Consider the following 60,948-nt stretch of genomic DNA (forward strand, 5'->3'; position numbering starts at 1 on the left):
AATAACCTTTCTACACTTTGACTGGGTATCTAGTAATTTGTAACTAATAGCATTTCCAGCAAAATCTTGTACTTTTTTATTGCTCTGGATGAAAAAAAGAAGATACCAGCGTGCTACAATCAAAAAATCCACCCAATAATCTCTTAAATAACCTAAAGAAAGAGAGCATTGTATTTTACTTGTTTATCTAAAACACATGAAGAGTTGAGGATTCGGGGAGAATCCCCTGCAGCTGCTTTCAGAACAATAAACACATGTTGTCAGCAGAGTAATGATAGTCTGATTGGCCCCTGACGCCCACAAGAGGAGGACAACAGAGGACGACACTGTCTCTTAATAATGTCTCCAAGCTTTAAAAAAAAACAAAAAAACATGTGGCTTACCAACAGAATTTTCTCCCTCAGAGTCATCTTCATGGGCACACTGAGTTATTTGCTTAGATTGGCTTAGTGCACTCTGTGAGGGAATGGAGACAAGAGTCAAAGCAGTCAATGAACTCTGTAACATGTGACTCATAATGTGCCAAAAAGTAAATCAGAATGCATTTGCTTTAAAAAAAAATCTTTTTAAAATATACACAGGACAGTGAGTTCCAGCAGTATAAAATACATTACATTCAACAATCCACAAACTTTTGAAACAGTCATGCAAGCGAGAACAAGCAGGGATGGTGTGTGGTTTCTTGTAACACTCTATCCATCAGACTCTGACTAAGAGAAAACGTGATGAAGCAGGGAACATGATGTTTAATGTTTAAAGCTGTGAGAGGTTTGTGGTCTGGTTAAATATCATGCAACCACTACTGGACTTTATTGTTGATGGCACCAGATTGGTTGTCAGAATGAGCCACAGAGCCTTTCTGTTCCTCATCCGACTGTCTCATCAGTGTCTCTTCCCGACTCTGATTTTGAACATCAGAAGCTTAACATAAACCTCCCCAATCACAAATGGGAACAAGGCGCCGGACTCAATTATGAATGAAGGAGGAAAAGCTATGTAGTGTTAATTTTGCTTACAGTGAACAATGTGAGCAAAGTTTCATTGTTCACTGTAAGGTAAAACTGGGTCATTAATACGATATGATTGCCCTTACAGGCACGCATTAGACTGCATCACAGCTTCTTGAAGCTTCTTTCACTTTACATGTTTGCAGACACACACCATATTATTCTTTTTATCTCTATAGAGTTATGAATAGTAGGAACTGAAAACCCCTGGCAATGTCCCTACAAAGTTAGTGAATTGTATGGCTATTGTGGTTATCGCTCATAGGCCAAAGTTTTGGAAAACTGGAATTGTATTACTTGTTATTATTCTTTGCACTATAGCTCCTAAACATACCTGACTTTATTGTTGGCATTTTTTTACAGGGACAGGGAAAGCACATCCTCCGTCAAGGCCAGTGCACTACAGCTGAGATTGTGTTATTGGGTAGAAGTGTTGTGCATTATATGATGTAACAATTCCTGCAGTATTGGCTCTTCTTGTTCTCATTTCAATTCAAGTTCAAGAGTGTAATGTTGAATTCAAACATTTTGTTACCCACTAGTTCTCAGAGCATCTTTCCAGCAACTCTGAGGTTTTCTAGATATCACCACTAAGTGCAAATGTTCAGTACAGATTGATCAGGTGTTAGCCAGTCTTTAAACTAATTATATAGATCAGATGTTCTTACTGGATTGCTGTTGCTTTCAAACTTCTGAAAAAGTAAAACTTCAGCTTTGAATGACCTTTAAAACACTTGGACATCCTCCATGTCTTGTTGCCCTTTGTTGCTTTTACTGTGAATCAGTCCCAGGTGAACACAGTTCACCAACCCATTGGGCCACTAAAAGCTGATGTAGTCCCATCCTAGCTGCAGTCTAAATCCATGTTAGCTTAACTGTTATTCAGGGATGCTACAACAAGCTAAGAGGACGTTGGCTAGTGCAGTTACTAGTTTATTCGGAATAACTGGACCAATATAATGTCAGTATTGCAGTTTTATGCATTTTCATCATGAAAAAAGTAACCATATTATATTGATGTAAGTGGCCCCACACTAAACAGGCCACTTCACACAGACTGCCCTTTCTTTTTTCACTTGCCCTTTATGTGCCCCTATTAAAACACGTAGAGAATGAAAATAAAAACGCTGATCTTTGATATATAATATATTTTTACTGTTTTCATATTTTGTCCTCCCTCTTTTAAAAGCTCTGTTAATTATCCTTCACTTGATTAAAGTCAGATTACAGTGGCAGCAGGCTAAGGAGACTATTCCAACTGTCCTACTCTCCAGCCGCACTTTCTAGTTCTTCTTAGGGAATCCTGAGGCATTCCCAGGCCAGATGACATGTAATCTCTCCAGCCGGTTGTGTGTCTGTCTCAGGTTCTCTTTCCAGTTGGGTGTGCCTGGAAAACCTCCAAAGGGAGGTGCCCAGGAAGCATCATAACCACATGCTCAAACCTTCCCATCACTCGTGAATAACATCCCAAGATACTTTAACTCCTTTGCTTGAGCCAGTCTCTCTAGCGAAGCCAAGAGGGAACTTCTTTGACACCTGCCAAAAGCCGTTTTCCATGGCTTCTCCAAACTCCTCCTCCCACACTCGAGTGTAGGAGAAATTTGAAAACACCATGAAGGCAGTAGCAGAAGCATACCACTGTGGAAGTATAACCCTGTGCTTCCACAACTGCTGAAGCCACAGCCCTTTTGGTACTCTAATATCCATCTGGTGCTTCAGAAGACCCCTTGGCCCACCAAGCCCAGAAAGTCCTCAAGTTGCTATCTGTGTTCGCAATCCCTGACATGTATCTCTTGCATCCTGGACATGGAAGTTAAAGATTCCATGGATAGGTTCCTCCACCAAGTGTTCCCAGTTCATCCTCACTACTTATTTGATTTCTCCAGGTCTGTCCACACAGCTCCCATCATCACAGGGACACACAAACCCCTCCAACACAATAAGAGGGGGTTTGATCCATATAAATGGATTTTGACTGTGACTTTCTTTTCTGGAGATACCATTATGAATCATTTTATCGAACGGGCAGTCACAAGACTCATCCTGGTACTGCACCTTGGAATATCCAAGCATGCCCTGGAAAGTGATTCAGGGTTGTCAAATACTACAGTAGCTTGGAGTACCTCAATAGTTTTGAAGTGACCGAGTCTTTAGATGTAGCAAGAAATGGGTCAATGCTCGCCTAGGAGCCAACTGGTCCACAGGTTCAGTCCTAGGATTGCAGATTAAAACCCTAGATAGTATTTTTGTGCATTTCTACTCAGGTTATATGGAAAATGTAAAACAATCACTTAGATTCAGTACCAATTCGCTAGTCTATGACTTGAAGAAAATCAAGAAACTCAAGATGGCGCCAGTGTTCACGGCAAGCTGTCTACTCCGCTGTTGTTTGTTGTTTGTCGTCCTTCTCTCTATGTGCTGCCCTGATGTCTCTACGTTACTTGTCTACGATCGCCAAACTCTTTTGAATCTCCGGCCTTTGGACTACCGGACACAAGATTTTAAATGGAGATCTGAAAATCCTCCTCCGCTTTCGAAGGACTTTCCTGATTACCTCCGCCACTTACCATCTACCTTCTCTCAAAGGAAACGTTCACGGAGACGGGGTAAACGTGGCGGCATCCGTGTTCGTATCAAGGCCTTTTTAAAGTCCTATGTTGCGATAAATGATCGCTATTTTATAAACAACTTGTCATCTATTCCTGCCCTCCGGGACCATGCTAACTTCAGGCTATTCTGTCACCGCTGGATTCGCCCCGTTGGACCTTATGGTTACCTGGACCTCCCAGCTGATCTTCCACCCGCTAGGTGCTGGGTGCGGTCCTCCAGAGGAGGTGCGAATCTCGGCAACCTTCGCCTGCTGCGGCGTTCTTCTACCAGTGACAGTGTGACCGCTCTCCGTATGGCCTTGCTAAATACAAGGTCACTGGCGAATAAGACTTTTATTTTAAATGATCTTATTCTATCGTCGGGACTGGATTTCTTATTCCTGACGGAAACTTGGCTTCGCCCCGGCGAACTTTTTCCCTTCTCGGAGCTGCTCCCACCTGACTACGCTTTTATCAGCTCACCCCGGACCATTGGTAGAGGTGGAGGGCTAGCTTCAGTTTTTAAAGACAAACTTCGGCATCGGCAGCTGCCACCTGTTCTGTACCCCAGTTTCGAGGTGCAGTTATTGGAAGTGAACTGTGTCCCCTCCATCCTCTGCGCTGTGGTGTATCGCCCCCCGAAGCTTATCAAGGATTTTCTTCCAGAATTTGCTGATCTACTGGGGAGCCTTGTGCTACGCTATGACCGTATACTAATTGTTGGTGACTTCAACATTCATGTTTGCTGTGAGGACAATTCGCTAGCCAAGGATTTCCTCGCTCTTATTAGCACCCTCAATTTCACCCAGTGGGTAAGTGAACCAACCCACACTAAAGGTCATATACTTGATTTGGTACTTTCTTATGGTCTGGATATTTGCATCACGGACATAAAGGACTCTGGGATTTCTGATCACTTCCCGGTTTTGTTTAATACTGTAGTGAGCGATGTGGATTTGAACAGTGATGGTCCTGTGCGGCAAACGCGCACGATTAACTCTCAGCCAATCGCCCACTTCATTGATGCTTTCCTTGACTCTCCCCTCTCTGATGCTAACTGTAATGGGGTTTTATCAGCTGATGGGCTTGCTAACCTCTTTTATACTACATGTGCTGACATTCTTAACTCTGTAGCACCTCTGAGGATTAAACGTGCCAAACCCTCACAACCCTGGCTAAATGATACTACTCGCGCCCTTAGGCGTGAATGTCGTCGTGCTGAAAGAAAATGGAGGAAAGACAAACTCCACGTCTCTCTGGACATCCTCCATCATTGTTTATCTAAGTATCAAAAGTCTGTTAAAGCTGCCAAATCTGCCTTTTTGTCTAGCATTATTATGACTAATAGCCACAACCCCCGAGCCCTTTTTAATATTTTTAACTCTGTGATAAACCCTTGCACTGTCATTTTTAGGGATGCCTCCCCTGCTCTTTGTGATAAATTCTTAAAGTATTTCTCTGATAAAATCTCAGCTCTAAGGGCTTCTCATTCATCTCATTTTTCATCAGTTCTAGATCCAGTTCCAGCCTCTGAATGCTTGACTGTCTTTCAACAGTTTCAGCCAGTGTCTTATTCTGCTTTAAAAGATATAATTTATCACCTCAAAATCTCTGGTTCCCCGCATGATATTCTTCCTTCTCGTTTCTTTAAGGAAGCTTTACATGTTATTGGTCCCTGTATCTTATCTCTGCTGAATGCATCATTGTCATCAGGTTGTGTACCGTCTGTCTTTAAGCATGCTGTTGTGCAACCTATTATGAAAAAGAAAAATCTTGACGCTAATGATCTCACTAACTACAGGCCGATCTCCAAACTCCCTTTTATTTCCAAAATATTGGAAAAGGTCATTCTAAAACAACTTCAGGAATTTTTAGCTGCAAATAGTATAAATGAAAAGTTTCAGTCTGGTTTTAAACCTCGCCACAGCACAGAGACAGCCTTACTTAGAGTTTTTAATGATCTTCTCTTAACTGTTGACTCTGGCTATTCCGCGGTTTTAGTTTTACTTGACTTGACTGCTGCTTTTGACATGGTTAACCACAACATTCTTCTATCAAGATTGGAACATGTTGTTGGTCTCAAAGGTACCGTTTTATCTTGGTTTAAATCCTACCTCTCAGAGAGGTCGTTCTCTGTTGCTATGGGGCAACACTCTTCGGCTTCTGCCCCTATTTATTGTGGTGTGCCCCAAGGGTCCGTGCTCAGTCCTGCTCTTTTCTCTTTGTACATGTTGCCGTTGGGATTAATTTTTAGAAAATACAACATCTCCTTTCACTGTTATGCCGATGATATCCAGATTTATTCACCTCTGAAATCCGATGTGTCTGCTTCTTTGCAACCTCTGTTCAACTGTTTGCATGAAGTAAAAATTTGGTTATCACATAATTTTCTTACGTTAAACGAGAATAAGACCGAAATCATAATCTTTGGTAGTCACACCCCGCTAGACCAGTTGACTGATGCCCTAGGCCCCCTCGCTAGCCATCTCTCGCCCACTGTAAGAAACCTCGGAGTGTTCCTGGATGGCTCTTTTAAACTTGAGAAACAGGTCTCCACTGTGGTGAAAAACAGCTTTTACCAGTTGCGTCAGATTTCCAAAGCAAAGTCATTCCTCCCTTTAAAGGAACTTGAAAAGCTTGTTCACGCATTTATCACATCCAGATTGGACTACTGTAACTCCCTTTACTCGGGCCTCCAACACTCTTCTCTTTACCGGCTTCAGTTAATTCAAAATGCAGCTGCGCGTCTTTTAACAGGTACAAGAATCCATGAACACATAACTCCAATATTAGCCAAATTACACTGGCTCCCTGTTAAATATCGCATAGATTTTAAAATTCTTTTGTTCACCTATCAAGTTCTGAATAATTTAGCGCCCACCTATCTCTCTGACCTACTCCACCTATATAATCCCAACAGAACACTTAGATCATCCAATCACTTGCTCCTTGCACAACCTAGGTCTCGAATGAAGTCGAGAGGAGACCGGGCCTTTGCGATCGTGGCACCTAGACTCTGGAATACCCTCCCTGTACATATTCGTATGGCCGAGTCTATCCAGTCTTTTAGATCTTGTCTTAAAACTTATCTGTTTACTTTGGCCTTTGATTCTAACTAGTTGGCTGATTTTAGTTTATTGTCTTGTTACCTATTGTTTGTTGTCTTATTTTATTGTTTGTTTTAATTGTTTCGTGTTTTGACTGACTGTGAAGCACTATGGTCAACACTGTTGTTTTAATATGTGCTATATAAATAAACTTTGATTTGATTTGATTTGATTGAAGTGAAACGATAACCAAGTTTCATTATACTGGTGCTCAACTCCTCGTGCTTCTAATGTCTTATCCTTGGCAGCTTTTCTGATAATGTTTACAGCAGATAGTTCTATTGTTTTCTCATAATGATTGGCATTGGTAAGAGTAGCATTATCCTTTTGTATAAGTGGGATGCAAGCACTGTTTTCAAAGACTTTCAAACACTTCCTGTTACTGACAGAAGATGAAGAGATAGATAAAAGCAGCCTGGGCCAAAAATAATAAACATTGTTATGGAAGTAATCCACTATCAGCTATAAAGCAGGTGAAATGTTAGTTTACTGATGCTGCCACTAATGATTTATTTAGTATTAGACTAAATAAGTTTGTTTATAACTTAAGTTCCTTGTGGCCACACACAAATTCAAATGCACTTTTCTATAGAAAATCTGCATGCTGAAATTACATACATGCTGGTAATGCAATAACCTACTGTGCTACCAAAAAGTGGTAGTGCTTCTTGCAAATTAATTAAAGGTTATGGCCATCAAATTTTATAATGGTGCACTGAAGAAGACTGCTTGGACTGGTCATACTGCTCATGCATGTAGTCTGCACAGTGTAGTCTTCCTTCTGCCTTTGTCAAAGTCTTATGTCTTTGTTGTTAACTATGTTCTTATTTTGCATATTGAAAGGAATAAGAAATGATCAAATGATACATCAGGTTGCCAGGGACAGGTCTCAGATGTTGCGTGTCAAGATTAAGTCAGTCTGCTGTCTCCTCCTAGGCTTTTGTCATAAATAAAAAAAACTGAGCTCTATCTCTCTTGTGGTGAGCTGCTCTGTAGCAGTCACTGGAGTCGTGCAAGCTGTCAGTTTGCATGACTACTGCAAAGGCTCTGATGTACCACTATTGCTAATTTAAAGCTCCCATAGGATAGAAGAGCACTTGTTGTGTGGTCACATCTTCAGCTATGCTCTTTCAGGACATGACAAAAAACACACTGGCATCGTTGCTGTCTGAGACACTACTTAAAATGCTGCTTTGTCAGTAATTCATACAGCGTTAGGGTAGCATATTACAAAGAACTCCATTACTATAATCATGCATTTGTCTTGAATCTATTAAACACGTAACTGGGCATTTTCACCACTTTATTTTCTCTGAAGTGGTCTTTGGGATGGTTTTCACTAAGTCCTGCTTTGCAGTTACGGGCTATTAAATAGTATAAAGGAAAGATCGTTTATATTGTCCTTATTAGTGTTAATGTGAAACATGTTAGGTTTCACATTACCCTGTTAATTGGTAATTATGTAACAGTGTGTCTCAGGTGATGTTGCTGGTGAAAAACTAAAGCATTAAACCAACAAAGCAACAAAGCTTGTCAGTAGGAAGGGTTGTCAACACAGCAAAGAACAATATTACTGTCAGCAAAGAAACAAAGAGCCACTAAAAACTATGCTGAAGGCAGCTCACTGGACAAGAAACAAGCTTTATCTCTCTCTTTTTTTTTTTTTTTGCAACGATTAAAAAAACATGTCTCACAATAGAACTCCAAAGCATCAGATCATTCACATGTACACAAAGAAATCAATTTCATGTCACCTGCACCCTGACTGGACTCCAGCAGATGTGTTCCATATGGAGATGTTAGGCAAACTTTTTACAATGTAAACAACTGTAGGCAAGGGGTGCAATGGTGCAGTGGTTACCACTATCACCTCGCAGCAAGAAGGACCCGGGCCAGCAGTTTGTGCGTTCTCCATGTGCCTGTGTGGGTTCTCTCCAGGTACTCCAGCTACCTCCCACAGTGCAAAATACATGCCTGTTATGTAATGCTACAGTCACACTAGGGAAAACAGTGGTTAGAGACCGTGCTCTGACCATGTGCAATAAACTTGTGATCTCATTGCCTTTGAAATGGTTGCTCTGAAGATGAGGACCAGGTCTGTGACTACTTACAGTCAGCTGCCATCTTCAAAGCAACTTTGGTACGTCAAGATGGTGATAAAACATCAGTCTGCTTTCAGTTTGTAATTGAATTGGGTCAAGTTGGTAATTACACACAATCTGCTTTTGATAATTGGCAAAACACTGCAAATCCTTTCTGTCTACATATAGAGAAATTCACATTAACTATTTACAGTCAAGTCACAGCCAGAACATCATAGATCTAGAAAGAAATCCAAAAATTCCTCCACAAATGATGATGTAGTTTCCGCAGGATGGCCATTTAAGTGACATAGGTGCTCACCAATACAATATAATCAAAATACAAAAAAGTAGGCAACTTCAGTCGAGTCCTCTACTGCAAAAAGAAGCATCACAGACGAGTTGTGCTCATCAGCACAAATAGATTCAAATCCATCTAACAGGGATTACAGTTATTCCAATTTGAACTCCACTTTGTTTGAAGGCATGTTGCCTGCAACCACGCTTTCTGTGCAGTCGCTATGCAAGTTGCTCACCACAGGTACTCGCAATCAATTGCTGAATGCCAAAAAATTCAAGACAGTCTGTAGGCAGTCACCAGTTTTCACTAGTTGCAACGAGATTGAGCTCCTATTTTTGGTCCAGTGTGTCTGAGCCATTAATTGATGATTCTAAATGGGCCGTGGGTGCGTTTGTGAGCCTCTCTGGCGAGGCTGACTGGCAAAGTGCCTCTCACTGGGATTGACTTAAGCAGAAAGAAAACGGACTGATGGATGGACAATTGTAAGTCAAAACGTCAACTTTTCGTTGTGACTAACTGAATTGCAAATTTTAATCTTGTTTGTAAAACCACATGATTATGGTAAATACAGCTCTAACAACTTTCAAATTTCTTAAATCAAAGGAAGACAGTTAAAAGTAATGAGAATGACAAAATCCATGAATATTAGCTGTTTTCATGCTGCATTATCACACTTATGCACACAGGATAAGACATGCTGAGATTTAATGATCCCTTTGGGGAAATTAACCATACAAGTATGTTTAAACTTAAAAGCAAATACATAAACACCCCCCACACACACACGCATAAACATAGTTCTTATTTCTGTTTGCCTGCTTCTGATCCAGCAGGCCAAGAGACGCCTCTGTGTCCTCTCTGAAAAGTCAGTTTATACAGCTTCTGATTTATGGCGCTGCTGCATGCAGCCAAAACAACGTCTCTGACCTCTTTTCCCACAGTTCTCTCCTCCTCTGTCTGTCAACAGACGTTGAATAGCGATCTCTTTTCTTTTTTTTTTACAGTTGGTGCAATAGCAACAGACCTACGTGTGTCACACTGTGCTTGAAAAACACATTTTGGAGGATATTTTGGCATATTTTGGTGCTAGAGTGACAATATTTTATGCATACCACCACACAAACACAGCCTGAAAGCTTTGATGACTTTAACACCATTTATTATGTATACTGCTGAGTTACCAGAGCTGATCTAAATTGCACTGATGCAGTAATATCTGTGCAGCAGTTTCCTTGAAGCTAACTATGAGGCAAACTGAAGATGATTTTGTTTTAAGGAAAAGCTCACAAATGATCATAAAATCAGCTCCACTTTTGGACCCGAGTATGAATCAGGAAAAGTAAATGAGCATGGGAACAGAAAGAATATCCGCAGAAGGGAGCCTCACAAACAGTAATAAGCAATGATGAAAAAACAGAAACAGGTTTTGAATGAGAAGCAAACACAAGCTCTCGCAGGAATAGAGAAGCATTACTACTGTGAAAAGAATGCACGTAATTGGCAACAGGCATATCAGATCTAACAGGTTAAATGCTCCAAGACCCAACCGGTCTTGTAAAAGGATGTCAGATGTGTTCAGTAAGCCATATAAAAAGGGTTACAGTGGGCAAACACACAGGTCAAGCAAACCCTAAAATGAGCAATCAGCCAAAATATCAGCAAAAGAGAATATTCATGCTAAAACAAGAAAGCACAGTGGGAGAGGTCTGAAGCAGTAAAGCTAAAAAGCAACATGGACCAATTGACAAGACAGAAAAAATACCCTTTATATATACATACTGGGATTACATGCATTTGACCATTTATACAGGGGATGCATCATAAAATTTCTAATCTTCAAAGCTTGATTTATTGAAATTATATCTTATGGAAAAATCATCTGGTGATTACATGAGTAAATGAGCATTTGGCTGTGATTTGAGAGTGGAGAAAGAAGATTTCCCACCAGCAAACACTCGCTTACTTACGCTCAACACCCCTCCTGAGTCCTCCAAAGTGCTCACTCTTGAGCATTGTCTTAATCTGATGCCAATTGTTTCCCGACTTCTCAGGATCCTCTTGGATCCTTCTCTGCCATGTATTCTTTGGCCTTGCTCTTCTTCTCCTCCCCTTCGGGTTGACGTCTGGGCTTGTCTGGTGATGTTGTTGCCTGGTTTCCCCAGTTTATATCCTGTCCATCTACAGCTTCTTGTCTGTCCCTTCTTTTACATTTGCTTGCTTCGCATTTTCGAATAAGAATGATTGATAGATCATAAAAACTTTCCCTAGGTGGCTTCTGGTGACAGTCTTTATCTTATTGATGGTAGCCACTGTTGTCCTCCAAGGCCAAATCAGTGAAATTCAGGTTTTTCAGTTGGGTCCACTAAATTCGGTTTCTTCTTCCTTTTATGGTTTTCTTCATTACCCAGTCAAACACTAATAGGAACAGGAATGGTGAACGTAGGCTGGTTAACCTCATCAAGAGGTTAACCAGCTTCACTGGCACTCCATAGTTTCTTAGCAGTTTCCACTAGGTCTCCCTGTCCACAGTGTCAGATGCCTTTTCATGATCCATAAAGTTCTGTACATACTCTGATTCCACTCAGGTGACCGTTCAATGATGATGCGCAGGGTGTCAATCTGGTCAAGACATGATACGTTTCTTCTGCTTGTTGATCTCTTAGCAGGAGATCAGCAGCAGCCTTCAGTCTGTCCAAAGTTATTCTGTTAGGGTTTTTCCCTGGACTCGAGGGTAATGTAATTACAGATGGCTGACCATCGATGAGCCTGATTCTACTGGAGGTTTCTTCCTGTTAAAAGGGAGTTTTTCCTTCCCACTGTTGCCAAGTGCTTTATCATTGTGGTCATCTGATTGTTGGGCTTTTCATCGTATTATTGTAGGATCTTTACCTTTAATATAAAGCACCTTTGACTATTGTTCTGATTTGGCCTATATAAAAAATTCAATTCAATTAAATTTAATTCCTTAGTAGTTCTTAGAAAAGACTGATAATTACACTTCTTTCTACTGGTATTTGTTCTTGTTCCCAAATCTCTGGGAAGAGGGGGTAGAGCGTTCCCAATGTGGTATTGAGATCTGCTTTTGGTACTTTGGCTCTTATGTCTTCAACCTCATTATCCATGTTGTGATGAAAATAATAATAAACATGGTGTACTCATCAATGGTAAATGTATTTGTACAGCGCTTTACTTAGTCCCTAAAGACCCCAAAGGGCTTTAAATTACATTCAGTCATCCACCCATTCACACACTGGTGATGGCAAACTACATTGTAGCCACAGCTGCCCTGGGGCGCACTGACAGAGGCGAGGCTGTCGGACACTGGCGCCACCAGGCCCTCTGACCAGGCAACAGGTGAAGGTGAATGACCGAGACTGTCGGAGCCGGGGCTCGAACCGGCAACCTTGATTAGTAATTGATTGATTGATTGATTAGTAATTTATTTCAACATGTGAACAATATACGGGTACATTTAGAAAAGAAAATAAGAGAAAGAGAAAAAAATACTATACAAAATACATACAAAAAAAAAAATTCTGATTAATTTACATGTTGAAAGGGAGTGGGAAGAAGTAAACACTTATTTAATCCCACCCCGTTGCCATAAATTATCAGTTAATATTTAGTCAGCTTCCTTACTGATATAATTTGTAATAGAAATAGTGAACAGATTTCTGATATACTTTATACTATAATATTACATCATGAATTTTTTTTTTAAATTATTATTATTTATTTTTTTAAATAGAGACATTCACTTAATTTCAATATTTTCCTTTTCTTTATACTTCGAGAAGATCATATTTTTATAACTCTTTTTGAACAGTTTTATGTTTGGACATTGCTTTAATTCCATATTCAGACTGTTCCATAGTTTCACCCCATGAACAGAAACACAAAAGCTTTTTCTTGTAGTTCGTACCTTCCCTGTTTTGAAGTTACAAAAAAACCCTTAAATTATAACTTCCTTCTTTCAAAAAAAACATACTCAGAATATTACCTGGCAGTTCTTTATTTTTTGCTTTGAATAGAATTTGTGCTGTTTGGAATTTCACTAGATCATCCATTTTCAATATTTCAGACTGCAAAAATAGTGAGTTTGTATGTTCCCTATAACCTGCATTGTGGATGATTCGAATTGCTTTTTTTTTGAAGAGTAAAAAGTGAATGTAATGTGGTTTTATAGTTATTGCCCCAGACCTCTGCACAATAGCTTAAGTATGGTGAAACCAGTGAACAGTAGAGAATATGAAGTGAAGTTCTGTCAAATACCTGTTTTGCCTTGTTTAGTATTGCAATGCTACGTGATACTTTGGAATGAATATATCTTACGTGAGCTCTCCAGTTAAGTTTTTCATCTATTATTACCCCCAGAAATTTATTTTCACTGACTCTTTCAATATCAACACCATTTATTTGAATCTTTGCATTTGTATTTAAACTACTATTTCCAAATAACATAAGTTTAGATTTATTCAAATTTAATGATAATTTGTTTTTATCAAGCCAGAACTTCACTTTACTTATTTCATTAGTCATATCCTCCAATAAATTCTGCAGATCATCACCAGAGCAAAAAATGTTTGTATCGTCAGCAAAGAGAACCATTTTTAATACTTTGGACACTTTACAGATGTCGTTAATGTACAAGTTGAAGAATTTTGGACCCAAAACTGACCCTTGGGGTACACCACAAGCAATGTCCATACATAAGGAGCAACCACCATTTAATTTCACAAACTGCTTCCTGTCACCTAAATAACTCCGGACCCAATCTAAAGCTACCCCTCTGACACCATAACGTTCCAGTTTTCTTATTAATATATCATGATCTATAGTGTCAAATGCCTTTGTCAAGTCTATGAATAACCCAGCCACATATTGCTTTTTGTCTATGGAATTTGTGATGTATTCTATTGAATCTAATAGTGCCAATGATGTTGATCTGCCTGATCTGAATCCGTACTGACTCTCGGTGAGTAGTTTATGTTTATCTATAAATTTTTCCAGTCGGTTTTTAAACAGTTTTTCACGAATTTTTGAGAATTGAGGTAGTAAAGAGACAGGCCTGTAGTTTGTGAAATGGTGTTTGTTGCCAGATTTGTATAGAGGTATAACTTTTGCTATTTTCATTCTGTCTGGAAATCGGCCAGTTTGAAGTGATAAATTACAGATGTATGTAAACGGTTTTATAATAGCCTCAATGACTCTTTTAACCACTATCATATCAATATCATTACAATCCAAAGATTTCTGATTTTTACATTTTTTGACAATTTCAAAAACTTCATTTTCATCAACGGCTGTGAGAAACATAGAATATGGATTTCTGTCAATCAGTGTATCTGGTTTTTCCTGTGCTTTCCCAGGATGAGTGATTGTTCTTGCTAAATTTGGTCCAGCAGTTACAAAGAATTCATTGAGACTATTTGCCACAACATCCATATTGTATTCTTCCTGGTCATTACAAATGAAATACTTGGGATAGTTCTTTTGTCCAGTCCCACACTTTATAACACTGTTCAGTATTTCCCATAATCTCTTATTATTATTTCTATTTATATCTAATTGCTTCATATAGTATTCCTTTTTACTAAATCTAAGTATATTAGTTAACCTATTTTTATATCTTTTGTATCTGATTTCAGCATCTTTAGTTCTCGTTCTTAAGAAATCTCTGTATAGAGCATTTTTCTTTATACATGCATTTTGCAGACCTTTTGTTATCCATGGACAGTCCATATATTTATGTTTCCTACTATATTGCTTTATTGGACAGTTGGTATTGTACAGTAATGTAAATATTCTAAGGAATTCATTATACGCACTATTAACGTCCTTCCGATTACAAGACGAACTGCCAACTCTTGAGCCACGATCGCCCCCAATTCAACATGTTCACCTTCAAAGTCAGCTTTCAGTATTAATTTTATCTGCACTTGTGAAGGTTGTTTTTTTTATGTATCAGATAAAAATGTCTTGTGATTAGAGCAGCTATAAAACAGTGTCATGGTCCTCCAGTCTTCACTGTGCATCCCAACCATTTCTCTCCCCTTTGTTCTCTCTCTCTGTGTTTGTGTGTTTGCTGCACTGAGTGTTGGTGTGTTTACCTGCTGTACAGGGGCGGGATCCTCCTGGATGCACCTGAATCATTCAAGAACCTGTGGATCATCTTTCAATCAGCTGTTTGGTGTTTAAGCTGAGACCTGTTTCTGTTCGGGGCACTGGGAGGATTGGGCACTTGGACCCTTCCTCACATTGGATTTTGTACATCTTGGACTTTTCAACTGAGCACTTCAAAAAGACTTTGTATATTGCGCTGCACCAACACTATATATAAACTCACTGAACTTTCATTCCTGAGTCCTGTGTTTGAGTCCGGCCAGACAAACCGCGACAAACAGAATTTTTAAACAGAAATGTTTTCTTCTATTTCAAGTGCAGTTTAAATAACATCTTGACCAGGGACCCCATGTCCATGTGTTTTTGGTTATTGTAAGTGAAAACCCTCAAAACACCAAAGCGGTATGAAATCCTTTGCAATGATCGGCATATTTTTGTAAATCAGAATGTCCTGCAGGGTCGAGGCTAATTAATTTGGGTATATTTCACAGGAGAACCACATGGGAGCTAGCCAATGCTGGCCAAACAGCAGAGTGAGGGAAGTCAAGAGTGGACCTCAGAGATTCTGCATGTAGATGGGGCGTGAGAGGGTCATCAGAGGTTATGCCGACCTCACAGTTTGGATGTCTACACCTCCCACTCATTCATTTCTCTTTCTCCTGATCTCTTGCCATCACTTTCCCTTTGGTGGTGAGTTCTTTCCGTCTCTGTCTCCACTGTCATTTACTCTCAGACTTTCCATCTGTAAACAAATGCACGCATATGTGTCCATAATTACAAGCGCGCACAGCCAAACATCACACCATCACATCAAGGCTCTCATCAGAAACATGTGTCCTGGGTGGAGACTCCTTAGATCCCCCAAACTAATACCAAGTGCTGAAAAACTAATGAACAACAAAAATGAAAAAGTCTTAATTCTGTTTCCTCAATCTTGCCAGCAGATGTGGGGGGAAAAAACTCAACCCCGCATCACCTCAATTTCTCCCCTCAAAGAGTGAGCAGATTTTGCAGAATTACTGGAAATTACATGTTGAATTAAAAGCCCATATTATCTAAAAACAGAGGGCCTGTGACAGAGACAGTGTATTATGGAGTGCTGGCAAACGCTCTCTGTTTGCTTAACTGCTCTTGCCACCCTGCATAATCTTGCATTACTTTATTGTTTCAGTAAAATAGCTTTTCTCCCTGAGCTTTTCTCTTAATCTCTCAACTTCTTTTTAAATGGATGGCAAAAGTGAAAGAGATAAACACGCTTTCCAGCAAAACCATTAGGCTTATTTTTCTTTTCTTTTTTTTTTTAGGTCCAACAACTTTTTGGACTTTTAACTCTTTTACTTTCACACGACTTTTAGTTTAGTTTGTCTGTAGAAATTCTCCCAATTAAGGTCATGAGTGGCCATCCAAACTGCTGATCACACAGAGGCACTGACTTTAAGCTCAGCCAACCACACAGCTACATACTCACATTAAGCTGAACTAGATGGTGGTGCTTGATTTGTGCAGCCCACAACTCATGTTTCAGTTAATTCAGAGTCCACTGAATCGCAAAGTGTGTTTACATTCACTCCAGTGATGCATCTAAAACTTCAAGTAAGGCGATACTGCAAATAGCGTTCAGGTAAACGCCCTCGATTGTGAGAGCAACGTGAGCTGGGTTTGTTACTTGTTGTCCTACAATCTGGTGATCCCGTGATTTCAGCACACATGCAACTTAACTCATGACATAAAGCAGACGCTCGACATTGTGTTTAATAAAAAAGCGGAATGGCTGGAGGTGAAGGAAAAGGAAACCTTGCTTTCCGTGGTGACAGCAAACCAGCTGTTACAACAAAGCACACGTCTCTGTAAAACAACCCGAGCAACAAACACAGCAAAACTCTTCAATTTTCCTGTGAAATGGATTGTATTATTAACAGCAGACTTGTACCTCACAGCCCGTGTAAACCTGAGGTATTAGAGGAATACTGGTAAGGCATCAAGAAAATTTTGAGTTAGTTTTACTTAACTATTCATTTCTTTTCTGTGGATACTTTACCAGATTTCCCATTGGAAATACACTAATATGCTGCATTTATCTGACAGCTGCAGTGGAAAGGTCGAGTTACTAGCCCAAAGTAAAGCTAGTAAAGCTAAGTACACAATGATAATCAGCTGCAATGTTTCTGCATCAGCTGACCTTTGACCGTCAGTGTGAGATGCTTTGTGAATAGCTTTTATCATTACGAAGGTTTCCTGTGAGATATTATATATATAAAATTATAATTCCTTTGTTTTGTATTTATTATTTTTTATTTTGCTCTTGTTTGTTTTTCAGATATGCATTTCCTGGATTGTCACAGTTTACTTTGATTTTGGACACAGTGTGTTTTGGGTCACTGCTCTTGGCACTCTCTGTTGAACATGCTCCTCAACTCGAGCTGTGCCTGGCACGATGTCAGTGTCAGACAGTAAAGAAGATTCAGCTGTGCTCCAAGGGAAATGTACGCAGCCGCTTACAGGAGGGTTTCGCCCTAGTACACCTCAATTGCTCTTGTCCCTTAACACCCCGCTCTGCTGCAACCAAACAGGAGAAAGGAGAGATTAAATAAGGAAAGGAGTGAACCAAATGTATCCATCAGTACGAACGCACATGCTAAACGGCATTCTACCATTAAGCTACACTGTAGATCTTCTTTTTTAACAATTAAACAGGCCTCTGCTCATCTAATCTAGCTCATGGCTCCTTTGACCACACCCATTTATTTGTGCACCACAGCAACATGTTGGGAAACTGAATTACTGGAAGTCTGCTGAGACAGACCAGCAGCAAGTAAAACATCTGAACTTTCCAATTTGGCAATTATATTTTATGTCAAACCACTACAAACATCAGAGCTGGCAGCACCCTAAGGCCTTTTCAAAGGACTTGAAAAGATAAAAATATTTTTTATCTTTTTAAGGATACTGTTAGAACACATCAGTGGAATTTAAATGGTTACTTTGTTACCTAAAAATATCTAAATATATCTTATGTTAGCTATGCTAAAATAAGTATTTTGAGATAGCCAAAGAAAAGAGAACTGGGCACTGGGCAGCTTGCTGCACCTATCACCACTCCTACAGGTTCTGCTGATTCTCCATTTCAGCCTTTAAACTTCTCATCATCCCCCCCCCCCCCCCCTCCCGTACATTTACCATAAAAGGCATGAAGAACAATCCTTATACATCCTTTTCACCATCAGCAGCTGTAAAGTACTAAGCGGGCACAAAGTTTAGACTTTAGTCCTCAAGCGACACTGCAAGTACCAGAAAGTTTGAGTTTGGTCTAATCGAATGTTCTGTAGGTCAATAATGTTATCAACAGTGTCTGAATGTTTGCCGGTGTATAAGCAAAACTTGCTGTGCTGCAGGAAGAGTTGAGTTTTCACGACAAATGTAACTGACAGGAGTTGCCTTTGTCTGTCCACTACACTGCCGTGGGGCATGTGGGGGTGTTTGAAACTATGTTTAAGTGTCAGACATTGTGTACATTTTTATATCCTGAATGCAGCTGTACATTTGCTGTGTGGGTGGATCAAGATTACAATACTGTCAAGTCAGACAGTGTCAAGAATGTGATTCACAGGACAGAAAAAGTTACAAAAGGACAAAAAAAGATTATCTATATGACTGGAAAGTAAGCAGGATATGGATTTTGGCTTCCTGTGGCTAAACATGAAGTTTACTACATCAGTTGAGCTGTTGCTCTTTCGTAAAATGATTTTATTGCAAATACTTTATCCATAATTGTTGTATTCTGTAATAATTTGTCCAATCATTTAAAATGGGTAATCCTAGTTTTTTTTTTTCTGTTGTTAATGTCCTGCTGCTGTCCCCACCTCCAGCTTTTCATGTATGCATATGGGTGATGTGATCTCAGCACTTTATGCATGCACATATAACCACAGAAGGATGGCTTTCAGTACACAAATATAAATTGCTATACAAAGAAAACAACTGTCTATCACTATAGCAGTCCTCTGTGAAACACAATAGTATCACTGAGCCACAGGAACAAGTGAACTCGAGTCATTGCAGACATAAATTACATGGACAGAGGGCAACTCATTTTTCTCTCACTGTTTTCTTAACCTCTTAAGCCCCAACGCCCCCTGATACGGGGGCAAAAGGCAGGAGATCAGTTAGGCTTGGGGCTTAAGAGGTTAAAAGTGAATATTATTAGTGCACATACTGCTCTCCAGATCCATCTAATATAGGTAGCAAGTTTCTCGGTGGAATCAGACAACTTTCTCCTCTTCCTCCTCGCCCACAGAGACCCACACACACACAGATTTCCGTCTTTACTTCCACAGTCACCCTGTGACTCAGTCAGCTCAGTAAACCCTTTCTAATCGATTAGCCATCCCTTTCCACGCACCACCCCTAATGTTGGATCTCAGAGAGGCCGCTGTGCCTTCAACCTGTTTGGTGCAGATAGGCCCCCATGACGCTTCTTTTTTTTTTTTTTTTTTTTTTTTTTTTTTTAAACCTGTCCCGTTTGGTTCTTTTGCCATCAGAATTATTGTCTAAAGGCGAAGAAAGATGCCCAACGGATTTACTTTACCAAATGGACCATCCCAGCCTTGCCGTAATGGTCCATTTGATTTACCTTTTATTGTTTATTTTATTTTATTTTATTTTATTTTTTTTACTTGCTAGATACGGGACAGGGGAAAAGAAAAGGGAGAAAGAAAGAGGGGGGAAAAAACAAAACAAAACAAAAAAAAAAAACAGCGGAGAAGAGGGACGGGGATAAAGGGCAAAAAACAAAAACCAACAAAATAAGCAGACAAAAAATACATATATCGATCACCTGGATCACCTGTTGAGAAAGAAAAAAGAAAACAAGCAGAAGAAAACGAGAGTAATAGAATAAACAACATCACAATGATATATGGGAATATAACACTACATACTTAATATTAAACATTATTGTGCAGCACGTAAGATCGACAGCGCACAGTGTGCTTTGAGGTAGGAACCAAAAAGGGTGTAGTTTGTGTGTGTGATCACCTGTGTGTACACCTGTGAGCATGAGCGCGCTTGTATTTAAAAGGTTCCTTAATGTAATGATCTGCTAGAGGGTGTGGGGGGCCACAGTCCCATCCTCCAGGGCATGAAGCAGGTATGGAGGAGATCAAAACTCCAGACATCCAGAGGCCCCCAGAACACAAGAGACCAAGGAAGACCAACAGAGGGGCAGCCGCGCCACTGTCCCAGAAAGAGCTGAGGAGAGTCCCAGATGAGGGATCACTCAGCAGCCGCGGAGCAGAAGCCAGGGGGGGTTGCAGTGACGTGCCCGTGAGCTCCGCCGGCAGCCAGCTGTGCCTGAGTGACCGAGCCCCAGGCCGAGAGGCCGAGGGCACCCCACCCCCGAAGTGGCCCGAGCGAGCCCCAGGTTCCAGGCCCGGATAAGCAGCCACCAAGGAGTGAGCCGGTGTGTACCCGGACGCCCACCCCCGGACACAAAGAACCACCAACGCATCGATGTCTGAGGGCGTCTGCCACCGGCAGGGGAGGTGGTGGGGGGAGATAGGCCTCCAAACCTTGGAGGGCCTGAGATGTCCCCAGAGAGGTGGCGTCTGATACCCAACCTGACATATAGACACAGACATACAGGCACACTCAAATACAAACATCCATTCCCACCCTCATGCTCTCATAGGCAATTACTCCACACTCAACCAACGTGGAGACAGACATAAAGAGACGCTGTACACACAATCACACTCCCCAAGCGTACTCTAAGAACCAGGTCTAGGTACCCTTGCCCCTGGAGGGGGAAACTGCACCCAGACCCACGTGGTGTTACCCTTTTCCCTGCAGTGGGGAGAAGCAGACTGCCCCGACTCCGCAGCAGCAGGGAGGCCCCACACACCAGACCCCAGTCGGACGGCCAACTCCTCCTCCTAGCCCCCCCGCTCCAGCAGGCCGCAGAGACCGGGGGTGTGAGAAGACTCCAAACCTCCCTCTACCCGCTCATATGTAGTGTTGATGTATATGTGTTCTAAGGTGCAATTAAAACCCAGGAGGGCATGGAGCTACCTGCCAGAGAGCAGCAGGTAAGCGCATAGCCCCTCCTGATAGCCCTCAATGTCTACGTGTATTTAAAATTGAGAGGTGGGCAACGACGCCAGGGGTGAGGTGTACACCCTGACACCCATGACGCTTCTTACAGGAAACGTCACATTTGCTGTAGAATACATCGACTAAAAGGCAACGTGATAATGTGTGAAAGTTGTAATGACTTTGTGCCTAAGGCTTTCTTTCGCTGCCTCATTGGTGAGTTTTGTACGTCTGATGGAGAACAGACAGAAGACCAGAAGTTGATTCATGAGGCTGAAGAAGCCACCGAGCTAACACAGCAGCTTACTAATTGAGGCCACTGTCTCCTCTTGAGCTTTACTCCCATTTGTGAGGTGCATCCCCTTTGTTTTCACAGGATGAGCACAACTATAAATATGCCTCTGTTAAAAAGCTGTCCAAGTTTTTTGGTGGCTATCTTTGAAGCGTTCTTTCTTTTGATTACAACTGATAATTAGCATAATTGATTTATCTGTATGTGATGGTGGCATTGAAGTAAATGGAGATCAGTCAAAAACTGTTAATCACATTAAAAAGTGATACATTAAGTAATGAATATAGATTTTGGTTCAGAATCTGCTAGTTAGGGACCTTTCCAAATTGTCCACATAACCGATAACTGAACTTCCAAGTTCCCATTCTGTAAAGAAAAAGACCCATTAGCTATTTGTCAACCCTGACGATTGTGGTCACTACGTATCATCCAGCCACAGATCTAATATGCATTACACAACAGTTTGTCAGGGGTCCATGAAGTGGATTAGTGCTAACAGGTCAGCTTGGCAGCAAAGACAGTTTGGAAAGCCAGCCAAGTGCTTTGTGTCTGATTAATTTTTATTAAAGGCGGAAACTAACTGTTGACATACAACCAAAGACAAAGCAAAGCGCTTTCATTTCATTCATTGTAATGAATGAAAAGGACCATGTGTGCCAACTAATGCTTTTCACTCGAACATTCAGAGCAGGGGTGTCCAACATAAGGAGTAGAGGCAAGAACCGGTCTGGTAAAGACTTCAATCTAACTCATTCGATGGTTTTGGAAAATATGAAGGATTTTATGGACTTTTAAATGTATTTAAATAAGTTTTGCATATTTCCCTACTAATAAAGACCTCCACCATGCCTTTCGTACTACACCAAAGAAATTTCAGTTTTTAACAACAATAATAAAAATGTATACATGCGAAGAATCGTGCTGACAGATTTCTCTGATTTACTACAACAGCATTACTTTATCATGTAGAAAGCTGTATGTGGCCCACAATGTAAAATTAGGTTAAAATTGCTGATCTAGACTAGTAATATCAGCCTGCCTGGTTTTATTTAAAATCTGTTATCACACATTTAATGTTGTGTGATTACAGAAACAGAAGACCGTGTAAATAATTAAAACAGTCCCATTGATCACAGCTAAAACAAAGATTTCTTCTTCTTTTTTTTAAATAATTAATCTAAAGTTAGTCACCGTAAACATGGGCAGATATCTGTCATAGTGTAGAAGATATCCTCACATCAGCTAGAGTGGCAGCAGAATCCAGCAGTTATCATGAAGCTAGAAACTACCCTACCTCTAAAACTGAGGAGCAGTATTTCTATTTGGTGAAGACTATAATTGTGGATCCAGTAGTGTTTTTGGTGTCCGGTTCTATTTACATGGTCTAAAATCTCAAAAACATCTGAGCAATTCATGCTGAAGATATGAGGCTGGACGATACTGAGATTCTACTTTTTAGTTGTAAGTGATCTTCTGTTCCACCTGCTGACTTTGCTTTTCATGTTTCTGCATCTTTTCTCATCGTTTAGCCTTCGTATGTACACAACTCGTAAAAATCGTTCAAGAAACCTGACAACAGGGGTAGCATGTTTTTTGAAATGGTAAAAAAGTCACCATATTGGTGATCTTTGGAGTGTAAATTTAATTTTCTATGCTGTATTTTATAAAGATGTTCAGCATACCCACAGTACTCAGGTTTGAAATGCCAAGAGGATTTAATGGCGCTGATAAGTGGGGTCGGTGTATTAAGCTAAGTCCTTTGAGTGTTGCCATTTCTGTTTCAACTATAATTTGTGGGATGTGGTATTAAAGTATTACAAAGACAAAAAAAAGAGGAATGGGAGATGAGAAAGCATAATAAGGGACTCTGGGTTACAGTATAAAGGATACAGCAGTATAGGGTTCAGCTAGGTGTCTCTTTGGGCTCGTTGTACTCAAACAACAGTGAACTACAGCGAAACAGACGGAGTACAAACGTGAACACGGGCAGATATTCACAGACGCATACTGTGACTTTTTCTGCATGACTGGAGGTACATATCACTAGCTGCAGCGGGGGCAGAGGGCAGATGGTGCCTTTGAGGTAGGAGGTTGAAATGTAGGAAGGTAGAGGAAGTGTCTATGTGTGTGCATGCGTATGTGTGAGAGAGGAAGTGCGAAGCCAGATTCTGGCTGAGGTGTGGGCAGCACAGCAGCACATGAAGGTGAAATTCTGCACAAAAAAAAACACAAAATCAGCTTCACACAATTTCATATGGTTGTGCTGTTATTGTGAAATTTTTCAAAGCTGTAATCTGACTTATTAAGGATGAGGTGACTGGTAATAAACTCAGGGCCACATCTTGCTATGCAAACCATGGTTTCCTCATTGCATCTGCGTCTAATGTGCCGTAGCTCTGATTTGCATGCCGTGATGTAGACGTTTCAAGCTTTTGAAGAGATCAGCCTAAGTTCATAAGCTTTTGAATAAACACAAATTTTACACGGTTACAGCACAAGACATAAACTCCCTCTGCCGCCACCGGGCTGTCAAAACAAAGCTAAAGTTTTCAAGCCCACAGGTCTGAAGAACTGATTCATAAAGGACAGATTATGTAGCACGGTGGATGAGTGGGATGATGGTTCCATCTAGTGGTAAAGAGGTTTATATTCAATTAAACTTTAAAATTTGCACCATTTCAGAACAACAGTAATCTCAAGGCACTTTATATTGTAAGGTAGAGATCCTACAATGTTAGAGAGAAAACCCCCCCCAAAACACCTATGAGCAGCACATAGCAACTAGGGGAAAGAAGAACTCCCTTTTAACAGGACGTGAGTTCTGACAGAACCAGGGCAGCCATGTCCTGCAACCAGTTTGGCAAATGAGGGGAAGGAGAAGAGCAATAAAGGAGAGCATGGAGAGAAAACGTGAAGCGAAAAACTGTGGGAGAAAGTTCATGACATGATGCGTTAGCAGTGTAATGGTACAATCAAAGTGCCGGCTTTCATCTTTAATTGAAGATGTACAAAAAAACCCTGCATGAACCATTTAGGAGTCACAGCATTTTATACATAGTTACCAACTTTCAGAGGCTCAAAATTAATGCATTGACTGACCACCAGTTTCATAACCAGATGAGGTCTGTCTCCTTGGGATATCATGACAAGCAAAACAGGTAAAATATCTGAAGTTGGGCAAAGTACTGAATTTGTGTTTTATAGCTTTTCTGTGTAATTTTAAATATAAGGTTGTCAGTGGGGTGGTTGAGTGGTTTCCTTGCAGCAAAAAGGTCCTGTGTTTGAATTCACCCTCTGGCCAGGGCCTTTCTGCATGGAGTTTGCACATTCTCTACGTGCGTTCCTTCTGGGTACTCCACCTTCGTCTTACAGTCCAAAAGTCACGCACTTAGTTAGGTTAACTGGTGATTCTAAATTAGGTGTATGAATAGTTGCCTGTCTGGCAACCTGTCCAGGGTACCCCACCTCTTAAGCTATGGCATCTGGCATAGGTTCCAGCTATCCTTTGTGGCCCCAGTCTATCAAAGTCAGTCTGGCGCTTTGGCAAAAAATGTTGCCAACCCCACCCCAAAAAAACCCAAAAATCATTTCAATTAAAACAGAAAGTCTGCACTTCAATCGCGTATTCATAGAGTTAAAGTCCACTGTTGTGTCATTGTCCATAAATTATGATTCTAACTGTGAAAGCCCCCTACAGCGTGAGTCTATAGCAGCAAATCTGAAGAATGAATCAGAGTCATCGAATCCAGTTTTATCAAAAAGGAAAGTTTTAATTCTAATCTTTGAAAATAGAAATGTGTGTCTCTAGCAATCAAACTGGGATCTGGGTCCACAGAAAAAGGGCTCTGATAGGTGAAGACTCTGCCTCCCATTCTTCTTTTGGATTCTAAGAACTGCGAATAAGCCTTCTCTGTTGGGGTAGTGTAATACATGTTTTAACACGGCCCTTGATCATTCAAAACTTTGTGAGGGGTAAGATTTTCAAATCAGATCTGGATTTAACAGGGAAAAAGTAAAGAGAAGGTAATGTGGGCGAAATATGGTGTTGCTTTCTAGTCCCTGTCAGTACTTTCACTGCAGCATTTTGGATCAACTGAAGCCCTTCTGGGGAGCTCTGAGAACAGCCTGACACTGTTTTCCAGCATCACTCTGATACAGGATGTTTTTACTTTTAGCAGTATTGCACAGATGAAATCATGCCTCAGTCTGTGCTTTGAGGGTTCTGGCAGTCAGTACAGCACATGGGTGCTGATTTATTTACATGAATATATTCTTCCATCTGCAACTAAGTTTCTGTAAGACAAAATAAACCAGCATGTTGATCAGCTATTAAATCACTCATTAACTAAAGTTTTGTCATGTAGTTTAGTAAGTTAATTGTTCTGAAAAGGTGTTACAGCTTTTCTTCGTGAATTTTTTATGGTTTACTCCTTTTGTTTAGATCTTGATGTTAGGTGGTCTGGAAGCAGACACAGGTTTTATGGGGTAAAGGTTTTGGTGTGACAAGAGGAGGAGAAAACTGCAGAGAGACGTGTAAGACTGCATTTCAGCCCCAGATAGTCATGTTTATAGAGGTTTAATCAAGCCATATTTATGAAACACTGGCACAAGTTCAATAAGGAAGATCTATATTCACTAATCTGTCTGCTTTCCCAGGTGTTTAGCTGCTAGTCTATTCATTACATGACTAACACATTCCCATGCTGTAAAACTCAATGGTGACATCATTGCTTCTTCCTGCCCGCAAGTCACTTCATCGAAGCCTCCAGCATCTAGACTCTGGAGAGTCCTGCCCTAATTTTTATCACCGTTGAGATTTCATTCTGCTGTGGGCCATCAGAGTCTAATCGGCAAATAGCATCATTGAATTCTGTAGATCAATAAATCATTTTCAATTCCTTCTAATGATTTCTCTCTATTGAATTAGATTTGCTTGACCACCTAAAATTGGATGGATACCATCTCCAGAAAGACTGGAGAAGTATAAAGTTTGCACTGTTTTAAGCAGTTGAGGGATGACATGTGGCTATAAATGCAATCACTGTTCAGATCAGGGGTCAGATTGGTTGAAACGTGTAATGTAACAACACAGCTTTGTTTATGGAGGGAATGGTGTTAAAAATATCTAAATCTAAAGTCTTTGAGTCATCTTTATCTACACAAGATGTTCTCTGTGCTCACTGCATAATCCATTTGTGCTTTAAAAAGTGCAGAGTTATGAATTACTCTTTGTTTAATTAATTCAACAAAAATGGGCATCATCAATGGGATCCAAGTAAAAAATCTTCACTATGTTGCCAAAAGTATTCCCTTGTCTGTCTTTACACTTATGAACTTGAGCGATATCCCATTCGTAATCTATGGGGTGCAATAAAACATCAGCCCACCTTTTGAAGCTATAACCGCTTCAGCTCTTCTGGGAAGGCTTTCCACAAGGTTTAGGAGTGTTTATGGGAATTTTTGACCATTCTTCCAAAAGCACATTTGTGAGGTCAGACATTGATGTTGGATGAAAAGGCTTGGCTTGCAGTCTCCCCTCTAATTTATCCCGAAGGTGTGCTGTCGGGATGAGGTCAGCACTGTTGTTGAAGACCGGCCCATACAAACTCCCTCATCTCTCTATGGACCTTGCTTTGTGCACTGGTGTGGAGTCATGTTGGAACAGGAAGGAGCCATTCCAAAACCGTCTCCACAAAGTTGGGAGCTGACATTGTTCAAAATGTCTTGGTATGCTGAAGAACTAAGAGTTTCTTCCACTGGAAATGAATGCCCGAGTCCAGCTCATAAGAAACAACCCCACACCAAAATCACCCCTCTACCACACTTCAACTTGGCACAATGAAGTCAGACAAGCACTGTTCTCCTGGCAATCTCCGCACTCATCCATCAGTTTACCAGATAGAGAAGCCTGATTCGTCACTCCAGAGAACACTTCTCCACTGCTCAGTCCAGTGGTTGTGTGCTTTACACCACTGCATCTGACGCTTTGCATTGTGTTTATTAAAGCAAGGCTTGGATGGAGCTGCTCAGCCATGGAAACCGATTCTATGAAGCTCTCTACACACTGTTCTTGAGGTTATCTGAAGGCAACATTAAGTTTGGAGGTTTGTAGCGACTGACTCTGCAGAAAGTTGGTGACCTCTGCACACTATGCACCTCAGCATCCGCTGACCCTGCTCTGTGAGGGTCAGCGGATGGCCTACCACATCGTCGTTAAAATGCTGTTGTTCCCAATCGCTTCCAGTTTGTTATAATACCACTAACAGTTGACTGTGGAAATTTCACAACTAGGCACAGGTGGCATCCTATCACAGAGGTCCTGAGAGAGACCCGTTCTCTCACAAATGTTTGTAGAACGGAAATTGAAAAAGATGAAAGGACAGGAAGATTTCTGAACAGAAATTTCAGGTTCAATAATCAGATAGTAGAGTCACAACTGAGCATAAACAACATGAAAGCACAGATCCATCCTGCCTTGTATCAATAGTTCAGACTGGCTGTGGTAGTGTAACTATGTGGCGTATTTTCTTGGCACACTCTGAGCGCCTTAGAACTCTCTGAGCATCACTTCACATCTGATTTCTTCAACATGACAATGAGTTTATTGTACTCAAAGGGCCTCCACAGTCACCAGATCTCAGTCCAACTGAGTACCTTTGAAAGCAGGTGGAACAGGAGACTTGCATCATGGGTGTGCTGCCATCAAATCTGCAGCTAGCATGTCAATATTTACCCAAATCTTCAAGCACTCTGATGGATTGGAGCGATGAATTGCAGCAGTACTGAAGGCAAAAAGAGTCCTACTTGTTACAGTGTACCTAATAAAGTGGCCGGTATGTGTATGTCAGTGTAACATTACTCTACAAAGGAAAAACATGCTTTTTGAAACAAAAATTACAATAAAATAAAATAAAAAATTGATGATATGATATATTCTTTTGGTCAGACTGTCGGTGATGTCAGTGATTAACAGTCAGTGTTTTCGTATTTACCATAAAAAATCCTTGCTTCACTAATGACAACCACATGGGGGCAGTATTACACTAGATTTAATCAAAAATAATGTCAGGAGAAAATCACAACACCAAAATACATGATGGACATTTTTAAAGCTACTAAAGGTATAACTTCCATAATAAAATACTATGACGCATGATAGCATCTGTTAGATCCGATGCTATGAATTATGAGTTAAAACTGCAGCAAGAGAAATGAGTGTAACTCATGTAAAGAGCCCTAACTTGTAAAGAACACAAAGTCATCGAGTCTTTTTTAAAAATTATGTTCCTAATACATGATGTTTCCGCTGCCGATCTATCTGAATTAAACTTGTGTGATGTACAGCAAATACCGTCCTTTCACTTTTGCAATTTGAATGTGGTAGAAAGTCTGTGCCAAAAACCATTTTGGCTCCAAAACACCTTTAATAACAGAAATAAAAATGCAACATGAAATTATTTAATTTATTTTTAAATTGACATGTTTTGTCTTTTAAAAGTGCAGCAATTTCAAAGAGTTTTACAATCCAGATCAAGTCAGTGATTTACCAGAAAACACTGCATACAAAATGCTCGAATACAGACGCTCTAGTTAAGCCTTTTAAAGATGTACAATAAAAGACTTGTTGTACTTAGAAATGTGACCCCATTTCTCTGTTTTATGGAAGCAGATACTCTTTTACAGACATTAGAGCTTTCACCTGACTGGACTTTGATAAGCCACAACACATTCTCAAGTAGAAAGGTAATAGATAATTGAAAGAGAACAAAAAGTAACAGAAACAGTATAAAATTGTAAGAAGTGAGCCAACACTTGGTTCCAGTCAAAATGCCACACATTTTTTGAGATTTTAAATCTTTTAAGGCCTATTTCAAATAAAAAGGACCAAATCTGAAAAGAAAAAGCTGCTGAAAAATTGCATGGCCTCATTAAATATTTTAAAGTTATTGTAAAAACAAATTCTAAGGTGGTCAGTGGGAGGCTCTGATTTACTTAGCATAGTAAATGATTTGTTTTTTATTTTGGTTGTGAAATTCGTTCTTACTTGAAAATTCAGAAAGTCCGTTGCAGAGTAGACAGTGTAGCTTACAGAGTTGTTTCTTGAGCTCTGGCATCATTATGGGAAAATATACAGATTAAAATGTGAGCAGTACTTTTTGTTTCAGCTGTTTTTACTTTTACTTTGAATGACAGATTATTTCTTAATTCTTCCACTGGTTTAGTTGTTAATAATGAGAAACTTCAGCAGCACTGACATGTCAGAGGGAGAGACAATTATGGGAAATTCTGCTTCAACAGGTCGCCACACTGGGATGAAACATCTTAGTCCGTAGTGCTCTGTGTAGCTGGAGCAAACTAGCTAGCAGGCTAATTGTCTTTGTAATTGCACTTAATGATTACTGCAGTCATGTGAAAAAGTTTCCACAGTACGATACTACATGCATACAACAGTTTATAGAGCCACCTATAGAACCAAAAACGTCAGGTAATTGTTTTTTCTATATGGCTTTATAAGTTTCAAGTGTTCTTCTACAAGATTGCTTCAGTTAATTGAGGTTTGCAAACATTCATTAATGCACAGGGCTGACTGGACTGGACTTCTAGCATCTTAGGATCACTGTCCCGTTGCATGGCCCAGTTTAAGCCAAACTTTAGCTGTCTGTCAAAGTCTCACATTTCACTGTAGAATACTTTGGTATACAGAGGACTTTGTGGTCAACTCAGTGACTGGAAGGTGTCCATTCCCTTGATTGTAAAACAAGCCCAACTAATCTCCCCTCCACCACCGTGCTTTATGGTTGGTTTGAGGTATTTGTGCTGATATGCTAGTTTCTGCCACAAACATGGTGCTGTGCATTATGGTCAAACATCTCCACTTTGGTCTCGTCTGACTACAGGACATTGTTCCAGAAATTTTGTAGTTTGTTCATTTGTAACCTTGCAAACCTAAGGTGTGCTGCCATGTGCTTTTTTAGGGATAAGAGGCTTTCCTTCTAAACAAAACAAATTTGTTCACCTTTTTCCAAATTGAGCACTGCACATTCTGAACTTGGAGGGATATTTGCTGGGAAGATTGTAGCAGTGTATTAACACACACAACTGAACGCTCCAAACAAGCAAACTGCTACAACTTCTGCATTTGATGAGCAGCATCTGGTTACCTCTTACCATCTTAATTCCTACGAAAGCAATAAGGGCGTACTTAGTTGTTCTACTACTATTTTGCTGTCAAATTATTTGTGCATGTGTATCTCAAGCCACATGAACTGTGTAACCTCTGTGATTTCAAATCCATGTCTTCACATCCATGTGTCTGCACTTGGATCTGTGTGTCTGTGATGAGATTTCTAAATTTGTAAACAAATCTGTTAACCTGTAACATCGATTTCTTAAAGTGTAGAGAAATGTGGATGTGTGTAATTCAGACGTATTTAAGCATCTCTAAACAATCTGATTAAATCACTCTGTCATTTATTGTAATCTGTAAGATAAGATGACAATTCAGTTACTTTTTCATTTTTGAGTAGATCTGAGGCACTTAACTGTTTTATTTTTGCACCTTTAAAATCTCAAGCACTCATCTGTGGGAGTTAGTAATCACTTTTTCAGTTTCTCATTCATGAATTTGCTAATAACTACCTCTTCTTTTACAGTACTTCATTCATAGTTGTTATACAGTATCTAAATTTCTTCTCAGACACACTTTTTGCACTCCTCTAGTTTGATTGAGACAGATATAAACTGTTTTAACTGTGCAAAACACAATCTTCTTTTTTTTTTTTGGACAAATTGTCGCTCGGTGGAGTCACTGCCTTCATGAATGAGTTTGTTCCTGTCTTTCACTTTTGTCACTGAGCTGAGCAGCAGTCTCAAACCACAGCTTCTCCACCTGCTCCTTTCCTAACTCCCAGAGCTGCTGGAGAATGTTAACACCCTTTCTGGATGAAATCATCAGATACTCTTCATTTTCTGGCTGCAAGGTCACAGAGTAACGAGCTAAAACTAAGGACTGGCAAAAGCGGGACAGCACCAGCAAATATAGACAATCTTTCTCCGCCTCATTGAGAGGAAGGACGCTTTCCCAGCCAGCAAGGACGGGTCCACCCACCTCGATGGGTTTAGGGTGCTCAGTCATCATGTACATGACGGTGATTGCAAGCTCATGGATGTAGTAGCCACTATTCATGTCGCCAAAGTCCAGAATTCCGGTGATCCTATAGCCTTCTTTATCATTAGGCTGTACCAGGACATTGAGGTCATTGAAGTCGCCATGGTTAATGCCTTTAAAAAGAAATTTTAAAAGTCACTACATGAGAGACACATTGACACTGACTACATACAATCAGCCAATGAGAAGCCAAGTCAAGGTAGTAGTACAGTGCATGCTGTATGAGCAGCTCTCTGATAAACAGTTACTGGTCTTTAACCTTCACAGCTATGTTTTTATGACAATAAATATATCTTATGGTAAGTAATAAGCATGTAACTTATAAATGTAACGAGTTAATATTTTATACTCACATTTGCGAAAACTAGAGCATTTGGGATCCACAGAGCTCTTGTACGCCTCGATTACAGACTTCACAACCTCCAGCAGAGGCTCTCCGTCTAACACAAAGAGGTAATCTTCCAGGAGAGTAACATTTGACAGACTCCATTTGAACCCCTCTCTCTCCAGAACGTGAAGATGAGGGTGTTTCATCTTAAATTAGACCAAAAATGCAAGACGTGTAAATGAAAAATAACTGATAGATGCATGTATTCTGGGCAGTTTCACGAAATTCTCTTCCAAAGATTCACTGGAATTCTAACACAGAGTGGACACCTTTAGAAAAGATTTCACAGGACTGTTACTATGATACCTTTTTAAGGACTGTGTCCATTTTAGCTGCAGTTTTCCCCGTTTCATACAGCAGCTGTGGAGTTAAAGGAACCTTGGAGATGGTTGTCCCAGGTAAATAGGTCAACAGTCTCACCAGGTACTTCTGACTGCCAAAACCACAATCTGCCAAGAGTAAGGATATGAATAATCTTAGGCTTCAATAAACTTGAATATATATCGAACAATATTGTTACGCACAAGCGTAACAATATTGCTAATTATGCAAACTTCCTTGTGTAAGATTGCCCTTTAGCCCTGAGCCAGTATGTGTTACTCTACTCCTGCAGATGCCAAGTTTGCCTGTGCCTTATCTTTACAGATTATCTGCGAAAGCAACCGTCCAAAGGTCGAGTTCAACTACGCAGAACATTTATACTATGTCACAGAAACACAGTACACAGTACAGTAAGCATGTGCAGTGTGCCAACATACTTAAGTAATGATGGAAAGTCTTTGAACACTGGTTCACTCATTTTCTGTCAATTTCAGGATTTTTTTTAGGGTCTAAAAAAATATCCGATCTGCCGTTAATGGCTGCATTTTGTGTTTCTTTGGTTATCTTTATCCAATAAAAATGTATTTGGTGATCTGGAACATTTACATATAAAAAAATTATAAGAAATCTGGAAGGAGACAAAGACGTTCACAGCACTGTAATGTAAGCACACAAAGTCTTTTGGGGGCTTCGTAGTCCTAGGTCAAATAACACTCTGACATGTTATCTTTAGATGTTACTGAAAAACAAACAATTCCTAATTATAATCACTTGTGATTCAACAGTGAATGTTTACAGGGAAATTGCTACGAAGCATTTTGACATCAGTCAGGATAAATTTGAGCCTGACTGACTGAACGCCGAGTGCCAGGCTGCAGTGGCACAAGCTTCATCATGCATGGATGAAATTTTATGTCATGTCAGGTAACAATATTTTTCAGATCTGAACAACGTGGCTGGTCACATACCTATTTCTTCCAGACTCATTAGCTCTCCTGAGGTGTTGGGCAGCGCTGTTTGAGCAGGAATTCCATTCTGTTGTAGGAAGGACATGGTGTATGTCTGCACCTCAATCAGCAAGGTATTCTTGCTGTCCTCTGAGTTCATTATCTTTAGGATATACTCGCCACCCTCACTGGGCGCCACATAGAAGTTCTGGTCATCATAACTGGGCAGAGACTGAATCACTGATGCAGTCAGCCGGTAGAGCCTCTTCACAATCTCAGATACCTGGGAATGGCTTAAGTTGGGCTTGGCATTTTTCGGTGACATTATTGCTGAAGGAAAACAACAAGCCATTAGAGAAGAGTTGCACTAATTTATAAAATCAACAAATATTATAACATCTTCACAAATTACAACAAATGCAACTGCAAAAAAAGTTAGAGTGAGAGAAACATTTCCTCTACCTGACTACCTGTTTTCATCTGCCTTTTACAGTGTTACAGTATTAATCAGGCACAATTCAATCATCGCCATGCTAAAACTGGTAAATCAGATCTTTTATGTGTTTTGTAACAATGATGTAAACTTCAGTCTTCATTATTAATGTTTACAGTTGAGTCTCACACATTTCTAGTCCTCAGTAATAATAAAGGTGTTAACAGCAGAAGTGAAACTTGTTTGAGCATTAAAAAAAAGAGCAGAAAATTGCAATACACAACACAGAGATCAGTCCACACAACATGAGGAAAAAGCACAAAAGCCTTTACATCTTTTTTAGAGACACATACACCCACACAATACTCGCTTTAACAGACCTGAACCTCGCAAAGAAACAAGAAAACTAAATACAGCAATGCCTTTTCATTAATAAATAAAATCATCATTTAAGAACTGCATTTTGTATTTACTCTTTAGCTAACGTGAAATTGATATAAAGATGTAAAACATGTAAATCTAGCAAATATGCAAATAAAATGAGAAGAGTAAGACATTTTATCGCTGCAAAGCAGTAGCAGATATTTGGCCTAAAAAACTGAAAGACAGCTTAAATTCTTCTCTGAAGATGCCTCTTTGAAAATGGCTCCACAGAAAACAGTTCAGAAAAGGCTTGATCATGCCCCTGACTTGTATGAGCAAACTAATAACAGTAGAAAGCTAAAACATTTTCAATTACTATGTAGATTTCCTATTAATAAATGTGTTATCACTGGAATTGCTGGCTCATCATCACTGGGAACTCAGTAATGGTCTTAAATTTAGTCAGTTTCCATGGAATGACCCAAATGCTTCTTTTTTCTCAGGACATATTAATGCAGCAAAGTGCAAATGCAAATAAATACTTTCAACAAATGCTTAGAAGTCCATCTAATCCTGTTAAAAATTCTACATTCTGCATCAGTCTTTTTTTTATTAATGCAGAATGCAGAACTGCACCACCTCCTCACATCTATCCTTCACATCTGGATTTATTCTCCTGCTGGCACTGATAAAGGACCCTTTAGCTGTCTCCCCCACTCAGCCATTTAGCTCCAACATCTGCTGTCTCTTCTCAGCACCCCTCACCCCATCCCTTATTTTTCTACCTCCAAGTCACTGTTCACTTTTTCTCAATTCTTTCAGGACATCCCACCAAACTCTCAAGAACTCAAAACCCTGGTTGTTCTGATTCTTAACTGCCAAAAGTCTCTGAGGTTAGAACAGAAAGTAGATTCCTGATCTGTTTGAGTTGTTTCTGTTGACAGAAACAACTCAAACAGATCCACAGAATCTCTGAGAATCTCTGCCTTCATTAATCTGTTATTGTGAACAGCAGTAATGAATAACCCATTGAACCTGTCCTTCTATCACCTGCAGGCTTAAAAGAACAGATTTGCTAAGATGTTTGAAGATTATCTTAAGCAGGACTGTGCAAAGTCAAATCTTGTACTACAGGTAGTAATAGAACTGACTAAACTGGGCTAACTTAAGTTGTGTAATGGCAAAGCAGCTTGATAATTTAAAAGTATTTCAAGAGTGTGTATCTCTGGCTCAAAACATTGAAACAAATGATGTGTTTTGTAATAAGCTGCTAGCAGTAAAGTATCTAAAGACAGAATTTGAGATGGGTTCTTTTCTGCCTGCACCATGTCAAACTTTCAGTGTGAGGAGTAGACCTAAATGCATCCATGAGACCATCTATATTACCCAATAGTGTTGCAGAACCTGGGTGTGATTCAATGGTCCTGCTCCAGCCCTACAAATATTTTATTGTAAAAAATTGTTAAATCAACAAATATTGTATAACACCCCATAAATGAAAAGAACTGCAAAGTAAAGCTAAGCTGAAGGGAGGCTTCATAATGCAAACATAATGTGACAGTTTTGCTTGATCCCTGAAGCACAAACCCAGGTTTCCTGGCTGTGATGAATCCAGCTGTGTTTGATTTTTTTTTTTTAAGTACCGTGCAAAAGCCTTTAGCTACACCTCATATCATAATATTTTACTTCCAGGTAGCCAGACTCTCTTGCAATTTGGGAAAATGGCTGCTTTTCACTTGTTTTCAGAATTTAGCAAACTAAGAAAAGAACCAATCTTAAATTGTATCTTTAGATACTTTACTGCTGGCAGCCTATTACAAAACACAAAATTTGTTCCAATTTCTTCCTGCCTTATCAAGCTGCTTTGCCATTACACAACTTAAGTTAGCCCAGTTTAGTCAGTGCTAATACTACCTGTAGAGCAAGATTTGACTTTGCACAGTACTGCTTTTTTAATCTTCAAACATCTAAGCAAATCTGTTTTTTTAAGGTCGTGCAAATCTAGATCCCAGAGCTGCTGTCAGCACAAACTCGGCTGGACTAAAGTTCTGGCACGTGTATTATTTTTTTTTAAAAAAGATGTAAATTGTTGTACTCTGAACCGGAATTTAAATTTTTATTTTCATTTCAATGAATGAAATGATAATGAAACATTTCTTATGAAGTTACTGCTACTGGGTAAGGCTGGTTTTTTTTTTTGGGGGGGGGGGGGGGGGGGGGGTTTACTGTAAATTAAGATACTCTTCAATATCCTGTGTTAAGGTTATCAGGTTCATTAATCTGGCTTCTGGTTAGATCTAGTAGTCAATTTACTCTGGTCTGTCTATCTCTGGTACACCACGTACTGACATACCAGAGATGGACAAACACGAGTCTAACAGACTACTTTCCAAACACATTTCCAAATCTGTCATGATAGCCTACTGAAAGATGACTTGTAACTGACGATTTGTCTGTATATTCAGTGCTTCTTGCAGAACTTTTAGCTACTGTAAATGTACCTACATGTTTACAAATGTCATTACAGGCATTCTGAATAAACATCTGCAGATTCCTGTACACATTTATAAGTTTGACACAGTTTTACAGATCTGTAAATGTGTAAAAAATAATAATAATAAAAGTGCAAACACATACACACAAACACACAGATTTTGATACGCATACACAAATCTCTACGCAGACTGAGTGATAGAAAAAATCAATATAACTACAGCAGTAATGGTTAATTGAATAAAATCATTTTAGTTTAATCCACAATTCTAATATCACTATGCAAACATGAGTGTTTCTCTCACATTTGCAACTAAAAATAGTATCTATGAGCACGTGTGTGAGTAAAAAATATTAAAACATTAAGCCCATGCAGGCGGCAGTTTTTTTTTAACAGAAATACTGCTAAAACAACAACAGCTGAGAAGATCATGCAGTCCTATTTGAACATGTAGCCAGTCTGCCTCTACACACACAGAGTCCTTCAGTTGGTAAGTTCAGGTTAAGTGGAATATTTTTTTTTTCTAGCACCAATTACTATAATGTAAAGTTAACTTTATAGCAGCTTGTTTTACACAGTGAAAATCTACAGTAAAGATACAGAAGTTACATTAAAATTTGCAGATGAACTGCTACCTTAGTCTGTTACAATGTTTCAACTAGACAGAGTCACCTGCAACAAGCAAAGCTGACCTATAAAAATGTACATGGCACAGTAAAACTCTGAGGCACTGCCCTGGGGCTGGTAGGTTAGATACTGAATGGTTCAAATTAATTATTAACTAGAAAAATTTGCATTTCCTGCGAAAATGCAGTGTGGATGCTTTAAAGCTGAAGCTGTCTGCTGAAACTAGCTGAAAAAGCTGAAAAGTTGCAGAAATTTGTAATAACTTTGTAGAAGCATAAGAACCTAGCAAAAATGTAATTACTTAGCAGAACTGCAATAACATAAAGAAAACATAATACTTGGCAGAAATACAATAACATAGTAGAACTTAGCAGAAATATTGTAACTTAGCAGAAACATGATAACTTCTCAGAAATACAGGAATTTAGCAAACATGGTACAAGATTACAGAGATACTTTATTTAACCAAAAATACCTAAACTTTGCAGAAATACTGTGATTTAGGACAAATACTACAACATAGCAGAAATGCTGTGATTCAGCAAAATACTATGTTATGGCACAAATAGAATGAATATGCTCAAATACTATGATTTGTTCAAATACTTTGATTTAGCAATAATACTAAGATTTGGCAGAAATACTATGCTTTGGCACAAATACTATACTTAATTACAAGTATAATAACATAGCAGAACGATCAAGATTTAGCAGTAATACTATGATTTGGTAGAAATACTATAATTACGCAGAAATACTATATTTACCACAAATCCTATAAAACAGTAGAAATAGTGTGATTTAGCAGAAATACTGTATTTGAGCACAAATACCGAAAAGTAGCAGAAATACTATAATTTAGCAGAATAGTAAAAACGTACAAATATGGACACATATTGAAACACAAATGCACAGAGGGACACACACACACACACACAGGATCTAATCCAGTCAACCAGTCTAACTATATTCAATTTAAATCCTACAATGATATGCTGCCAAAAAAGGGTAGGATTCTCTCCCTGTCACTAAACACACACACACACACACACACACACACATGCAGCAGCAGCAGCAAGTGAACAAACAGGGGCTGTACATACAGTGTTTCCTGTATGTTTCTAGGTCGGTCAAAAAGCCTGGAGCTGCTAAATTTGAATCCACCAATAAGAGAGGCTGTGTATTTTTCCCGCCAAAACAGGTGCACCCTTACACACAAACAGGAACAGAGAGAGAGAGACCGGTTTTTGCTTTCTATTTCTCATATTGAGGATTCCCCTCAAACAAATGGCCATAATTTCCTAACCGTAGGGGCTAGAGCAGTCATTCTTATACCGTTTTGTTCAGAAGAGATGGGGGAATCTTCAAGTGTTGTCTATTTAAAATAAAAACATGAATTTTTAGAGATATATGACATGGATGACTGTTTGGCTTACAAGCCATGAAGGCCCCAATATGCAAATTTGAATGCCTCAGCCCTCAGATATGATTGGCTGGCGGGAAGCCGTGCAGGCCCTGATTTGTAAATTTGAATTTCTCAGACCTCAGATATGATTCGCTGGCTGGGAAGCCGTGCAGGCCCTGATATGCAAATTTGAATGTCTCAGTCCTCACAGAGGATTGGCTGCCTGGGGACCTGGCAGTAATATATAGAAATAGTATGATTAAGCATGAATACTACATTTAGTAGAAATACTATGTTTTAGCACAAATACTATAAAAAGCAGAAATACTATAATTTAGCAGAAATACTATATTAAGCACCAATCCTATAAAAAGCAGAAATACTGTACTATGATTTGGTAGAAAAACTATAATTATTAGAAACACTATATTTGGTAGAAATACTATATTTACCTCAAATCCTATAAAATAGCAGAAATAGTATGATTTAGCAGAAATACTGTATTTAGCACAAGTACCGAAAAGTAGCAGAAATACTATGATTTAGCAGAATAGTAATAACTTACAAAATTACAAATATGGACGCATATTGAAACACAAATGCACAGAGGGACACACAAACACAGGCTCTAATCCAGTCAACCAGTCTAACTATATCTCTCACTAAACATACACACACACACACACACACACACACACAAACACACACACACAGGGAGAGAACAGCAAGTTTCTAGGTCAGTCAAGCAGCCTGGGAGCTGCTAAATTTGAATCCACCAATCAGAGAGGCTGTGTACTTTTTCCCGCCAAAACAGGTGCACCTGCTTACACACACGCAGCACAGAGAGAGATAGGATTTGTGCAGTCTATTTTCCATAGTGAGGACTCCCCTCAAACAAATGGCTATAATTTCCTAACCGTAGGGGCTAGAACGGTCATTCTTACACCGTTTTGTTCAGAAGACATGGGGGAATCTTGAAATGTTGACCATTTAAAATAAAAATATGAAATATTAGAGATATATGACATAGATGATTGGTTGGCTTAGAAGCCACGAAGGTCCCAATATGCAAATTTGAATGTGCCAGGCCTCAGATATGATTGGCTGGCTGGGAAGCCATGAAGGCAACAATATGCAAATTTGAATGTGCCAGCTCTCAGATATGATTGGTTGTCTTAGAAGCCATGAATGCCCTAATATGCAAATTTGAATGTGCCAGCCCTCAGATATGATTGGCTGTCTTAGAAGCCATATAAAAAGCAGTACAACTGTACTATGAATTGGTAGAAAAACTATAATTAATCAAAATACTATATTTGGCAGAAATACTATATTTAGCACAAATCTTATGAAATAGCAGAAATAGTATGATTTAGCAGAATTGCTGTATTAAGCCCAAATCCCATAAAATAGCAGAAATAGTATGATTTAGCAGAAATGCTGTATTTAGCACAAATACTGAAAAGCAGCAGAAATGCTATGACTTAGCACAATAGTAATAACTTAAATAGAAAAATTGGAAAAGCAAAATGGACAGCTGAAAAAATCCTGAACATGCTCAAATTTAATTGTTAAATGAAAAAAAAATCAGCAAAAAAAAGTATAACAGTCGCGCAATCACAAATATGTACACATATGGAAGCACACATGTACAGAGAGACACACACAGGATCAAATTCAGTCAACCAGTCTAAATATATTGAATTTAAATCATACAATATTATGCTCCCATAAAAACTCTCTCTCGCCCTCTTTCTCTCTCTCTCTGTCACACACACACACACACACACACACACACACACACACAGGGAGAGAAAATCAAGTTTCTAGGTCAGTCAAGCAGCCTGGGAGCTGCTAAATTTGAATACACCAATCAGAGAGGCAGTGTGCTTTTTCCCGCCAAAACAGGTGCACCTGTTTTTACACACACGCAGCACAGAGAAAGGATTTGTGCTGTCTATTTTCCATAGTGAGGACTCCCCTCAAACAAATGGCTATAATTTCCTAACCGTAGGGGCTAGAACAGTCATTCTTACACCGTTTTGTTCAGAAGAGATGGGGGAATCTTCAAGTGTTGACAATTTATCATTAAAATATGAATTATTAAAGATATTTGACTTTTAATGCACCATAACTGAGGAGAGGCAAAGCGAAAACTGCCTTGACTTGCCCTCAAACAACGGTTTCTAACTCTAAATCTATTTGGAGTATTGATATCATTCTTTCACCATAAGAGACAGCAGGCTTTGGTGAACAGTCATGGAAATTGTCAGGTCTCTGTGGAAATCCAAAAAAAAGATATGACGAGAGAAAAAATTGCCTCATTTCCAGAGTTTGAAATCTGAAGAAATCTGAGTGAAGGATGAATTTCCTACCCTCAAACAAGTGTAACTCATCTCAGAATGGTAATAGGTGAGAAAAAAATTCTTGAATTGTGAGCGTCAGGAGTGTTTGAAGATATACTGGGACAAGCCTCATGTTTTAACTTCGCTTCGTTAAGGAGATATGACGATTCGAATATGCCTCTCATTACAGAAATCAAGCGGCGATTTTGAACAAACTCTCCATTGACTTTCTATGGAGAGTTTACAGACTATGTGTTGGTCTGAGGAGATTTGAAAATTCTATAAATCCCACAACAATGATAGTGACATTTTCTGAAAGCCAGCAAAAATACCTACGTTTTGATGTATAATTTGTGGGGGTTGAGTGAAAATTGAGCAAGTAGCAAGAAGTTGTTCGGACATGAAGAGAAGACTGCGAAACTTACAGTGGCTCACTGAAAGCCAAGTGCATAGCAACCATAACAACGCATGTATTTTCTGAAAAATCACAAAAATGAAACTTAAAACTTAAAGAGGGATACGATGAAAACGGTAACAGATGTGAAAAAGCTGAATCATACACAAATAGCCCAATAATTTGTGAACATTTTAAGGTTTGAATGGTTGTTCTAGGTGAAAGTATGAGGAAGTAGTTAAGTTTCAAAAACAAGCAAGTTTTAGCAGAATTTTGGAGGTTTTCCATTCATTTCAATGGGACAAAAAATTGCATAAAAAGCTTAATATTTTAAAAAGTATAATGGCATAAAATACCAAAAGTCATAGCACCCATCTCCTGAAATAGCAGAATATTTTAAAATTTGAACGGCGAAAATAGCACAAAAATTGTGGAAGTAGTTAAAGTCCAAAAAACATAAGAAAAAAAGCAACTTGAAGAATAAAGTATAAAGAACTAGAAAAATTTGCATTTCCTGCGAAAATGCTGTGTGGATGCCGGAACGCTGAAGCTGTCTGCTGAAAATGACTGAAAAAGATGAAAAGCTGCAAAAATTGTATGGCAGTAAAGAATCTGAAAAATTCTGCTGAAAACAGGTGAAATAAAAGAAACCTATGCTGAAAAGAGGTGGAATGGCCAAGATTCTGCTTAAAAGGGGTAAAGAAGTTCAAATTTCTACTGAAAAGAGGAGAGGTGAAAAGGTTTCTTCTGAAATGAGCAGAAGATACTGAGATTTGTACTGATACGAGGTGAAAGGCTGAAAATTCTGCTTAAAATAGGTGAATCAGCAGAATTTCTACTGAAAAGAGGTAAAGAAGTAGTTGCACTGAAAACAGGTGAATCAGCAGAATGTCTACTAAAAAAGTGATTTCTGTTGAAAACACCTGAAAAATCTGGGATTTGTGCTGAAAAGGGGTGAAAAAACTCACAATTCTGCTGAAACGGGGTGAAGAAGAGGTGTTGGGCTGTTGAGAAGAGTTAAATAAGTTGAACTGACAAATGTGATGATATGGCACAAATACTATGATTGGGTACAAATACTATAATTTGGCACAAGTACTATGATTTAGTACAAATACTATGATTTGGCAGAAATAGTATGATTTGGCAATTATACTGCGTTTTAGCACAACTACTGAGATTTGATTGAAATACTATGATTTACAAAAGATATTATGACTTTGTACAAATACAATGTTTTGGCACAAATAATATGATTTGGTTCAGATGCTATGATATGAAACAAATACTATGATTTGGCAGAAATACTATTATTTAGTTGAAATACTATGATTTTCCAGAAATACTATGCCTTAGTAGTAATACTATAACATAACAGATATATGATGATTTTGCAGACATTCTGGTTTTACACAAATACTATAATGTGGCAGAAATACTATGTTTTAGCACAAATACTATGATTTGCTATAAATACTATGATTTGGCACATATACTGTATTCAGCAGATATACTATAACAAAATAGAGAGTCTACGACTTGGTAATAATACTATAACATAATAGATATACTATGATTTTGCAGACAGTATATGTTTTTGCACAACTAGCACAATGTGGCAGAAATACTAAGATTTGGCACAAATACTATGTTTCAGTACAAATACTATGATTTGGCAATAATACTGTGTTTCAGCACAACTATGTTTTGGTTCGAATACTATGATTTTCAAAAAATACTATGATTTGGCACAAGTACCATGATTTAGTACAAATACTACGAATTGGCAGAAATACTGTGACTTAGTAGTAATACTTTAACATAACAGATATACTGTGATTTTGCAGACATAGTATGTTTTTGCACATATACTACAATGTCGCTCAAATACTATGAAATTGCAGTGATACTATGATTTTGAAGGAATACTATGATTAGGTAGAAATACTATGCCTTAGTAGTAATACTATAACATAACAGATATACTGTGATTTTGCAGACATAGTATGTTTTTGACATATACTATGATTTTGCTCAAATACTATGAAATTGCAGTAATACTATGATTTTGAAGGAATACTATGATTAGGTAGAAATACTATGGCTTAGTAGTAATACAGTAACATAACAGATATACCGTGATTTTGCAGACATAGTATGTTTTTGCACAAATACTACGATGTCACTCAAATACTATGAAATTGCAGTGATACTATGATTTTGAAGGAATATTATGATTACGTAGAAATACTATGCCTTAGTAGTAATACTATAACATAACAAATATACTATGATTTTGCAGACATTCTATGTTTTTGCACAAATACTACAATTTGGCAGAAATACTATGTTTGGGCACAAATATTATGATTTGCTTTAAATACTATGATTTGGCACATATACTATAATCAGCAGATATACTATAACATAACGGAAATTCTACGACTTAGTAGTAATACTATAACATAACAGAAATTTTAATTGGGCACAAATACCATGATTTGGCACAAATACGATGATATGTCAGAAATACTATGATTGGGTACAAATATTATGATTTGGCACAAGTACTATGACTTAGTACAAATACTATGATTTGGCACAAATACTATGATTTGGCACAAATACTATGATTTAGCAGAAATACTAAGTTTTAACATAAATAATATCTTTTGACAGAAATTTCTGCTAAAAGGTACTATTTCTGCTTTTTAGCAGAAATACTGTAATTTTGCATAAATACTATGATTTGGGATAAATACTATGATTTGGCAGATACACTGTATTCAGCAAATATACTATAACATAACAGACATTCCTCCACTTAGTAGTAATACTATAACATAAAATAAATATTATGGTTTTGCCCCAAAACCATGATTTGGCACAAACACCATGATTTTTCAAAAATACTATGATTTAGCAGAAATACTATGATTGAGCAGAAGTACTAAGATGTAGTAGAAGTACTTTGATTTAGCACAAATACTATTATGGAGGAGTAATACTTTAACATGGAAGAAATATTGATACTCACACACACATACACAGAGAGCAAAGTGTACAGGGGCTGTTAAGAGTCTGGGCTTGGTATATCTAGGTCAGTTAAATTGGCTGCACCTGCTGTAATCAGCACTTACACACACAGACACAGAGAGAGCTATGGGTTTTGTTCAGTGTATTTCTCACATTCAGGATTCCCCTCGAACAAATGGCCATAATTTCCTAACGGTAGGGGCTAGAACGGTCATTCTGACACCGTTTTGTTCAAAAGAGATGGGGAAAACTTCAAGCCTGCATAATTCAGAGATAAAATATAAATTATTAAAGATATATGACTTGTAATACACTGTAACTTAGTAGAGGCGAAGCAAAACTGCATTGACTTGCCCTCAAACAACGTTTTGTAACTCTAAATCTATATGGAGCATCAAAATCATTCTTTCACCGTAAGAAACAGCAGGCTTTGGTGAACAGTCATGGAAATTTTCAGGTCTCTGTTGAAATCCATCAAAAAGATATGAGGAGAGAAAAAAGTGCCTCATTTCCCGAGTTTGAAATCTGACGAAATCTGAGCGAGGGACAAATTTCCTACCCTCAAACAAGTGTAATTCATGGCCAAACGGTAATAGGTGAGGAAAAAATTCTTAAATTGTGAGCATCAGGGATGTCTGAAGATATATTGGCACAAGCCTCGTGTCTCAACTTTGTTTCGTTAAGGAGATATGACGATTTGAAAATCCCTGTCATTAGAGAAATCCAGCGCTGATTTTGAACAAACTCTACATAGAGTTTCTATGGAGAGTTTTCAGACTTTGTGTTGCTCTGAGGAGATTTGCAAAATATCTATAAGTCCCACAACAATGATAGTGACAAATTCTGAAAGCCAGCAAAAATACCTACGTTTTGATGTATAATTTGTGGGGGTTGAGTGGAAATTGAGCGAGTAGCAAGAAGTTGTTCAGACATGAAGAGAAAATTCAGAAAGGACAAGTGCACACTCTGAGTTAATTGCATAGCAACCATAGCAACGCATGTATTTTCTGAAAAATCACAATTTTGCAACTGAAAACTTAAAGAGGTATAAGATTAAAACGGTAGAAGATCTGAAAAAGCTGAATCATACAGGAATAGCCCAATAATCTGAGAACATTTTAAAGTTTGAATGGAGTTTCTAGGTGAAAGTATGAGGAAGTAGTTAAGTTTCAAAAACAAGCAAGTTTTAGCAGAATTTCTGAAGATTTCCATTCATTTCAATGGGACAAAAAAAAGGAAAAAAGTGTAATATTTTAAAAAGTATAATAGTAATAAACACCAAAAGATATAGCCGGAAAGAGCAGAAAGAGCAGAACAGTTTAGAGTTTGAACGGAGAAAATCGGCTGAAAACTGAGGAAGTAGTTAAGGTGCAAAAAACGTACGGAAGCAACTTGAAGAATAAAGAAAGGATAAAGAATAAAGAGAAACAGGAACTCAATAGTGTGGAAGCCCTTTGAGGGCATCCACACAATAATAATAATAATAACTAGAAAAATTTGCATTTCCTGCGAAAATGCAGTGTGGATGCTGGAACGCTGAAGCTGTCTGCTGAAACTAGCTGAAAAAGCTGAAAAGTTGCAGAAATTGTAAAAACTTTGCAGAAGGAAAGGAACTTTGCTAAAATGTAGTAACTTAGCAGAACTGTAATATCTTAGAGGAAACATACTACTCGGCAGAAATACAATAGCATAGCAGAACTTAGCAGAAATATTGTAACTTACCAGAAACACGATAACTTCTCAAAAATACAAGAATTTAGGAGAAATAATATAAGATAACAGAAAGAATATATTTAGCCAAACATTCTTAAACATTACAGAAATACTATGATTTAGAAAAACAGTACGACATAGCAGAAATGCTGTGATTTACCAGAGGCACTGTAATATACTATTAATATTGAAATTTTATATAAATACTATGTTTTAGCAAAAATACTCCAGTTTAGCAGAAAGAAAAATATAACATAGGAGAAATACTGTGATTTAGCAGAAACCCTACAATATAGCTTAATAACAATGATTCAGAAGAGATACTATGATTGAGCAGAATAGTAATAACTTAAGTGAAAATATTGGAAAGGTAAAATGACAAGCTGAGTAAAAAGGAACATGGTTAAGTTTGCTCAAAACTAAGTTTTGTTCACCTGTGAAAAAATAAAATAAAAATACATTTAGAAAAAAACAAATAAGAACAGCCGACAGATATACACAAAATCAAATATGGATACACAAATCACCAAATACACAGTAAATCAAATATGGATACACAATTGTACAGAGAGAGACACACACACAGGGTCTATACCAGTCAACCAGTCTGAATATATTATATTTTTATGCAACAATGAGATGCTGCCCTAAAAAGGGTCTTTGTGTGTGTGTGTCTTTCTTTCTCTCTCTCTCTTCTCTCTCTCTCTCTCTCTCTCTCTCACACACACACACACACACACACACACACACACAGCAGCAGCAGCAGCAGCAGCAGCATCAGCAAGTGAACAGGGGCTGTTAACAGCATGTTTCTAGGTCAGTCAAACAGCTGTGAGCTTCTTAATTTGAATCCACCAATCAGAGAGGCTGTGTATTTTTCCCACCAAAACTGGTGCACTAAGTGCAGGCTCTTACAGCACAGAGAGAGACAGGATTTTTGCAGTCTATTTCTCATAGTGAGGACTCCCCTCAAACAAACAGCCATAAATTCCTAACCGTAGGGGCTAAAATGGTCGTTCTTAGACCGTTTTGTTCAGAGGACATGGGAGAATCTTGAAATGTTGACCATTTAAAATAAAAATATGAAATATCATAGATATATGACATAGATGATTGGTTATCTAAGAAGCCACGAGGGCCCCAATATGCAAATTTGAATGTGCAAGCCCTCAGACATGATTGGTTGTCTTAGAAGCCATATAAAAAGCAGTAAAACTGTACTATGATTTGGTAGAAAAACTATAATTAATCAAAAATACTATATTTGGGAGAAATTGTATTTTTTAGCAGAAACATTACATGTAGCAAAAATCTTATGAAATAGCAGAAATAGTATGATTTAGCAGAAATGCTGTATTTAGCACAAATACTGAAAAGCAGCAGAAATGCTATGACTTAGCACAATAGTAATAACTTAAATAGAAAAATTGGAAAAGCAAAATGGACAGCTGAAAAAATCCTGAACATGCTAAGGGTCCCTCAAATGTAATTGTTAAATGAAAAAAAAATCAGTAAAAAAAAGTATAACAGTCACACAATCACAAAGATGGACACATATAGAAACACACAAGCACAGAGAGACACACACAGGACCAAATTCAGTCAACCAGTCTAAATATATTGAATTTAAATCATACAGTAAGATGCTCCCATAAAAAGGCTCTCTCACACACACACACACACACACACACACACACACACACACACACACACACACACACAGGGAGAGACAAGCAAGACTCTAGGTCAGTCAAGCAGCCTGGGAGCTGCTTAATTTGAATTCACCAATCAGAGAGGCTGTGTGCTTTTTCCCGCCAAAACTGGTGCACCAAGTGCAGGCTTTTACACACACAGACACAGAGAGAGACAGGATTTCTGCAGTGTATTTGTCATAGTGAGCATTCCCCTCAAACAAATGGCCATAATTTCCTAACCGTAGGGGCTAGAACGGTCATTCTTACACCGTTTTGTTCAGAAGAGATGGGGGAATCTTAAAGTGTTGACAATTTATCATTAAAATATGAATTATTAAAGATATTTGACTTCTAATGCACCATAACTGAGTAGAACAAAGCAAAAGCTGCCTTGACTTGCCCTCAAACAACGCTTTCTAACTCTAAATCTATTTGGAGTATCAATATCATTCTTTCACCGTAAGAGACAGCAGGCTTTGGTGAACAATCATGGAAATTTTCAGGTCTCTGTGGAAATCCATCAAAAAGATATGACGAGAGAAAAAAGTGCCTCATTTCCAGAGTTTGAAATCTGAAGAAATCTGAGCGAAGGACGAAATTCCTTCCCTCAAACAAGTGTAACTCATTTCAGAACAGTAATAGCTGAGAAAAAAATTCTTGAATTGTGAGCATCAGGAGTGTCTGAAGATATACTGGGACAAGCCTCATGTTTTAACTTTGCTTCGTTAAGGAGATATGACGATTCGAAAATGCCTCTCATGACAGAAATCAAGCGGTGATTTTGAACAACCTCTCCATTGACTTTCTATGGAGACTTTTCCGACCTTGTGTTGGTCTGAGGAGATTTGGCAAAATTCTATAAATCCCACAACAATGATAGTGACATTTTCTGAAAGCCAGCAAAAATACCTACGTTTTGATGTATAATTTGTGGAAGTTGAGTGAAAATTGAGGAAGTAGCAAGAAGTTGTTCGGACATGAAGAGAAGACTGCAAAACCTTCAGTGGCACACTGGAAGCCAAGACCATAGCAACCATAACAACGCATGTATTTTGTGAAAAATCACAATTTTGCAACTCAAAACTTTAAGAGGCATAAAAGTAAAACGGTAAAAGATTTGAAAAAGCTGACTTATACCTGAATAGCCCAATAATTTGAGAACATTTTAAAGTTTGAATGGTTGTTCTATGTGTAAATATGAGGAAGTAGTTAAGTTTCAAAAACAAGCAAATTGTAGCAGAATTGCGGAAGTTTCCCATTCATTTCAATGGGACAAATTAAAGGAAAAAAGCTTAATATTTTAAAAATTATAATAGTAAAAAATACCAAAAGATATAGCGCGCATTAGCAGAAATAGCAGAATAGTTTAAAATTTGAATGGTGAAAATCGGCTGAAAATTGTGGAAGTAGTTAAGTGCCAAAAAGTGTACGGAACGCAACTAGAATAATAATAATAACTAGAAAAATTTGCATTTCCTGCGAAAATGCAGTGTGGATGCTGGAACGCTGAAGCTGTCTGCTGAAACTAGCTGAAAAAGCTGAAAAGTTGCAGAGTTTGTAAAAACTGTGCAGAAGCAAAGGAACTTTGCTAAAATGTAGTAACTTAGCAGAACTGTAATATCTTAGAGGAAACATAATACTTGGCAGAAATACAGTAGCATAGCAGAACTTAGCAGAAATATTGTAACTTACCAGAAACATGATAACTTCTCAAAAATACAAGAATTTAGGAGAAATAGTATAAGATAACAGAAAGAATATATTTAGCCAAACATTCTTAAACATTACAGAAATACTATGATTTAGAAAAACAGTACAACATAGCAGAAATGCAGTGATTTACCAGAGACACTGTAATATACTATTAATATTGAAATTTTGAATAAATACTATGTTTTAGCAAAAATACTCCAGTTTAGCACAAATATTGTAACATAGCAGAAATACTATTCTATAGCAGAAATGCTATATTTAGAAAGAAAAATATAATATAGTAGAAATACTATGATTTAGCAGAAATCCTACAATAAAGCTTAATAACAATGATTTAGAACAGATACTATGATTGAGCAGAATAGTAATAACTTAAGTGAAAATATTGGAAAGGTAAAATGACAAGCTGAATAAAAAGGAACAAGGTTAAATTTGCTCAAAACTAATTTTTGTTCACCTGTGAAAAAAATAAAATAAAAATACATTTAGAAAAAAAAACAAATAAGAACAGCCAACAGATATACACAAAATCAAATATAGATACACAAATCACCAAATACACAGAAAATCAAATATGGGTACACAAATGTACAGAGAGAGACACACACACAGGGTCTATGCCAGTCAACCAGTCTGAATATATTATATTTTTATCCAACAATGAGATGCTGCCCTAAAAAGGGTCTTTGTGTGTGTGTCTTTCTTTCTCTCTCTCACTCACTCACTCACTCACTCACTCACTCACACACACACACACACACACACACACACAGACACACACACACACACACACAGCAGCAGCAGCAGCATCAGCAAGTGAACAGGGGCTGTTAACAGCATGTTTCTAGGTCAGTCAAACAGCTGTGAGCTTCTTAATTTGAATCCACCAATCAGAGAGGCTGTGTATTTTTCCCACCAAAACTGGTGCACTAAGTGCAGGCTCTTACAGAACAGAGAGAGACAGGATTTTTGCAGTCTATTTCTCATAGTGAGGACTCCCCTCAAACAAACAGCCATAAATTCCTAACCGTAGGGGCTAAAATGGTCGTTCTTAGACCGTTTTGTTCAGAAGACATGGGAGAATCTTGAAATGTTGACCATTTAAAATAAAAGATATGAAATATCATAGATATATGACATAGATGATTGGTTATCTAAGAAGCCACGAGGGCCCCAATATGCAAATTTGAATGTGCAAGCCCTCAGACATGATTGGTTGTCTTAGAAGCCATATAAAAAGCAGTAAAACTGTACTATGATTTGGTAGAAAAACTATAATTAATCAAAAATACTATATTTGGGAGAAATTGTATTTTTTTAGCAGAAACACTACATGTAGCAAAAATCTTATGAAATAGCAGAAATAGTATGATTTAGCAGAAATGCTGTATTTAGCACAAATACTGAAAAGCAGCAGAAATGCTATGACTTAGCACAATAGTAATAACTTAAATAGAAAAATTGGAAAAGCAAAATGGACAGCTGAAAAAATGCTGAACATGCTAAGGGTCCCTCAAATGTAATTGTTAAATGAAAAACAAATCAGTAAAAAAAAGTATAACAGTCACACAATCACAAAGATGGACACATATAGAAACACACATGCACAGAGAGACACACACAGGACCAAATTCAGTCAACCAGTCTAAATATATTGAATTTAAATCATACAGTAAGATGCTCCCATAAAAAGGCTCTCTCTCTCTCTCTCTCTCACACACACACACACACACACACACACACACACACACACACACACACACACACACACACACAGGGAGAGACAAGCAAGACTCTAGGTCAGTCAAGCAGCCTGAGAGCTGCTTAATTTGAATTCACCAATCAGAGAGGCTGTGTGCTTTTTCCCGCCAAAACTGGTGCACCAAGTGCAGGCTTTTACACACACAGACACAGAGAGAGACAGGATTTCTGCAGTGTATTTGTCATAGTGAGCATTCCCCTCAAACAAATGGCCATAATTTCCTAACCGTAGGGGCTAGAACAGTCATTCTTACACCGTTTTGTTCAGAAGAGATGGGGGAATCTTAAAGTGTTCACGATTTATCATTAAAATATGAATTATTAAAGATATTTGACTTGTAATGCACCATAACTGAGTAGAGGCGAAGCAAAAACTGTCTTGACCTGCCCTCAAACAACGCTTTCTAACTCTAAATCTATTTGGAGTATCGATATCATTCTTTCACCATAAGAGACAGCAGGCTTTGGTGAACAGTCATGGAAATTTTCAGGTCTCTGTGGAAATCCAAAAAAAAGATATGACGAGAGAAAAAAGTGGTTCATTTCCAGAGTTTGAAATCTGAAGAAATCTGAGCGAAGGATGAATTTCCTACCCTCAAACAAGTGTAACTCATCTCAGAACGGTAATAGGTGAGAAAATAACTCTTGAATTTTGAGCGTCAGTAGTGTCTGAAGATATACTGGGACAAGCCTCATGTTTTAACTTCGCTTCATTAAGGAGATATGACGATTCGAATATGCCTCTCATGACAGAAATCAAGCGGTGATTTTGAACAAACTTTCCATTGACTTTGTATGGAGACTTTTCCGACCTTGTGTTGGTCTGAGGAGATTTGGCAAAATTCTATAAATCCCACAACAATGACAGTGACATTTTCTGAAAGCCAGCAAAAATACCTACGTTTTGATGTATAATTTGTGGAAGTTGAGTGAAAATTGAGCAAGTAGCAAGAAGTTGTTCGGACATGAAGAGAAGACTGCGAAACCTACAGTGGCACACTGAAAGCCAAGTGCATAGCAACCATAACAACGCATGTATTTTGTGAAAAATCACAATTTTGCAACTCAAAACTTTAAGAGGGATAAAAGTAAAACGGTAAAAGATTTGAAAAAGCTGATTTATACCTGAATAGCCCAATAATTTGAGAACATTTTAAAGTTTGAATGGTTGTTCTACGCGAAAATATGAGGAAGTAGTTAAGTTTCAAAAACAAGCAAAATTTAGCAGAATTGCTGAAGTTTCCCATTCATTTCAATGGGACAAATTAAAGGAAAAAAACGTAATATTTTAAAAAGTATAATAGTGAAAAATACCAAAAGATATAGCGCGCATTAGCAGAAATAGCAGAATAGTTTAAAATTTGAACGGTGAAAATCGGCTGAAAATTGTGGAAGTAGTTAAGTGCCAAAAAGTGTACGGAACGCAACTAGAATAATAATAATAAAGAATAAAGAGAAACAGGAAAACAATAGTGTGGATGCCTCCAGCATCCACACAACTAGAAAAATTTGCATTTCCTGCGAAAATGCAGTGTGGATGCTGGAACGCTGAAGCTGTCTGCTGAAACTAGCTGAAAAAGCTAAAAAGTTGCAGAAATTGTAAAAACTTTGCAGAAGCAAAGGAACTTTGCTAAAATGTAGTAACTTAGCAGAACTGCAATATCTTAGAGGAAACATAATACTTGGCAGAAATACAATAGCATAGCAGAACTTAGCAGAAATATTTTAACTTACCAGAAACATGATAACTTCTCAAAAATACAAGAATTTAGGAGAAATAGTATAAGATAACAGAAAGAATATATTTAGCCAAACAATCTTAAACATTACAGAAATACTATGATTTAGAAAAACAGTACAACATAGCAGAAATGCTGTGATTTACCAGAGACACTGTAATATACTATGAATATTATAATTTTATATAAATACTATGTTTTAACAAAAATATTCCAGTTTAGCACAAATATTGTAATATAGCAGAAACACTATTCTATAGCAGAAATGCTATATTTAGAAAGAAAAATATAATATAGTAGAAATACTATGATTTAGCAGAAATGCTCTATTTAGCACAAATCTTATAAAATAGCAGAAATAGTATGATTTAGCAGAAAAGCTGTATTTAGCACAAATCTCATAAAATAGCAGAAAAAGTATGATTTAGCAGAAATGCTGTATTTAGCGCAAATCTCATAAAAAAGCAGAAATAGTACGATTTAGCAGAAATGCATAATTTCGCACAAATCTCATAAAAAAGCAGAAAAAGTATGATTTAGCAGAAATGCTCTATTTAGCACAAACCTCATAAAAAAATCAGAAATAGTATGATATAGCAGAAATGCTGTATTTAGCACAAATGCTGAAAAGCAGCAGCAATGCTATGACTTAGCACAATAGTAATAACTTAAATAGAAAAATTGGAAAAGCAAAATGGACAGCTGAAAAAATCCTGAACATGCTAAGGGTCCCTTAAATGTAATTGTGAAACGAAAAATAATCAGCAAAAAAAGTATAACAGTCACACAATCACAAATATGTACACATATGGAAACACACATGCACAGAGAGACACACACAGGACCAAATTCAGTCAACCAGTCTAAATATATTGAATTTAAATCATACAATAAGATGCTGCCATAAAAAGTCTCTCTCTCTCTCTCTCTCTCTCTCTGTGTGTCACACACACACACACACACACACACACACACACACACACACACAGGGAGAGAAAATCAAGTTTCTAGGTCAGTCAAGCAGCCTGGGAGCTGCTAAATTTGAATCCACCAATCAGAGAGGCTGTGCACTTTTCCCGCCAAAACAGGTGCACCTATTTTTACACACACGCAGCACAGAGACAGGATTTTTGCAGTCTATTTCTCATAGTCAGGATTCCCCTCAAACAAACAGCCATAAATTCCTAACCGTAGGGGCTAAAACAGTCATTCTTAGACCGTTTTGTTCAGAAGACATGGGGGAATCTTGAAATGTTGACCATTTAAAATACAAATATGAAATATTAAAGATATATGACATAGATGATTGGTTGGCTTAGAAGCCATGAATGCCCCAATATGCAAATTTGAATGTGCCAGGGCTCTGATATGATTGGTTGTCTTAGAAGCCATGAAGGCCCCAATATGCAAATTTGAATGTGCCAGGGCTCAGATATGATTGGTTGTCTTAGAAGCCATGAAGGCCCCAATATGCAAATTTGAATGTGCCAGGGCTCAGATATGATTGGCTGGCTGGGAAGCCGTCCAGGTCCTGATAGGTAAGTTTGAATATTACAGTCCTTACAGAGGACTGACTCCCTGGGGACCTGGCAGAAATATATAGAAATACAATGATTACCCAGAAATACTGCATTTAATGGAAATACTATGTTTTAGCACAAATACTATAAAATGGCAGAAATACTATAATTAAGCAGAAATATTATATTAAGTACAAATCCTATAAAATAGCAGAAATAGTATGATTTAGCAGAAATGCTGTATTTAGCACAAATACTGTAAATCAGCAGAAATGCTATGACTTAGCACAATAGTAATAAGTTAAATACAAAAATTGGAAAAGCAAAATGGACAGCTGAACAAATGCTGAACATGCTAAGGGTCCCTCACATGTAATTGTTAAATGAAACAAAATCTGTAAAAAAGGTATAACAGTAATACAATCACAAAGATGGACAAGTATAGAAACACACAAGCACAGAGAGACACACACAGGATCAAATTCAGTCAACCAGTCTAAATATATTGAATTAAAATCATACATTAAGATGCTGCCATAAAAAGGCTCTCTCTCTCTCTGTGTCTCACACACACACACACACACACACACACACACACACACACATACACACAGGGAGAGAAAATCAGGTTTCTAGGTCAGTCAAGCAGCCTGGGAGCTGCTAAATTTGAATCCACCAATCAGAGAGGCTCTGTGCTTTTTCCCGCCAAAACAGGTGCACCTGTTTTTACACACACGCAGCACAGAGACAGGATTTCTACAGTCTATTTCTCATAGTCAGGACTCCCCTCAAACAAATGGCCATAATTTCCTAACCGTAGGAGCTAGAACGGTCATTCTTACACCGTTTTGTTCAAAAGAGATGGGGGAATCTTACAGTGTTGACAATTTATCATTAAAATATGAATTATTAAAGATATTTGACTTCTAATGCACCATAACTGAGTAGAGGCGAAGAGAAAACTGCCCTGACGTGCCCTTGAACAAAGCTTTGTAACTCTAAATCTATTTGGAGTATCGATATCATTCTTTCACCGTAAGAGACAGCAGGCTTTGGTGAACAGTCATGGAAATTTTCAGGTCTCTATGGAAATCCAACAAAAAGTTATGACGAGAGAAAAAAGTGGTTCATTTCCAGAGTTTGAAATCTGAAGAAATCTGAGCGAAGGACGAATTTCCTACCCTCAAACAAGTCTAAGTCATTTCAGAACGGTAATAGGTGAGAAAAAAATTCTTGAATTGTGAGCGTCAGGAGTGTCTGAAGATATACTGGGACAAGCCTCATGTTTTAACTTCGCTTCGTTAAGGAGATATGACGATTCGAATATGTCTCTCATGACAGAAATCAAGCGGTGATTTTGAAGAAACTCTCCATTGACTTTGTATGGAGACTTTTCCGACCTTGTGTTGGTCTGAGGGGATTTGGCAAAATTCTATAAATCCCACAACAATGACAGTGACATTTCCTGAAAGCCAGCAAAAATACCTACGTTTTGATGTATAATTTGTGTGAGTTGAGTGAAAATTGAGCGAGTAGCAAGAAGTTGTTCGGACATGAAGAGAAGCCTGCAAAACCTTCAGTGGCACAGTGGAAGCCAAGACCATAGCAACCATAACAACGCATGTATTTTGTGAAAAATCACAAAAATGAAACTCAAAACTTTAAGAGGCATAAAAGTAAAATGGTAAAAGATTTGAAAAAGCTGACTTATACCTGAATAGCCCAATAATTTGAGAACATTTTAAAGTTTGAATGGTTGTTCTACGTGAAAATATGAGGAAGTAGTTAAGTTTCAAAAACAAGCAAATTTTAGCAGAATTGCAGAAGTTTCCCATTCATTTCAATGGGACAAATTAAAGGAAAAAAGCTTAATATTTTAAAAAGTATAATAGCAAAAAATACCAAAAGATATAGCGTAAATTAGCAGAAATAGCTGAATAGTTTAAAATTTGAACGGTGAAAATCGGCTGAAAATTGTGGGAGTAGTTAAGTGCCAAAAAGTGTACGGAACGCAACTAGAATAATAATAATAATAAAGAATAAAGAGAAACAGGAAAACAATAGTGTGGATGCATAAAGCATCCACACAATAAAGAGAAACAGGAACTCAATAGTGTGGATGCCAAAAGCATCCACACAATAAGCAGAATAATAAGGCACACTTAATAATAATAAGAATAATAAATCTGTCGAATAGTAATAAGTGTGCCATTACATAGGCACACTTAATAAATCCGTCGAATAGTAATAAGTGTGCCATTACATAGGCACACTTAATAAATCTGTCGAATAGTAATAAGTGTGCCATTACATAGGCACACTTAATTAATAACACCTACACCATCCAAAAGTCTGCTCTCTGCAACAGTAAACGTCGCATCAAATCACAGGGCAAACCTCAGTTCTGAGAATGCTGATCTGCTCGCTTTTCTTCATAGCAGCCATCACATGCTCCTTTTACGACTTACAGACACACACTTACTAGCACACTTACACGTAGATACACGGCACACACAAAATACACACATGCATGAACACACACCATATACAGTTAGGTCCATGTATATTTCACACTGACACAAGTTTTATTTATTTACCTGTTTACCGAAACATGTTCCAATTATAGTTACAGTGGGGCAAAAAAGTATTTAGCAGCCACCAATTGTGCAAGTTGCCCCACTTAAAAAGATGAGACAGGTCTGTAATTTTCAGCATAGGTTCACTTCAACTGTGAGAGACAGAATGTAAAAAAGCAATCCCAGTTATATACACATTGTATGATTTTTAAAGAATTTATTTGTATAATAGTACAGAAAATAAACATTTAGCACCTACAAACAAGCAAGAATTCTGGCCCTCACAGACCTTTAAGAAGCTCTTCTACCCTCTACTCGTTACCTTTATTAATGGCATTTGTTTGAACTCGTTATCCGTATCAAAGACAGGTGTCCACACCTTCAAGAAGTCAGACTCCAACCTCCACCATAGCCAAGACCAGAGAGCTGTCTAAGGACACCAGGGACAAGCTTGTACACCTGCACAAGATTGGGATGAGCCAGTCTTCAATAGGCAAGCAGCTTGGTGAGAAGAGATCGACTGTTGGAGCACTTACTAGAAAATGGAATAAAAACAAGACCACTGAGAATCTCAGTCGACCTGGGGCTCCATGCAAGATGTCACCTGATGGGGTCAAAATCATCTTGAGAACAGTGAGGAAACAGCCCAAAACTACACGAGGGGAACTGGTCAATGACCTGAAGAGAGCTGGGACCACAGTAACAAAGTTCACTATTAGTAACACACTATGTCGTCATGGATTAGAATCCTACAGCACTCAAAAGGTCCCCCTGCTTAAACCAGCACATTTCCAGGCCCGTCTAAAGTTTGCCAGAGACTATCGGATTGGGAGAATGCCATGTGGTCAAATGAGACCCAAATAGAAGTCTTTGGTATAAATATCACTCGCTGTGTTTGGAGGGGGAAGAATGCTGAGTTGCATCCCAAAAACACCATACCCACTGTGAAGCATGAGGGTGGAAACATTATGCTTTGGGGCTGCTTTTCTACAAAGGGGAAAGGACGACTTATTCGGAAAGGATGGATGGGGCCATTTATCGTGAGATTTTGGGCAAAAACCTCCTTCCATCAGTGAGAGCACTGAAGATGAAACGTGGCTGGATCTTCCACCATGACAATGATCCCAAACACACCACCCAGGCAACGAAGGAGCAGCTACGTAAAAAGCATTTCAAGGTTCTGGAGTGGCCTAGCCAGTCTCCAAACCTCAATCAAATAGAGAATCTGTGGAGGGAGTCGAAAGTCCAAGTTCAATGATTCAAGAACATACAGCCAAAGAAACCCAGGAATTCATTAAAAGCAAAGAAGTGGAATATTCTTGAACGGCCAAGTCAGCCACCTGAACTTAGCCCAGTTGAGCATGCATTTCACTTGTTGAAGACTAAACTCTGGACAGAAAGGCCAACAAAAAACAGGAACTGAAAGCAGCTACAGTAATGGCCTGAAAGAGCATTAAAAAGGAGGAAACCCAGCATCTGGTGATGTCCATGAGTCCAAAACTTCAGAGCGTGACTGGCAGCAAAGGGTTTTCAACCAAGTATCAGAAATAAATGTTTTATGTTCAGCTATTTATTCGTCCAATTACTTTTGAGCTCCTGAAATGAATGGATTGTGCTAAAAGAAATGCTTTACTTCCAAACAATTTTATGCAATCTTTTGTTCAAAAAGTATTTTTTTGTCCAATCATGCATTTATTTGTTGGAATAATTTTAATAAAGAATACTTGATTACTAAAATAATCAGTAGTACAGTTCTTGTCATTAGTATGTACAGAAGAGAGGTATAGTAAGTTTATCTTTATTTGTAAAATACAGTGGCGGCTTTCTCATGGTTCGTGGCTGCATTTCAGCCAGTGGTGCAAATGTAGAAAATCACAGTCAGATTTTGTTCGATACCATCTGGAAAGCGTCTGATTGGCAATGGCTTCATTTTTGAACACGACAATGATCCCAAACATACTGCCAATACAGTAAAAGCATACCTTGATAGAAAGAACGCATTATCAAACATTATCAGTCATATAGATTAACCTACATATTACTGAAGCAGCGTAGGATCATCTTTAGAGACCACAGAACCAACAGCAGCCAAGAAGACAATAAGAACAAGCCTAGGTTTCTGTCACGACTGTAGACAGGCTGCAAGATCAGAGCTCTGCTGAGTTAAGCAAGCATTCCATTAATCCTTAACTAGTAATGACTTCACGAATTTCAACTATTAGAGAAAAAAGTACTCATAACCATCTCACAGAAATAACATTATGTACAGCTACTTTAATACCACTCATATTTATCTAGACTCTTTATCTCCACCCTCTGTCTGTCTGTCCAGCCAGACAGACACTCTCTCTACTTTTAAGATTAGGCTCAAAACTTTCCTTTCTGATAAAGCACATAGTTAGGGATGGAGCAGGTGATCCTGAATCCTCCCTATGCAGTTACACTTCAATAGGTCTAAGCTGCTGGAGGCTACCCATCAGTGTTACTTTTTCACTCACCTTTTTTTTCCTACTTCATATGTGTTTATACACCACTCTGCATTTAATCAGTAGTTAATGTTAATTTCTGCCAACATGTCTATGTTGTGTCTTCCTCCCCTCACCCCCAAGCGGTCACAGCCCTGCCTGAGCCTGGTTCTGTTTGATGTTTCTTTCTGTTAAAAAGTTTTTTCCTTCCCACTGTCACCAAAATGCTTGCTCATAGGGAGTCATCTGATTGCTGGGGGTTTCTCTGTTTTATCTTGAAATTGCATTAACGTAAATAAGCTTAATAAAATCTATTTTACTCAAGTATATTTTGTCAGTCCCCTTAAAATAACATCAGCAAAACATCTTTGACAAAAAAAGCCATAGATGCTATATATGCTATATACAGGCTGAATACAGGCTAGTAGCTGTATTCAGACTGTGTTTAATTTTAAGCCATTAAAACACACTCACATAAAACATGTGTTTTATGTTTGCTAAATTGACTCAGTCTTTATAAAAGAAAATTCCTAAGATAAGCCTTTGAAATAGCTGAAATAAACCAATTTAGCATAAGCTAAATCAGAATCATGGAGTCTACCAGAAATGTTCAGGATTTCGCTCACTGATTCCACTTCTTTGACTTCTTCTAACAGTAAAAAATATGTTCATGCTGCATGCTTGTTTCATGTTAGCAGTCTTTGTGTTCATGAACTCCCTACATTGTGTTTTTCATACATTTGTTCAGGAATCTAACTTAATTGTTTATAAATTTTAAGTCTTCATCATCCTCATTTCCTAATGTTTAGCTCACTCTCCGTCTCTGTCTGTTTTGCACACTTACACACACAGCCTTGTGCACGCTTTAGGAAAAGTTCATAACTTGCTCGTGTTCCAAGTAATTAATAACAAATGCAAAACAAAAGGGAAAAATTCTGATAGACCTACCTCTGCGTTCTGTATGCCAACTTTGTGAAATAGAGAGGGACTGTGATATTATGCTGCTACTACAACGTGTAACGGAAAAGCGTCTGCTTCCTGTTCTTTCAAAGTAAAAGCTCAAAGAAAGCAAGTTCCAAAAGCAGCGTCATATTGAAGCAATTTATTTCAAGTTTTTTTTGTGGGGTTTTTTGGTAGATATAGTATTTCCTGTTATTTTAACAGTTGTAAAATAACTGTGTTTCTGTTTTTAAATAAATAATGATTGGTTAAAGCTGTCAAAGGGATATTTAGGGCCAGCAAAACCATCCTTTGACATTA

General features: G+C 38.2%; 1 protein-coding gene across 1 annotated transcript; it reads right to left on the bottom strand.

Annotated features, from left to right (window-relative positions):
• Window positions 1-31,233: 31,233 nt before the first annotated feature.
• hykk.2 (hydroxylysine kinase, tandem duplicate 2) lies at window positions 31,234-60,708 on the bottom strand. The gene is made up of 5 exons (XM_063495579.1): window positions 60,637-60,708; window positions 33,432-33,740; window positions 32,449-32,591; window positions 32,108-32,288; window positions 31,234-31,867 (listed from the first exon to the last, which is right to left on the bottom strand). The coding sequence occupies exons 2-5, from the start codon at window positions 33,733-33,735 to the stop codon at window positions 31,401-31,403; spliced, it is 1,095 nt and encodes a 364-aa protein (XP_063351649.1). The 5' UTR covers window positions 33,736-33,740; window positions 60,637-60,708; the 3' UTR covers window positions 31,234-31,400.
• Window positions 60,709-60,948: the final 240 nt, after the last annotated feature.

Source organism: Pelmatolapia mariae, linkage group LG15 (genome assembly GCF_036321145.2).
Source record: "Pelmatolapia mariae isolate MD_Pm_ZW linkage group LG15, Pm_UMD_F_2, whole genome shotgun sequence".
Lineage (NCBI taxonomy): Eukaryota > Metazoa > Chordata > Actinopteri > Cichliformes > Cichlidae > Pelmatolapia > Pelmatolapia mariae.

Bases quoted from the DNA above. Each gene is read 5' to 3' on its own strand.
- hykk.2 (XM_063495579.1), bottom strand. From the start codon at position 33,735: ATGTCACCGAAAAATGCCAAGCCCAACTTAAGCCATTCCCAGGTATCT. The intron at 32,592-33,431 runs GTATGTGACCAG...TACTCTTGGCAG, and splicing joins AATGAGTCTGGAAGAAATAG to ATTGTGGTTTTGGCAGTCAG. The intron at 31,868-32,107 runs GTGAGTATAAAA...TTCTTTTTAAAG, and splicing joins ATGCTCTAGTTTTCGCAAAT to GCATTAACCATGGCGACTTC.